Source organism: Pelodiscus sinensis, chromosome 1 (genome assembly GCF_049634645.1).
Source record: "Pelodiscus sinensis isolate JC-2024 chromosome 1, ASM4963464v1, whole genome shotgun sequence".
NCBI lineage: Eukaryota > Metazoa > Chordata > Testudines > Trionychidae > Pelodiscus > Pelodiscus sinensis.
In genome coordinates this window covers 179,943,030-180,015,118 of record NC_134711.1, presented here as the reverse complement: position 1 = coordinate 180,015,118, position 72,089 = coordinate 179,943,030, and the positions used below count along the sequence as shown (strand labels likewise).

The window sequence follows — 72,089 nt, the reverse complement described above, 5'->3', positions numbered from 1 at the left end:
GATTCAAGTAATGTGAAATCATTTCCAAGAATGCATCACTGCATCTGCCAGTCTCGGTGCCCAACACAGCAATTTCATTCCCGTAAATATCTCTCTAAGGGTCTGGACCTTGCAGAAATGACATCACTGAAAATGGTGCCATGGTTAAATTATACACAGGCACATCGATACCTCAGTGTTCAGGGGCAGACATTGATTCCCAAACAGATCAATCTCTTTTCTTCCTACAGCTGTCGATTTAGAGACACACTTTTAAATGGGCCTTTGAAGAACACCTAGCTGAATTGCAAACTCTTGTTCTTTCATGGAGAGAATCTACTAAGCTGCATGTGCAGAAAAAATAGTCATTTCATCTGCAAACCCGTATTTGTGGCTACCTGCACAAGTGCCCATTTCCTCAGGCATATCTTCATTTTTGTGTGTCAGTGTGGTCAGGTGTGTATATAAACAGGGGGATCCCCGACTTTTTCAGACATATTTCTGGGTTCTCGGGGAAGTGTGGGTCTCCTGGTCTTGAATATTCCATGATTGTCCATTGTGGAGTCACTCATTATGGATAAAACTGTGGCTTTAAGCCACCAACTGTGCTGTGTGAGAAGTAAGGAGAAGCAGGAACTCCTGAAGGAATTCTTGCTGAATCTAAGGACTTTAAGGAGCATGTCAAGGGGATATCAGTTCTACTAACCATTGAAAGTGTGGCATGTGTGGTTAATTTGTACTAACAAACACAGAAGCATGATCCTGGTCCCAGCAGTGGCTAATGCTGATGCTAGCCTGGAGCAGCCTTTCTGCTATGGGAGAGCAAGGGATGGAATTTTGGCTTGTGCTTTCACTAGAGTGACTTGGTAGCAAGAAGTTTCCCCCCTCTATCAACATGAGCACCTGATCAGGGTCAGCCAACATCTGGCCCTAAGTCTTGAAAACAGTTTCATTTTTGTTTTTTTAAGTTTACATCCATGCATTCTCAAACAATTAGGGATGAATAATGAAGCATAAGGCTGACATAAGATCCCTGTAGAAAAACAGTTTGTTGAGCTGCCATGTTATACTTGATGCAGTGCAGATGACAATAGATCTGGGATTCGCAATGATTATTTCTTCCAGGAAAAATAACAATTTTTTCACTGTGAGCTGTCTTAGCAATAAAATACAGCACAATATATGAACAGGGTTACTAGTCATATTACAGTAAACAATTCCATTACTTAATAGTAACACTGGAACAGACCCGCTGACAGGAGAGAGAGCAAAGGGGGCAATTGCCTGGGCAATTTAACAGAGCCCTAGGGCTGCAGCCACTGCTGTGGTACCTCTGTCTGCTCTGGGAAAAGCTGCTCTTGATTCAAAGATGCCTTTGATATGCCCCAGTGCAGGTTCCAAGGCAAGGGTACTGAGACATGGGATGTGCATGGGGCATATCAAAAGTATCTTTGAATCAAGAAACACTGCTATGACTTTCCCCAGAGCAGGCCGGTTGTTTTGGGGAAGGGAGGCAAGGCTTGATGGGACTGCCCAGGCATTTATTCACAACGGTGGGGGACCGGGATAGCCAGCCCAAGATTGGGCTGGCCTAGGACTCCTCTTTTTGGGGGGCAGGCACTTGAGGCTTCTCCGGACAGCAGGGGAATGACTTGTAGTTCCAGCCGAGGAAGGGGGACAAGGTACCCATTGATTTCTGCCCTGGGGCCCAGATGTGCTGTCAGTGAGCCTGCACTGGAATGGTATTGCAAAGCAAAAATATCATGGATGCACATTGCACACTGCATGTCGATAGCCATTACTATTACAAGATGCATAAACATTCTGGGAACTGCTGAATATTTTGACAGGTCTAGACTAACCCTTCGCAAGAAACAAAATGTTTATTCACTGACTGTAACCAACAGCTCTCCACTGAATCAGGCATTGAAGCAGATTCTTCAGAGCTGAAAGTGAGAAGCTGCTTGCAAATGGCAGAGCCATACATAGGGTTACAACAAGTGGGGAAACCATGCTACCTCAGAGGTGGACAAGGGCCCCAATACAACAGAAACTTGGACCATGACGCTCTCCTTCCATTCCATATGTATGACTGACTGTGGCACAGTCACTTATGGCTCCTTCCTTTTTGGATCTTGGAGGAGAGAGGGAAATAGAGAAGATCACCAGCATGTGCCCTCTGTCTCCGGGGCCCTGTTCTTCAGGGGAACAGATACCAAAACATTGCAACAAGCTATTTAGTAGAGAATGCTGTTAAAAAGGGTCTCTGACATGAAGGTGATTAGAGACATATGAAAAATTAGATGATAAGGATGCATCTATACAGCTCCCTTAGCTCGAAATAAGCTATGCAATTCAAGCTACACAAATTGTGTAGCTTATTTCGATGCTATTTTGAAATAGTTTATTTCATAATTTGGCACTGTCTACACAGTGCCAAATTTCGAAATAACTCAATATTCCAAAATTCCCCTTAACCCTCATGGAACAAGGGTTACTGGGATGTCAGAATAAGCTGCTCGTTACTTTGAAATCTATTTCAAATTAACGGGCTGCTTCAATAGAGGTGGAATAGCTATTTCAGGATATGTCCGGTATCCCAAAATCACTCCTCAGTGTAGACAGACTCTGGGTGACAGGCAACTGCACTGCAAAAATATAAATTCATAGTAGTGCTCTGATTGTGGTAGACTGTGACCCGGAAAGCATAACTGAAATTGTTTGAGTCTGTAAAATTAATAATAAAATAAAACCTTAAAATCAGAAACAAAAATATTTCAGTGTTTTCAAAATTCACAGCTAGGAAGAAGTTTTGCTTTTAAAAACAATTTGTTTTTGTTTAAGCATAGCAGTCAGTCTGTGGATGTCTTTAAGAAAGGGAATCCAAAGCTTTAAAAACCTTTTAAGTTTTTAATCAAAGTTAAAAACAACTGATTGTCTCTTTCTCCAGACCAAGCTCAAGTATCTATAATAAATAAGTAAGACTAAGTTAACCTGAGTGGTTCTTGCCCTGTCTCCTTCCTTAATATTGAACTGATTTCCTATTCCAGATTAAGCTCTTTACAGATTGAGCACTCTAAATAACAAACCGGGGTAGCTTAAACAACAAGAAGTCCTGTGGCACCTTATAGACTAACAGATTTATTGGAGCATAAGCTTTCGTGGGCAAAGACCCACTTCGTCAGATGTATGTAGTGGAAATTCCAGAGGCAGGTATAAATATACAGGCTTAAGAAAAGAGTTCCAATCAAGAGTATGATTAGAGATAACAAGGTCATTTCAGTCAGGGAGGATGAGGCCCACTTCTAGCAGCTGATGTGGAGATGTGAATACCAAGAGAGGAGAAACTGCTTTTGTAGTTGGATAGCCTTTCACAGTCTTTGTTTAATCCTAAACTGATAGTATCAAATTTGCAGATGAATTGTAGCCCTGCAGTTTCTCTTTGAAGTCTGTTTTTAAAATTTGTTTGTTGCGGGATGGCTACTTTTAAATTTGCTACTGCGTGTCCAGGGAGATTGAAGAGTTCTCCTACAAGTTTTGTGTATTGCCATTCCTGATATCTGATTTGTGTCCGTTTTACGTAGGGATTGCCCAGTTTAGCTAATGTATATGGCAGAGGGGCATTGCTGGCACATGATTGCATATATTACATTGGTAGATGTGCAGGTGAAAGAGCCCATAATGGTGTGGCTAGGTCCTGTGATGGTGCCACTGGTGTAGATTTGCGGGCAGAGTTGGCACTGAGGTTTGTTGCAGGAATTGGTTCCTGAGTTAGAGTTACTGTGGTACGGTGTATAGTTGCTGGTGAGAATTTGCTTCAGGTTGGCAGGTTGTCTGTGGGCAAGGACTGACCTGCCTCCCAAGGTCTGTGAGAATGGGGGATCATTGTCCAGGATGGGTTGTAGATCACTGATGATGCATTGGAGAGGTTTTAGCTGGGGACTGTAGGAGATGGCCGGTGGTGTTCTGTTATTTTCTCTGTTGGGCCTGTTTTGTAGGAGAAGGCTTCTGGGTATATATATGTCTCTGTTGAACTGTTTCTTCACTTCCTCAGGTGCGTATTGTAGTTTTAAGAATGCTTGGTGTAGATCTTATAGGTGTTTGTCTCTGTCTGAAGGGCTAGAGCAAATGCGGTTGTACATTTTTTCAGTAACTTGGACATCTGGCCGTGTCACATCCTGTGTGAATCAAACACCTTCCGGGTCACACAATTACCAAAGGTCCCATCTCAACCCTCTGCTAGTGTCCCTCAATCTGTTCCCTCTGTCTGTTCCCCACTCTGATCAAGAGTGGTACTTCCAAGGTACCTCCACAGCTTCCCCTCCTAGGGTATGTCTATACTAGCCCCCTAGTTCGAACTAGGGAGGCTAATGTAGGCATTGGAAATTGCAAATGAAGCCCGGGATTTAAATATCCCGGGCTTTATTTGCATTTTCCCATCCAGGAGCCATTTTTAAATCCCCTTAGTCCGAACTAACTGCCCGCGGCTACACGCGGCAGTTAAATGTTAATTTGAATTAAGTCCTTAGTTCAAATTAACTGTTACAACTCATTCCATGTAACAGTTAATTTGAACTAAGGACTTAGTTCAAATTAACGTTTAACTGCCGCATGTAGCCGCGGGCAGTTAGTTCGGACTAAGGGGATTTAAAAATGGCTCCCAGATGGGAAGACGCAAATAAAGCCCGAGATTTTTAAATCCCAGGCTTCATTTGCAACTTCCAATGCCTACATTAGCCTCCCTAGTTCGAACTAGGGGGCTAGTATAGACATACCCCTAAAGACAGCTTCCTCACCCTTAGCTCAGGGCTTTATCTCAGCTTCAACATAGTCAACAATAGCTGTCTACATGGAGCTCTCCATGGTGCTGCCACTCCCTCAGCCAGCCAGTCACCCAGTCTTCACTCCTTGAGATCTCCAGTGGCACTGACTTCTGTTTGTTCTTTCAGATCCTTTTATAGGGCCTCCTGGTTTCTGATTAGCTGCTTCTTCTGCAGTCACTCCAGCCTCCTTGAAGGACTTCCTTATTGTCCTTTTCTGGCCCAGGGTGTAACAGGACCACAGGCCAACCGGGGGCTTCCGGACCTGGTTAAGTCCATAATACCGCACTAAAACACATTTGTGATCAGATATGCTTCTCTGAGTTTTAGAGCCACTCTGTCAAAACCTGTTTTTTCTGGGAAGAGACAATATAGCGGTAGGTGGATTTTTCCAAGCTGTAAAAAACTCACTGTCCAGATGTTATCTTTTTTAACCAGACCTCTTTCTTTTTTTTAAGTCAATTTTGGTTTCTGTTTTAATCATAGTTTTCCCTAATGTTCACTGATAATCTATGGTCCTTGTGGCAAACAATTAAAGCTTTTAGTTTGCTCAGAGTACAGAAAAATGAGAAAAATCAGATTAACTATAAATTTTCATTCTTTAATGCCTGTTACTGTGACAATGAGTTGTAGCTTATAACGTGATTTTGTTGTGTTTTGTTTTGCCACCAATTGTTCAAATAAATCAAAGAACAAATTTAGTAGAAATATGATAATGCTCACTTTTTAATGGACAATAGCCCTGAACTGGAACAATTCTTTTGTTAAAAAGAATGCAGCACATTTTTGTTTTTTCAATTTGTCAGCCAACAAGACCGGTTAAATGTAATTTTGTTACCTGACAGTTTTAGAGCATCTATCAAAGATATTGCAGTTAAGACAGAATGAATTGCACATGCAGACATTAAATGAGGGAATGAATCTTGCTCTTTTAAGTCTGATGAGTGCTTTCAATGAAATTGTCTGAGTCAAATGGGATTGTGGTGAATGTGAGACATTGAATACTTGACCACCAGGCACTTCTGAGAAATTGGAAGGGGGAAGAACTTTCTGCTTCAAAACTGAGAGTGAAAATGTGCCAATCTAAACCATACCACAGTCTATTACATCAGAATATTTCCTCTAATATTAAGATTGTTTTTTTTTCTTTTTTAAATGTTATCACATCATACCTAGTTTCAATATCCTGAGGGGCAATTCTCCAGCTAGAGTACATTTCCACACGTCTGTGCAAGTCAGTATATCTGTAACAATTTACACTAGTTGAGCATCTATCCTCAAGTTGTTAAGTCACCATTGTTTAAGGATGATAACTACCTCACAGCTCCATGACATAGTGCCTTTGAATATTCAGCCTAGAATTGCCTTGGCTTTTAGCTCTCCTGTTATTTTGCAGACTCATGACTAATTTGCTTTCTATCATCAAAAGGAATTTCCAGGTTTCTCCCTCTTATACAGTTGTGTGTATTTTGGGTTATACTAATACACATTACTTTCTTCCCTTTAGCTAGAACAACATAGACTTTTATTGAATTATCATGGCTGCAGGACATGAGTTTTAGTTAAAGAAAAAAAGGATTCCCAAGCTCAAACACGTTTTGTGAACCCCAAAAAGATCCAAAGTTTCATAAAAATATCAAACTCTATGGGATTTGCCCCACCCTAGATTGTAAATCTTTTTGAGACCTTTATATTGCAAGGCAAATGACAAAGGCCAGATGCTCCTCTTCCCACGTAAAACCATGCTGGATAGGAGCACTAAGCCAAGTTATGCATCTCATATTGAGTTGGAACTTTGTCTCTAAGATTTTGTCTCCACTGGTGTCAGCCGACGGTCAGGGCAGTGTGTGTGTGTATGTTTCCGAGAAAAGGTTTAACGTCCGTGTCTTTACTGCTAGGACCGGGGTCCCGTCGCAGAGGGTGGCCAGCAGGCCAACAGACGCCCCGTTATATAGGAAGAGCTTATTACACCTTAGATTTTAGCTGCTAGAACACAGGGGTTCCTTCGCAGCGGGCAGCCTAGGGAAGGCTGAAAAGTACCCCAACGGATCTGTCACCTGGGAGTGACACAGATCCAAATGCCCAAGCTCTTCCTATGCCTGTCCTTTTATGACCGGCTGAAGTTCTTTTAAATTGTGCTTGGTTCTATTACAGCAACTGAAGGAGTCAGGTTAAAGCTTAAACAGTTACAGGTTTATTAAAGAAGCTTATAAATCATATGGTTACAATGGCTATTGCTCTATTTCTTAAATGCTAGCAAATATATATATATATATATATATATATATATATATATATATATATATATATATATATATCTTAAAAATGATTACAGGAAAAAGGTAAAGATAGAAAATAGAAATAATGGTACCAAGTGACAGCTTAATCTTTAAAGAGCTCTAACACTATGTATATATATACTTAAGCAAAGGACCACATCCAGGTACAATTTTTACCCCTTTCTGTGCCTCTCAACTCCAGAGTGTCAGGCCAGGGTCAGTCTCTCAATTCCTAGGAAAGACGAATACGAGGTGGGCGTCCCCTTGGAACCTCGGGAGATCAAACACCTAACCCGACCAGCAGATAGATGGTAGATTGACACTCAGAGAAAATGTGCTGCTGGACCCATCTTTATACCCCTGGGGGCCCGTATCCTCTTTCTTATCTAAGAGGCCAAATTCTACTGGTCCGTTTTGTGGCACCAGTTCTTACAAGCAAGTTTCAAGTTAATTTACACTTGCAAGAGAGATAACTAAATTGTGAGTACTAGACATTTTTTTTTACTGGGCGAGAGATTCCTCCCCCCGCGGACGGTTGTGTGTTCATATCAATATAGGTTAAGTCAAGGACACTCCTTGGCAGCCTCTTGGTCAGCAATTGGCATATCTCTGTAACAGCCATTCACGGTCACAGCAGCCTGGGCCTTCTGCTCTGTGTGCCCTGTATGCTCCAGGCAAGCAAATGTTACGGGGGGGGGGGGTTCATGTCTGGCTACAACTGGTAATTGAGTGACAAAGCTTTTGTCATTCACAGGTGTTAACCCATCTCCCATCCCTCCCAAAAATCAAAAGCTATGCCACAGAAAATATTAGTGAAAACAGTGTATTGTCTGTAAGAGCACTCTTCTGCCTGATAAAGTAATGCCATTCCTGGGGGTGGAAGCTTTTTGTTAGAACAAGTGCTGACAAATTGTTTATATTGCCTGAATTTTAGCAACATGGCTGTGTCGACACAGCTGTATCACTAAAAGTTGTATAGTGTAGACATACCCTGAGTAGAGAAGCTGGTAACAGAACAATGTGGCTGTGGGGTAGGATCAAACTTGTCCTTACAGAAGGTAATATTCTATGGGGATAATAGTTCTGTCTCAGGGATATGAGCACATCCACACTCTTTCCTCCAACTCCAAGTTTCAGCTCTCAGGCTTCATGTGCTGCCATTACCTAATCCCCCATCATCCACTCATGAATGTTTCCATGATATATAAAACCCAGAAAAGGCTGGAACTGTTGCTACCCTGAGAGGGGGGACAGGTGTTAGCAGAATGTTAGACACTATAATATAATAGTTAATAACAACGGGTATGTCTACACTACGCCGCTAGTTCGAACTAGCGGGGTAATGTAGGCATACCGCACTTGCAAATGAAGCCCGGGATTTGAATTTCCCGGGCTTCATTTGCATAAACTGGGCGCCACCATTTTTAAATCCCTGCTCGTTCGAACCCCGTGCCGCGCGGCTACACGCGGCATGAACTAGGTAGTTCGGACTAGGCTTCCTAGTCCGAACTACCGTTTCTCCTCGTGGAATGAGGAGTAACGGTACTTTGGACTAGGAAGCCTAGTCCGAACTACCTAGTTCATGCCGCGTGTAGCCGCGCGGCACGGGGTTCGAACGAGCAGGGATTTAAAAATGGTGGCGCCCAGTTTATGCAAATGAAGCCCGGGAAATTCAAATCCCGGGCTTCATTTGCAAGTGCGGTATGCCTACATTACCCTCCTAGTTCGAAGTAGGAGGGTAGTGTAGACATACCCAACTACATTTAATTGAAAGAGACACAGCTCTTGCTTCTTGAGACTTAAATAGGCCTCTGGGAACCCTCATTTCAGAAAAGTTAGTATCCTGTACTGCTCAGTGAGTTCTACTATTCCCAGTGGAAGAAATGGCTCCAATTAAACAATAGATTCCCTTCTAAACTAGGGAGAAAGGTGTCACTTGCTGAATTTCCAGCTCTGCCAAATTAAATTATTTGGCTATTAGCCAGGATGGGTAGGAGCGGTGACCCTAGCCTCTGTTAGTCAAACACTGGAAATTGATGACAGGAGAGAGATCACTTGATGATTCCCTGTTCTGTTCACTACTTTTGGGGCATCTAGCATTAGCCACTGTTGGAAGACAGGATACTGGGCTAGATGGGCCTTTGGTCTGACCCAGTAAGGCTGTTCTTACGTTCTTAAATTATGTGAAGGTATTTCATATATGAGGAAGTCAAGGCTACCAGGTTCATTTTTATTCCTGTTTTTGCAGACAGATCCACATATTTAAGTCATTAGCCAGAGCATGACTTGAAAGGCCCTAAGTGAACACTCATGTGACCAAGTTACACTAAGTTAAACTAGTCATACAAATTTCCCAATCAGTTAAAAATATCTCCCCACACCTTCAAAATAAGAGGCAGCTGCTAAAATTATGAAAACTGAGGATTTTTCAAACTAGAAGTAAGTACCTCTTCAATAAATAACATCCCTACATTGGGAAACATGTTTTCTCTACTTATAAATTAGTTCAGTTAAAAGTTGTAATAAATCTTGATCTATTTTTCATTTTACTTGCGTATCTTGAGTCATCAGTGAATCATCCTGGAAAGATGTAAGCATTTTATTTACTTTAGATGTGGGGAGTAGCTTGACTGTTATGAATGGAAAATCATGTGTAAACTAAGCATGTGGTAAGCGGAGCTGTGCAAATAACAGATTTTTCGATTCCCTTGCAATTCCAAAAAATCTAGGTGTGAGGATTTTTGGGTCAAATTAAGAATGAATTTTTTCAAAATTTTTAGGCAAATTAAAAAGTAAAAAATCCCACAGTTTGGGTCAGATGAAATGTTTATTTTGACATTATGACAAATGTTTCAATTTCAACTATTTTTACAAAGTTTTTGATCTCTCTAAATAAAACTGAAGGGAATTTTGAAATGAAAAGATGTCAAAATAAAGTATGACTTTTTTCAGAAGTTTTTTTTAGCTTTTTCTAAGTTAAACTATGTGATGAAACCAACTTGAATTCACAAAATGTTTTGGTACTGCTGAATATGCATTTTTCATTGAAAAATGGTTTATCCAAAAGATTTTGTTCAACTTTAGTCTTTGCAGTATCAGGGCCTGAATATTTAATGCTCAAATATGCTGTCAGATGAAATCCTGTTGTTAAATCATTCATATAAGTTAAAGTCCCTGCATATATAACAAAGCAGTTAAGAAGATGCTTAAATCCCATCGAAATTAACATGATTTAATCTGGCAAATTAACTCTGACAAATGAAGTATAAAAATGTAATTAGAAAGAATGAAGTATAAAAATATAATTAGGAAGACTAAAAAGAATTTGAAGAACAGCTAGCACAAAAAGTACACAAAAAGTAATAGCAAATATTTGTAAGTACACCAGGAGAAGGAAGCATGCTAAACAACTTGTGGAGCCATTGGACAATCAAAATACTAAAGGTGCACTCAAGGAAGATAAGATAAATTAATTCTTTGCCTCTGTCTTCATGGCTGAGGATGTGAGGGAGATTCCCAAGACCTGAGACTATTTTAGACAAATATGAGGAACTGTCCCAGATTGTGGTATTGTTAGAGGAGGTTTTGGAACAAATTCATAAATTAACTGAAATAATTCATCAGGATCAGATAGTATTCAACCAAGAGTCCTGAAGGAACTTAAATGTGAAACTGGAAATCTACCACCTGTAGTCTGTAACCCAGGGGTTGGCAAGATATGGCCCGAGGGCTAGATTCAGCTGACCAAACCTTTTGATCTGGCTCACTCCTACACCTGCAGATATCTGCTTCCTGTGGCTTTCTGTGGTGCAGGAAGTGAGGGAGAGGCTTTAGTGCTCTCCCTTTGCCCCCAGCAAAATCTCTCAACTCCTATTGGCTGGAAAGCAGCTAATGGGAGATGAGAAATTTTGCTGGAGGCAGGGGCAGTGCAGCACAATTTTTGAGCTCCCATTGGCTGGATTCCAGCCAATAGGAGCTGAGAGATTTTGCTGGGGGCAGGGGCAGTGTGGAAAGCCTCTCCCACCCTACCCTCTCCCCACAGTGCAGAGAGCCATATGCACAGCTAGCTTGGGTCTGTTGTGGGGGAAGTCTGCCTGAAAGCGCTGTTGACCAGGAGCTGCTTAGGTAATCACCTCCCAGCCAAAGCCTTCCTGTGGCATCCTACCCCCTCATATACCAACTCCCTCCTAGATGCTTCCTAAATCTTTCCCCAGGTCAGAATATTCTCCTGAACCCATACCTCCTTCTGAAGCTTGCACCCCAATCTACTGCCCCAGGTCACAGCCCAAACCCTCCGTAATTCTTCCCTCTTGCCCAAGGTCACAACTGCCCCCCTCCGATCCTGCACCTCCTCCTACACCCCATTCCCAGGCCAGAATCCTTTCCTGCATCCATACCCCCTACCAGACCCTGCACCCCAATCCTCTGCCCGAGGTCACAACCACCTTTTTCATCCAAACTCCCTCTTAGACCCCACATCCTCTCCTGCACCCCAGTCCCTATTCTGAGCTTCCTTCTGCACCCAAACTCCATCACAGACTTCACACCTCCTCCATAGAAAAGTGAGGCCCTTGACCACTTACCAAAATCTTGATTTGCCCCCCCCCTTTCAAAAATTATTGCCCATCACTGGGCTATGACCACTCAACTTTGTTTACTGATGAAATGCAGTTAAGAGGGGGACAGGTGTTCCCTTTAAAGAGCTACAAGAAAGGCAACAGGGAGAGGGTGGCTGCAAGAAGGGACAGTCTCCAGTAGTAGTCCCTGAAGGAGACTGATTTAGGCATGGCTGATAATTTCACCAGCTGGTGAGGATGATGGAAAGGCATACAGGATCTTGTGATTATATCTTTCTACATTTACAAAGCATTTCATGACAAACTTACCTATTGAAATCTCCTCTCACTTACTTCTAGTCCCTCACTCCATCCCTGAGTTCTTAGCTGTGGCTTTCAGTTTGTACATTTCTTCTTCAAATTCTCTCAAACTCTTCTGCTGCCTGAGTGTTTTCTGACCAGTTTGCTTCTCAGTTTAAGGATAGGATCTGCTTATCAAGCAACTAGATAAAGAAGGCCTACCAGATCAGCCAAGAATAATTTGGCAGGGCTCCATTGTGAGACTTGAAGCTTTATCTACCCATTTTTCAGAAGGGTACCAGCTGCTATGTGTATCAAGAGAGCAATATACAGAGTCGCAACTGAAAGTACATACCATATTTTGCATAGTACTTAATGTTGCATCATATCTCTTCTCAGGATCAACAGAACTCTAAAAATATGTTTGGGGCGGTACACTTCATCAGCAGTTACTTCAGCCAAGTGAATAAAATGGAGTGGAATGATAATTTATTAGAAGAGTAGTTAAAGCAGACAGATGCAAGTTATTAAAGACAACTTGTCACAAGCTTGAACTCTCCATGAGTATGCTACAAAGCAAAATAAAAGCCAAGAACATGATAAATTGACCTGCAAACACAAAAATCTTATCACCAGTACATTTTCCATTCTCTAGTTATATAGTATATATGTGTCTGAAAGCTTTTATACATTGCTCAACATCTAGAATGCTTCTGACTAAGACTATGTCTATATTTAGAGGGGGCTCTTATTTCTACCTCATGTGGACATATTTATTCTAGCTCAGATTGAATTCACAAGTTAAAAAACTATTAGTCGTGTATCTGGGGTTGTGTGGGTTCTGCAGCCCATGGAATGCCAGCTGCCCTGTATAAAACCTGTAGTACATCCTTGAGTCAGCTAGCCAGCATGGCCAGTCACCACTGCTCAGGTGTTCCCAATAATGCTACTATTTTTAGCTGGCTGGCTTGATGAGAGTTAATATAAGTATGTGCACTCAAGCTACAAATCATGTCCTCAGCTCCAAATGGAGAGATGTTGTCTAGAAGTCTTTACTGCAACTTTACTGTGTATCTAAATTGTGAACAAAAGGGAAAATGATAGAGAATGCGTGAATAACAAAGGGAAGCCAGACCGCAAGCATTCAAACCTCTTGGCTCCAAAAATCATGGGTGCTTAATAAATTATGAGATTTTGGGGGAAATCTTAATCACATCCTAATGTTATTGCACTTGGGGTTCATAAAACAGGTCACTGCCAATCTGAGCTGCATATGGCCATCAGTTATTACTCTGAGCATGATGGTAAGAAACGCATCATGAGAGCATTTCTAGCAGCTGAGAGAGAAAATGCTTGGTGCCATCTCACACCACTGATCCACCAGTGACCCATCTCCAGCCATTGCCATCCCAGATGATTCAGAAAAAGAATAAAATAAATGCTCCAATACACTAAGGGTATGTCTTCACTAGCTCTTTAATTCGAGCTAGGTAGGCAAATGAGGCTACCGGAGTTGCAAATGAAGCCTGAGATTTAAATATCCTGGGCTTTATTTGCATGTTTCCGTCCTGTCGCCATTTTGAAATTTCACTAGCCCGAACTCACTGTCGCACGGCTACATGAGGCAGTGAAACGGTAATTCGAACTAAGTCCTTAATTCGAATTAACTTACTCCTCATGGAATGAGGTTCCTTGTGGGGGCTCTGCTGTGGGGCAGTACCTGGAGGGAAGGGCGCTGTAGTCTAGGAGGAATGTGGGTCCTAATGGTGGTGGAGCCATTAACAGAAAACAGGTAACAGTAGGTAAGACACCAGCCGGAAGAGGGAGTGCTAGTGCTAGAACTGATTCCCAGAATGACCAGCAGGAAATGTAGCAGTGTTGAGTTGCATTGTATTATATCATTACAGTGTTTATGCTCATCCTTAACCTTCCTAATTTAACAAATTTCTCATGTAAAATGCTTTACTGATGTCCAAAAACATCACATCTACTGCACTTCCCTTATCTAAAAAAGCTATTCTCTTAAAGAAGGAAATCAGGTTAGTCTGACATGATCTGCTTTTGGTAAACTCATGTTTCATTGCATCCCCTTTGCACCATGTATGTCTGTGAATTTAAGTATTCACAATTTGTTTCCAAACCTAGTATATCACTGAAGTCAGACTAACAGATCTATAAGTTCCTAGATCCCTTTTTTCCCTTTCTTAAATACAGATATATTAGCTATTCTCCAGTTGCAAGAGAATAGTTCCAAATAAATAAATATGCTTGCTATTAGGCTAGCAATCTCACATGCTGGTCTCTTCAGTATTCTCAGATAGACATTATCTGGTCCCACTGATTTGAGCACATGAAGCTCTTTAAATTTATACCCCAGCTCAGATGTGGTTGTTTCCATTTTTAAACACTCATTTTTAGAAGTTGTTCTGGTCTTTATTATAATCCTTACAGAAAGCTTAGACAATACATTCATTTATTTATTCAGACCAAGATTATCTTTAGTCTATTTCCCATCTGCGCTGTGAAGTGGCCCAACCTCCTTCTTCTTTATTTTCTTTTTATTTATATAATCAAAAACTTCTTATTTATTTTAATTTCTGTGGCAAGAGATAATTCAGCTTGACTCTTTATCAGTCCATACTTTTTTCCTACATAGGTAAGGGGAAGTAGCGGCCTAGGGAGTGCTGCAGCACCTCAAGTTTTGCACCCAGCTTCCCCACACCCAGGGACTGGCCCAATTGCTGACCAGCTGCCAGCTCTACCAGCCCCGGGTCTCAACCTCCAGGGTCCCTTTGCCCACCATGCCCCTCGGTCTGCAGCCTGGCATCCCCAGAGTCCACTGCCACTGGGGATTTCACTGCCCGCTCAGGACTCCATAGCTGCCTTCAGCAGTGGCTAGGCTGCCAATTTGTGACAATTAGTGTCCAGTCCATCCAATCTGGGATAGTTGGCAACCCTTAGTATGAAACAATTATAGGGTGGTGAGTAGCATAAACAGATGTGTTTAGAAGGACACAGCTAAGCACCCTCATGCTAAATATAGTTCTAGCACCAATGTACTCCTACATTGTCTAACCGCCACAATATAGCTTTCTTTTTCTGACCTGTCCACTTTTCCCATTCCCTGTAGGCTCTCAGCTTACTCCTAATGACTGTTTTGGGTTGGCTATTAATCCAGATGCGTCTGGAGCAGGGGTGGGCAAATTCCAGCCTGCGGGCTGGATCTGGTCTCCAGGGTTAGTCCCTGATGGTCCCCCACCTCCATGTTTACCTGCGCCTCTGCAGATATCAAAGGATGACAAGTCTTGTTGGCTGCAAATCTCCATTCATGGCCAATGCAAGTGGCAGTAAGTGGCATCTCGGTCTGCAACGCTTCCTGCCACTTGCATTGGCCACGAATGGCAATTTGTAGCCAATCAGAACTGTGCTCCCTCTGATACATGTAGAGACAGGGAATTCATGCTCACACTCCCTTCCCCATCATTTTTGGGGAAACAAAGGGGTCATGGCCAATCTCTGATTCCAGGTGGCAGTGGGTTTGGCCAATTGTGAATGGGAGAGTGCAGGAGTACAGTCCTAATGAAAAACAATCCATATCAACCATGTTGTAGATTTAGGGTAATTATCAAGATAATTTTTGGCTTTAATTCCTTTCATGTGTAAATAGCCTTTGTCTGTTTTAAAAGCAAAAACAAGAAAAGAGGACTAAAGTTTCAGTAACTCTTACAACTTCATTGAATACATTTTTTTATAATTATTCATAATCCCAATGTTATGTCTGAGACTGGCTGTTCTCAGTACTTTTAACAATTGAATCAAATAAACTTTCTTTGCCACATTAGCCATAAGATATATACAAGCTTCCTTTTTTTATCACATTTTATACTATAAGGATTTTGTGAAGAAGTGTAAATCTAGTGGAGACTCTGATGTGTCTACACTGCACGCCTTTTCCGGAAAAGGGATGCAGATTAGACACTTCAGAATTGCAAATCCGCGGGGGATTTAAATATCCCCCGCGGCATTTGCATTTTCATGGCTGCCGCTTTTTTCCGGCTTGGGGATAAGCTGGAGAAAAGCGCCAGTCTAGACGCGATTCTCCAGAAAATAAGCCCTTTTCCGGAGGATTTCTTATTCCTACTTTCAAGGATTTGCAATTCCAAAGTGTCTAATCTGCATCCCTTTTCCGGAAAAGGGGTGCAGTGTAGACACAGCCTCAGAGTCTCCACTAGAATTACACTTCTTCACAAAATCCTTATAGTATAAAATGTGATAGTATAAAACTTTCAAGTAGGAATAAGAAATCCTCCAGAAAAGGGCTTATTTTTTGGAGAATCGCGTCTAGACTGGCGCTTTTCTCCGGCTTATCCCCAAGCCGGAAAAAAGCGGCAGCCATGAAAATGCAAATGCCGCGGGGGATATTTAAATCCCCCACGGATTTGCAATTCCGACTCGTCTCATTAGCATCCCTTTTCCGAAAAGGGATGTCAATGTAGATGTAGCCAGATGGTATGTCTACGCTACAAAGTTTTGTCAGAAAAATGGCCATTTTTCCAACAAAACCTGAGTTACGTCCACACTACAATCATGTTCTTCTGAAAGTAAATCAAAAGAACAGAGGGTTTTTTCTGTCGTTGGTAATCCTCTTTCTACAAGGAAGAAGGCTTTTTCAGAAAGGGCTTTTTCAGAAAGAGCTCTTTCAGAAAAAGATGTGTGTGGACAGGGAAAAGAGAGTTCTTTTGAAAGAAGAGGAAAGAGGAAAAAGCACAGGTGGCCTGGTGGCCACTCCATCCATAGTAATCACAGCTTAAATGCGAGAGAGTGCCCATTCAGTGTGCACACCATCTTTTGAAAAAGCAAATCGCTTTTTCAATGCGCTTTTGCAGTGTGGACACTCTCTTTCAGAAGAAGTTTTTTCAGAAGATCTCTTCCAAAAAAAGCTTCTTCTGAAAGAAGCCTGCAGGCTAGACATAGCCTGACTGTGACAAAGTGGGCAGTTGCTCCAGGGCCCGGTGATTTAAAAGGGGCCAGAGCTCTGGGCCACAGCTGCTACAACCATGGCAGTAGCCAGAGCTCCGGGCACATGTGGTGTGGTCTGGGTAGTGTTAAGGACTGTCTGGGGGAGGCACAGTGTAGTCCGGGTGGTGTTGAGGGCTCCTTTCAGAGGGCCCAGGTCTTAATCCCCCCACATACATTGTCCTACAGCCCAATGAAGTCTGTCACCAGCCCTGTGCTGGGAACTCACAGAAATTAAGTTTGGGGCATACAAAGAGACAGAGCACAGACTTACACTTCACTCCAGAATAACAGCACCAAGGAAGTTTTGTAATAAAACAAGCATAAGTTCATTAACAAAGTTTAAGTGATTTCAAACAAGAGTAAGAGAAATAGGACAGTTACAAACAAGACCTCACTGTCCTTCGCTAAAGGATCCGCCACTCTCAAAATTTAAGAGCTCTCAGCTCTTTTGTCCTTCAAATAGCATATGCCAAAACGGCTTCCTGTTTTTCCTTATGTTTCCCAAATCCTGTCGTCTCTGTTTCAGGAACCACCAAAAGTTCCTGGTGCTGCAACTTCCGTGCACCTTAATGATCGTTATGTGGTCCTCTCCCCCAATTGCTTGTTTGATGGCTTTGTTAATCTTATCTGTAAATGCAATTAAACTATTTTTGGACCCGCCTACCTCAGTACACATTGGAGACACAGTGAAGCAGGCAATACAATGTTCCTTTGTCTAGGACAGGCGGGGTATATGCATTCCTGGCCAAATACATTGTAAGAACATATTTCCAGCACACAACTATAAATCTTTATATGCCACCTGTACATACCTCATGCAATGATATAAATGACCAGCATGTTCACAGTTTGCACAAACCTTACATGACACCTGTCATATATAGATTGTGACAACAGGAGCAATGAATGGGTCAGGCCTGATGTGAGTTACAGTATGGTGTGCCCTCTGCCAGCTGGCACTGAGGACTCCCAGGGTCACAATGTTGATATGTGTTAATTAGCATTAACCAGTGTCTATAACACAAACAAGGAGGGAAAGAAGGAAAATATCAGTTCAGTATTGCTGCCAGTTTTTAGTCAGTCTTGAAGAATGTGGTATTTCGTACAGCTGCAAAATGATGCAAGTTGTTACAAGTTGGAAACTCTTTGGGGGAAGTTGCAGCATTGTCAGATTTTATATATTAATTTATTATGGAGCTGCTTGGTTGAGACTTTATAGTGAAGGTTGTATTCTGAAACAGGCTTGAAATGAGGCATTAATTTATTTCTTATGTACACATGGGTGAAATTTTATCCAGGATTAGTTTTTATTCCCTTTGAAGTTTCTGTATGGTTTTTCTTTAGTTTCTGTACACATTTTTTAAATTGAAAGTGTTCGAATTTTGGCACTTACTGAAGCTGTGACAGTCTGTCTTTTTTATTCAACTCATATATTTGTAAAAAAATATTGTCTATCTACACAAATTGGTGGAGAGATTAATCTTGAATAGATCTAGGGCAAAAGGCAGTTGGAAAGGGGATTTAGTGTAATTTTAGCTGTTTATCATAACAAACTGTTCCTGTGCAATGGATACAGCGTGATGGATACAGCGTGCCGCTACACCTTTCTTTGATATTATATTCTACAACATGAAAGGTTGCTGACTACGGCAAAGGTTTTATCTGTCAGAGAAGTGCAGTTGTATATGCCAACTCTGCATTAGTCCTTTACCAAGTACCCACCTTTCTACACACCAAATTGTTATCCCAAAAAAATCCACATCTAATACCATCAGGAAAGAGAAGTGTGGTAAAGGCATAAATACCTCACCTAAAGTTTCCTCCTACAGAATTAAGGTTGTAGTGCACTGTGTATGAATCAGGAATAGGAAAAGGGAAGGAAAAAAGATAGGAAAAAATATTGTCAATTAAAGTGTCCATGCTAAATGAGGCTAATAGAGTGAGCTGTAAGTACCCGGTGCTTAGCTTGTATGTCACTATGGTGTGGAATGTAGCAGCCCATCCAGGTCAGGTCTTTGTTCAAACAGTCAGTTAGCCTCATTTAGCATGGACGCTCTAATTGACAATATTGTTTTCCTATTTTTCCTTCTTTTTCCTGCCCCCACGCTCATCCCCTCTCTTTCTCTGCTATTTATTTGTACTCTAGACCCCTTCTTCCATTCATCTGGGTTATGCCCAGGAAAGCTCATGAAACCATCTATATTTTTTGTTAGTCTCTAAGGTGCTACAGAACTATTTGTTGTTTTTAATGTTTTTTTTTTTCTTTTTAAGTTAGTGTAACATTACACTACATTTCCCTATAATGGTTCACTACCAGACTTCTGATTGTCATTCAGAAGTCTGATTCCCTCATTCTCTACTATAGGCTAGGCTCCCTGATTGGACAGCATCTTCCATAATAAAATTCAATTCTTAGGTGCAAATGGTATGGTGCGTAATGGGTGTCACATAGTTGCATGTGCATCATAGAAGCTATAGTTCAGCTAGGGAACATGGCCCATTGAAGACAATGGATGTGTTAAGCTTCTGAACTACAATTCTCATAATTCAGTGGACCACTATATGGAAAAAATGTTTAACTCTGAACTGAGTGCAAACAGATCAGTTAAAAAAACTGACATTTTTATTACTCACTGTCTCAACATTTTTCTTTGGTTTTCTTATAGAACCAACAAAGTTAGGAAATATTTTGATTGTGTAGAAACTGCATTTTTATCAGAAAATTATTCTGATTGACAATTTTCAACCAGTCTACCTAGGTGCTATATAAATAGAGGAAGATACAGTCCAACAGTATCTATGAAACACCGGGTTAAATTTGGGGACATTTTTCTTATTCGGATCTCTTAAACCTACATTTTCGAAGATCAAAATCATTTTTGCACATGCAAAATTGAACTGGTGCTGTGCCTGAACCTTGCTGTGCAAACATTTGCCCAGAACTTTGCATGCACATTAAATGTGCTAAGACATGTACATGGATTTGTATTGGAATTTTCATCCACACAACTTAATAAGGCAACATGGGAGCTAAGTATGCAAATTTTAACATGTTGTACATCCACAATTCACCTTGCACACACAGACATTAGAACTTTTACAGCTGTGCCCATAAAGAGTGGGTGAGGGCTTTATGATGTTTTATTTCACTAGCATGAACTTTTCAAGAGGTAAACAGCAAGGTGCTTGTGCAAATTTGCATCTCTACTCCAAAGAAGCTATTGTGTGCAGTGTCTTGTAGAATTAGAAGTTTGTAGTAAAATATTTTAGCTAATCTCATACCATTTTTACAAAATGAAATCAGTAACTTCATAGATCTACAGGAATTTTTCATGGAGCCAAAGCTGGCTCTATGCCTCCAAATTAGTAACCCACAGAATTCTAATTCTTTCCTGAAGCCAACATCAGAAAGTTATCATGTTGAAATTAGATTTTTAGTATATATAGACTGTTTTCCACTTGCTGAAATCTGTTGTTGTTTCAAATTTCTTTGATTTTCTGTTACAGGTATGCATTTTGGAAGCAAACATCATTTTACTGTAATAACTGATGAGCAACCCCCAGTATTAATTAGCTGATATATTTTTTTCTGTCTTCATCCTGTGACAGGATTGGAGAGATGGGATTATAATCAGTGGAGTTTCTATTCAATGTGCTCTAACAGTGATCTAGTCTACTGGAGTACCAATAATATTATCTGTACAAAATCTGACTGTGTCTTAACACCATTGAGGCAGATACTGGAAATAGCTCATTGGTCAACACAATATTTCTAGTGAAGCAGTGATAACTGGAGGTCAACCCACAACATTCTTGGATGTAGAGGATACCAGTGAAGCCTCAGAAGTTTCAATATCACAATATTTTTTACACACACAAGAACACAAACAAGCATCTTGATTGAGGGCAGAGGCAAATCACAACAGATTATTAAATTATCAGTGGTACAGAGCCAAGGTTAGAAAAACAAATATTGTTGGTTGAAAAAGAAGGTTTTAAACTTCTCAAAGATTTGTAGTCATATTTTCCTGTAAAAGGAAAATCAGTGACACTTGGCTAGCTGCTGAAATTCAGTTTCTTAGTATCTAATCACTGGTGCAGCATTATATTCCTTCGTAAAGTGACCAATACATGCATTTTCCCCCGAATCTTACATTTGTCTAAATGCTTTTGTGCAAATATTTTGCTTTTCTTTTTAATGCAATAGTAGGCCATATAAAATCTCACTGTAAAATGATACAATAGAGCCCTGCTAATTTACACTTGGGCAAAGGGCGCACTTGCGTATCTCCGATTAAAATAGGGTTTCCTTTTGTCAGTGATGAAATGCGGGAATATGCAACTGTGCCACGGATGGACTCAATGAAGAAAAGCTTGAATAGATCAGTGATAGGTAGGCAGTGACATCCATATTGCTTCCTGCTGCCATTCACAAGTGTACGCTTATGAGGGGAACATATGGTGCAGTTGACTTTTTTTTCATTTCAAGCACAACTATATGGGTGATGGCAAACTCTCCTGGGGCAGTGGAGGGCTGCATCATATGACCATATGATCTATTTAGCTGACTTCCATTCTTTGTCTTGTTCTCATATTAACTGTAATTTTAAACTAGAGCTCTGGCATTATGGGCTCCTGCTTCTTAATCCTCCCAGGTGCTTCCTACATCTTACCCAGGCAGACATACTATCCTAGTAGAGCTCTGCTGCTGTCATGAAACTACTAGTGGCTTCAATAGTTTAGGGAAAAATCTTGATGAATGCTATCTCTGTCCTTCTTCCTCTATCTGCTATTGCTACTGACATGCTGAAGAGAGGATTGATCACACTCCTAGGGAATTGACCTCTTCCACTTTCTTGCTGAGGGCCATAGGCCATTCTCTCATCCATTTGTCCTTCTCCTGAAGATTAGTGACAGCCAAACTGGAGGACTAGTCGATTTCCTTTAATCAAATGAGAGGCACTTGCCCTTTTCACTAGCATTTCATGGGTGGTCTTTCTCACCAAAGACATTCTGGCGATGAAAGGAAAGGAGCAGAGAGGCAAGTGCAGCCTTTTTAAAAGGATCTTCATGCTGCTAACTGTTGGAGTGATGATCTGGTCCTCCCTGAAGCTTTTGGGTTGGTCCTGAAAAAAAGAGTCTGGAGCTGTTAGGTTATTCCTTTGTCTGGAGAGAAACAAGTGAATGATTGTTAGCCTAGTTCAATTACAAGTAATTAAATTCCCAGGCACAGATCTTTGTGGCAAAAACATCATCAGAGCTCAAAAAAAGTAACTCGTCATTCAATATGCCCCTAACTACACCTTGGTTTGACCACATTAAAGCATCCAATGATAAATAGCTTCTTTCACATACTGTTTCATCCAATACATTGGCCCCTAAACTACTATGTCGGTCTTTCTTAACTGTTTCCCTCCACATACAAGTTCCTGTCGCATTAAACTGTTAGTAAGCCATCACTCTGTAGATGTGGCCTGAAACCTACCAGAAGCCAGCTCAACATTGAAGTTGAAGTATCTGACTACACAGTCCTCCATATCCACACTCACTTTTTATATACAGAAAATGAATCTGTGACAGTAGAGTGGGCAAAGGCTAGTATGGCACCATTGTGATAAACCAACAATACATCTCTATTGCAAGATTAGTTTCAGCTATTCAAACAAACCTTATGATAATGGTTTTTATAAAATATGATGAGCGGAACTGGAGAAATAGGATGAGATATCAGAAGGAACCTAATTTTCTGTCACAACAGGTTCCCAGGAAAGCAAGAAGCTGATTATTGACAAATCCTAGAGCCTAAGCATGTAACACCAGGCCTTCACCATATTTACTAAAGACTTATTTTCTACTGTTCTGCCTTCTTGCTGCATCACATATTGCCAATGAAGCAACAGGATGAAACTCCAGAAGCTTTTGACTCCTGCTCTTCCCATTTTGTTTAGTTTATTTCTAATGGAACAATTATATAATCATTGTTTTTCATTGTTTTCCAGTTAGACATCTCTGTTGGTAGGCTACGTCTACACTGGCATGATTTTTCGAAAATGCTTTTAACGGAAAAGTTTTCCGTTAAAAGCATTTTCGGAAAAGCATGTCTAAATTGGCAGGATGCTTTTCCGCAAAAGCACTTTTTGCGGAAAAGCATCCATGGCCAATCTAGATGCGGTTTTCCGCAAAAAAGCCCCAATTGCCATTTTCGCCATCGGGGCTTTTTTGCGGAAAACAGTACTGTGCTGTTTACACTGGCCCTTTTGCGCAAATGATTTGTGCAAGAGGGCTTTTGCCCGAACGGGAGCAGCACAGTATTTCCACAAGAACACTGACGATCTTACATGAGATCGTCAGTGTTCTTGCAGAAATTCAAACGGCCAGTGTAGACAGCTGGCAAGTCTAGACACAGCCGTAATGTCTATTTGATACTCTTATTTTTCACCTGAGTTACTTTAGTGCCTTTACTGGCAAACTAGTAGTTTTTTAAAAGGCTCAAAATAGCTCTTGAAATGAATCCAGCTAAGAAGCATGAAAAGATGGGGATAATAATTTTCAAATAAACCCCAAGAGGTTCATATATGTACCTGAAAGACTAAATAAATACAGTACTGCCAACAAAACATGATAAGAGTTAAAGACCCATGGAGAAAGCCATTTCACAGCCAGAAAGTCTGTATTGGGATGATGAAAATTAAATCAACTTTTTATCTGGAGAAGAAATGTTTACTTCTATTTACGTGCTACTGTGCTATGCCTTTGTCTGTACTATTTCACTCTCACCAGCTTCTCTCACATCTCTGCTTTTTTGGTATGATTTTTGTGTGTAAATGTGATGTATGTGCAAGAAGCTTCAGGTGCTCAATTGTTAAATTTAGATGTAGAGTTTAGGTAAAACTTCAACTTTTATCTCATAAATATTTCCGAAAGTTTGTTGTTTGTTTGTTTATTTGTCCTGAAAGAGCTCTGAAATGGTAAGAGCTAGAAACACCAAATGTTGCACAGATACTACTGATTTCCTAACTTCAATAACTGGATTGGTAAGATCTCAAAATTGGTTTCCCCAGAGCCCCAACTGGGCCCCAAGAGCTTCAATTGGGCCACTAATTCACTATTAGTATCTCCGAAATGGTAAGAGCTAGAAACTCAAAATTTTGCACAGATACTACTGATTTCCTAACTTGAATAACTGGATTGGTTATATCTCAATATCAGTTCCCCCAGTTCCCCCAGAACCCCAATTTGACCCACTGATAATTCCGAAAGATGTCCGAAACGGTAAGAGCTAGAAACACCAAATTTGGCACGGATACTACTGATTTCCTAACTTCAATAATTGGATTGGTTAGATCACAAATTTGGTTCCCCTGGTTCCCCCAGAGTCCCAATTGGGCCCACTGATAAGTTCACTTTTAGTAGAGCCTGATCATAGAGACACAGCATTTTCCACAGATGACTATAACAGAGTTTAAAGAGAAGCTAGATAATTTCATGGAGGTTAGGTCCATAAAAGGCTATTAGCCAGGGGATAGAAATGGTGTCCCTGGCCTCTGTTTGTCAGAGGCTGGAGAAGGATGGCAGGAGACAAATTGCTTGATCATTGTTTTCGGTCCACCCTCTCTGGGGCACCTGGTGCTGGCCACTGTCGGCAGACAGGCTACTGGGCTAGATGGACCTTTGGTCTGACCCTGTACGGCCATTCTTATGTACTTATATACTCCTGATTTCCTAACTTAAATAACTGGATTGGTTATATCTCGAAATTGGTTTCCCCAGAACCCCAATTGGGCCCACTGATAATTAGCTTTTAGTGGCGCCTGATCATAGGCATTTGCTGGACTCTTCTGTTAAGTGCGTCACATAAACTGCAACAACGAGATCCTAGAGGATAAAGCATATGGGCACCTGCAGCACCATCAAGGGAAAGCCCATGAGAGAGAGGCTGAAAAGGGGCAGAGAATCAGGAACCTCCCCTATACTAGAGCACCAGCAGGTCTCCAGGACAGACCCAAAAGTGGGTGATGCTGGCTGGGGTCTAGCCTTGCTAATTGTGGCTGGGAGAAGCCTCCAGCTATCACAGCCTCTCAACATCTTCACGCAGCCGGGCTCCAACTGAACCCCTTCTGGAAATTAAAGTTACTTCCCTCCCCCCACATCCAAACAAGCCATCCCACCACTTGCCCTCCTTTGGGCTTCATGTGTTCTCCTGGCAGGGCTGTGTGCGTTATCAGCAAGTACCACAGGCATTATTCACTTTGCAGGATTCAGCTCACAATGCAAAGAGGAGGTGGGTAGGAGGACAAGGTTTTGAGCACCGTGCAGCCTGAGGAGGACTCGGTACACTCAGAACAGCCTATTCTCATTAGAACAGGTACGTTCAGGTGCTGCATGTTCTGATCATCTAGGGTGTGTCTAGACTACATGCCTCCGTCGACGGAGGCATGTAGATTAGCCAGATCAGCAGAGGGAAATGAAGCCGCGATTAAAATAATTGCGGCTTCATTTAAATTTAAATGGCTGCCCCGCTCTGCCGATCAGCTGTTTGTCGGCAGATCGGGGCAGTCTGGACGCGACGCGCCGACAAAGAAGCCTTTCTTGATCGGCACAGGTATGCCTCGTGAAACCAGGTTTACCTGTGCCGATCAAGAAAGGCTTCTTTGTCGGCGCGTCGCGTCCAGACTGCCCCGATCTGCCGACAAACAGCTGATCGGCAGAGCGGGGCAGCCATTTAAATTTAACTGAAGCCGCGATTATTTTAATCGCGGCTTCATTTCCCTCGGCCGATCTGGCTAATCTACATGCCTCCGTCGACGGAGGCATGTAGTCTAGACGTACCCCTAGATATCACTCATTGCACCTGGTCTGAAGGTTTTTTGCTTTGTCTGATCAATGCAACCGATCCAGCTGCCGCTAAGAAGTCCATTCAGGTTGTCCCATGGAGTGTGCACTGCAAGAACTCGGGGAGTTGCTACTTGGGGAGCAGCGATTTCCTGCTGCTGCAGAGCCCAGGAGACATCCCCTCCATATCTCAGGGCTTCTGGCAAGGAGGCTGCAGTCATTGGTTTGCATAGAGTCTTTAAGGGAAGATGGGCCTTCCTGATTTGTGGGGATTGAGAAAAGAGACCCTATGGGATTTGTCGTTTTGTAAGGACATCGCTAGCTATGTTAATTTCTTCAAGCAATATATCAGAGAAAAGTATTACCAATAAAATATGGAAATTTCTATGTTAATGTCATTGACGTAGTTCATTCATCTCACCTTTTACAATATTTTCCCCGAGCAATGCCAGGTATTTCTGCTAATTTTTAATATAACAAAACAAATGTATGTTGCAAATAGGATATAGGAATGCAATCAGTGTCTTTGAAATAGGAACTGAATTTCTAAGAAAGGTTCACAGACTGTTATGCTTGAAATATTTGGTTTGATTTTTTAAAGTTGGAAGAAGCATTGCTATAAAGATGCAGCTTTTATATGAGGTTCTCTAAATACTGTTGAAACATTAATAATGCTAGCTTTTAAATGGTACTTTTCATCCATAAGCCTCAGTGCTTTACAAGTATCACTTCCAGGTGAAGAAAATGGATTCAATAATCCTTCCAGCACCATGAGATGAGTAAATGTTTTTGTTCCCATTTTCAAGATGAGAAGACTGAGGCACAGAGCGACTAATTTATTTTTTTAAAATGATTTCAGAAGTCAGTCGCAGAAACCAAATATAAACTGGAATTTTTGTCTCTCAACAAACATTAGATATTCTCCGTTTCAATGGTGAAATAAAATATGAGCTAAAATAGTAAAGGTGATATATAGATTACAGTCACAGTAATAACAGATGTTGAGCAGTGTTTAAGTTCTCTTTTTAAATAATGTCGTCTGTATACTCTCTAAAGAAGGATTTAATTTGTTTCACTGTGTTATCAGACAACTAAGCCGCCATCCAAATAGACAGATCTTGAATTAATGAAAACATGTCTTTATACATTTCTGTGATTATAGGAAGCAGACAGCTTTAATTTCCAAGTACTGTGGTTTCACCTCCATACCTCTCCACTTTGTAGTCTGATTTCTTATCTGCTTTCAGATTGTTAGGCTCTACATCTACAGTTTTAATGATCTGAAGGGGGAGTGAGTCTACATCAAAAAAATATATATTGACAACCATGTCACTTCAAACCACAGTCATCGCTGGCACAAACTGGAGCCCTTTCAGCTGTCAAACCAAAAACATCATTGGAAAATGAATTGCCCTCTGAACCATCTAGGTGGTGCCTTAAAAATAAGATTAATTCACACAGATGGTGATGTGTGTGTGGCTCCTGTGCCTTTTCACAAGTACTAACTCACTTCCACTAAAGATAACTACAGCCTGCTTGGAGACTGAGACTCTTCCAAGCCAAGGACATGATGTATCAGTGGAAATGGACATTATAGGGGTTCCCTCTCCAAAGGCACATTTTACGATGTTACATCTAGACAGGATATTCATATAGATTCTAGACAGGATATTCATTATGGTGTGTCTAGACTACATGGCTCTGTTGACAGAGCCATGTAAAGTAGTTTACTCGATATAGTCAATGAAGCAGGGATTTAAATAATCCCCACTTCATTAAAATAAAAATGGCCGCCGCGCTGTGCCGACAATCAGCTGATCCAGCACAGCGCAGCAGTCTAGGTGTGGCGCAGTCGACAAGGGAAGCCTTTGTTAACTGCTCCGGTATGCCTCTTGAATGCCCTCCGGTATGCCCTCCCCCTCTCCCAACCTACCCCTCCCCTTCTCAGGACACCTCCCTCCCCCACATCAGTGCAGGGGTGGACAAGGAGCAGCCTCCAAATGCCACTCCATCCCCACTCCCTCTTGCCCTTGCGTGGCAGTCCCCCTTTCTCAACCCCTCCCCCACTCAGCAGGGCCTGTCCCCCGAAAGTGACTTACCTCCACCAAGACAGCCCCGACGGTAGATCTCCCCATGCCAAACTGGTGTCCCACGAAGTAGTAGCTGTTGGGGGTGGCCAGTTTCCAAAGGGCAATTGCGACCTGCTTCTACAGGGAGATGGCGGGCCACAGGTGGGTGTCCTGGTGTTCCAGAGCAGGGGCGAGCCAGGCACACAGCTCCAGGAATGTGGCCTTCCACATCCGGAAGTTGCAGAGCCACTGGTCGTCGTCCCAGAGCTGCATGACGAGCTGGTCCCACCAGTGCAAACTCATCTCATGCCTCCAAATCTGCCTGTCCCCAAAAAAGTTTTGGGGTAAGGGCAGAGCTCCTGAATTCTGGAGGAGGGTCTCCTCGGTGCGGTCCGGGTCCACATGGGGCAGGAAATTCATGACAGAGTCATGCAGATGCAGCAGAAGCTGCAGTATGGCAGAGTGGGGCCATCACCTGCCCAGGGGCAGTTCAGGCTCCATGGCCAAATAAAAGGTGAAAAGCAGAAAAAAACCTGAAAATCAGTGAAAATCAGAAAAAAACAAACAGAAAATAAACTGCTGTGGTGTCCGAGGAAGCAGGGCAACCAGACCAAGCACTGCAGCAGCTTTGCTTTCCTTCTAGGAGGTAGGCAAGCCAGAAGCAAGAGCAAAGCAATGGCTGTCCAGGGGATCCCTTTAAGCACACGTCTCTGCAAAGGGCAGGCAGCAGCACCTGGAAATAAAGGCTGCCCCCATGCTCTGCCAGAAGCACTTCCGGGTGCCTTCTTTTTTTGAGAGAGTGTCCGGCAGTCTGGATGCTCTTTTTCGAAAAAGCAGATTGATTTTTCGATCTGCATAATGTAATCTAGACACTCTTTTTGACAGAGGCTTTGGCAACAGATACTGTCGCCAAAGCCTCTGTCGAAAAAGGTATGCAGTCCAGACGTAGCCTTTGTGTGGAGGTGAGACTCTGTGCAGTCACTGATCCCCTGGTCCAATGCCTACAATCCACCATTTGAAGGGCTAGAAGAAGGATGCACACTCTCAACCAACCCTTTCCTCCGTTCTGCAGAACCACAGTAGAGTCACTGTTTTCAGGACTCTGTGTGCCCAAATTAAGGTTTTCCTCTTCAGGTTTATTGTGAGTTGCCTTATGTGCCTAGGCAAGTATAGGTGGAGGAAAAATGCCCCACTGAAAGGTGTGGAAATTGTTAGATGCCCTCTACTGAAAGATCTACTGTACAATCTACTCACCTGAACAGTCTAGCCTGGGAGAGTAGCAGGTGGCTGTGGGGGAGCAGCTGCTATGAGGCTACCATTCCTATACTTTCTCCCATCCACCCCCACCTCCCTCCAACCCTCAGAACAAGGGGGACGGAGGGATAGGATTTGACTGAGTAACAGCTAGTTAACTGGCATGCTTCTCGGGCAGCACATGCTATATTGCCCCTTCCTCAGGGCTCATGGTAACTCAACAATCTAGCCTATAATAGAATTCTCACACTCCACACTTGTAGGACAGATTTGTACAGTGACTCTCCTTAAGCCTGGGAATAATTTTGTTAAACAAAACATTAGATTTGGGGTCTGTTTAATTACAGGGGGTATACAATTCAGCCCACCCACCTCACAAATTATATAAACTTTCTCCTTGATGTATGTGTTATTGGAAGTCAAAGGCTGAAAAACAAATGACAAAAAAAATCAAAATAGCCTCTCTTCTAAGATCAACAATTTAAGCAATAAATCACTGTAATCAATGTTGACTATCCTAATGAAAAAAATCTTTTAATTCCAGTAGTCTGGATAAAAAGAGTAATAATGTTGTTAGAGAAACCCATGAAATACCAAACATGTGAGTATAAAATGGTGACCTTCCAAAGTGTATGTATAATTATAGGGATCATATATGGATTTCTCCAAGCCATGTTCCTGATCCTGCAAATGTGGTCAACATTCTTTATATACTGGAAAGTCCAATTATCTTCCCATATTTATTATAAAATATCTTGTGACTCCATTAATTTAGTTATCTTTAAAACTAGGTCATATGTTCTGATGGGGAAAGGACAGTTCTGTTACAAACACTAATAAATTCCACAACATTGATGACAGGGGGATATAATTTTGTATTTAACAACTAGCTGATTTACCCTGCATTGCTCGGATGTGTAGTGGCACGCCCAGACCCCATGAATTTGGGGAGGGGGATGAGGAGGGAGAAGGAATTCCCAGGTAAAGTGATGCGAAGAGGGGGGAGGAGGAATCAGGAAACTCCACTGTACTGGTGAAGTTACAGTGGAGAGGGGAAGTTGGCATCTCTAGACCCCATGAGGAGCTGTGCAGTGGAGGGAGGGAATCCCTTGGCCCCAAGAGGACTGGCATGGGGCGGGGGGGGGGGGGGGAGGAGGGCAAAGACTGGCCCTGTGAGGAGCCTCCCAGGCGCAGGGTGGGGGAAGGGCACCTGTAGGCCCCGTGAGGAGCCATGGCATAGGGGAGGGAATCGCCAGGTGCCAGGTGAAATTGTTTCAGGAAGGGAATCTTCAGCCCCATGAGGAGGCATGGGGGTGGAGGAGTCAAGTGGCGGCGGGGGGGGGGGGGGTAATCTGTCCCAGAATCCCCAGGTCCTGTAGCTATGGGAGTGATCCTTGATCATAGAAGGTGGCCTGGCCAGCAACAGGTAGAGTCCTGTCTTCAGCCCATCAGTCTCATGCTGGTGTGGCCATCCCCAGTATTCAATCTGCAGTATTTTGTCTCCGCTCGCTGACCCTAGTGGTGAGTGTGAGGATTGTTTTCCTCCTCTCTCTGCCTTTCCCTTTTCACGTTGTTGAAAACAGCCCCACTCCCACCACTTCCCATGTCCCTGGCACAACCAAATCCTGACCTTGCTGTAAGTTAGGGTAAGAGGAAGCTGCCTATCAAATTTGGTGGCCTTAGCTCTTTCCTTTTAGGAACAGTTCTTGCACAGACCGACAGACTGTTCATTTCTAAAATATATAGATGTCATGTAATAGGCGCAAACAAACTTGCTTCTTTGATGCTGGACTTTATTTTATGAATCTTTCTTCACAAATTTAAATAAACAACTTCTCCAAAGAGGTTTCTTCTATCATTGGGATCTCAGAGCTTTATCATGGAAGCTTGTAATTTGCCCTTTAAGAATTTTCCCAAAACAGCATTTTACTACTGTTGCCAGTGAACACAGCTTTGGATCCTAAATGAGCAAAGCATTTATTCATATGCTAAAAATTAAGCAAGTGAGTAATCTATTAACTTTAATAGGATTGCTACTGTTCTTAAGTACTTTGAGGATAGAAAGATAGAATTACATTTACTAGGCTGAATGAATGTTTACAAACTTGGCCTTGCTGGAAATGGTGAGACCTGAAACCCCACTGCTTTGGGGTTTGTACCCATGCAAAGTGTGAGCAAAAAAAAGGTCTCATTTCTGATTAGGTACTTTTTTGCAGCCACTTTTCTTAGGCGTCTATGACTGCAGGAAGAGGAAAGCAGTGGAGGGATAATTAAACCTGAGTTCTTTTTTTGCCACGTGCAATCCAATATTGCAAAAACTGATTTCTGCAGCAAAATATACTTGAGCAAAGTATTCTTTTTTCACAAAAGATTTGTGGTAAAATCAAATACTTCTGGTTTTCAGCAAACCCACAACAATAGAAGGCCCAGTATGGAGCCCACTGAAATACATGAAAAAACTTTCATTGACTTCAGTGGCACAGGATTTAGTTCTGGATTGTTTTGTTTTGTTTTTTGTTTTCCTTATAACTATCTATTTTGTCAATAATGACAGTTCATAAATTGTACAGTTCATAAATTCACCATGAATCAATTTCCTTCCTTCAACCTTTTAATTTCCTAAGAATGTCAACATTTCTTTCAAAAGAGCTCTTTTTCTCCAACAAAATCTGTTAGGATTAAGCTTTCATAAATGTTTTGATTGCAGTCCCTACAAATGTAACTGATGTAACAACACAATAGTCTGCACGTGGGGTCCCAAACTAGGCAAAAGTCTTCAGCCAGACTGCTTCTAAACAAGGAAGTTTAAGATCCATAAAACTTTTCACCATGTTAGGTTCCTTTTGAGCCAAGATTCCTCTTTTAAACATATGGAAGTTTATATTTCCAGTCCATATTAGGAGGCTTCTGTTGTTTCTTCCGCTGAACCCACACATTCCAGCACTTCTGTTTTTAGAACTGAAGCCTGACTTTACAGATTCAAATAATATGTTGCCTTCTCACCTACAGAAGAATATTGGCTGCATTTAAAGTGCTCGGCTGTGATATTATCTTATTTCAGGCAAATTACTATGACATGCTGTGTTCTAATAGCGTTTGTTAATTTTTTGTCATGTTCTGTATTGGTGCATATTTTGTAATATGTTCACAATGGCACATGAAGTTATAATAGACCTTAAGAATGTTCTTTCTGTTTATTTTCCTCTCATCTGTTAACTCTTCCATAACAGTTGATTGAAGCAATCATAGAGCAGCTAGAATTTATATAACATGTAATTACCAATTATTTTGATTTTAAAATTTCATAACTCATTATTTCCTTATTTTAGAAGTTTCTGTATTTCTGTTGAATGGAATAGATTTATGAGACGTGATAACAGAAGCATGATGGTGCTTGCCAATCTTTTTCCAAAGAAAGTATGTTGTGAATTAACATTTTTTTTAAAAAAAACCAACCTTCTATTCCTGACAGAATTGTAAATTATATAGCTGTAGTAGCTGACTATTATTTACCTAACTTTAAGCAAACTCAAAGGCAGGAAATCATTATTTTTTCCCTTACACATTTTTTCTTTGGTTTATTATATTTAACCAGTTAGAAAAAGTTATCAGTTTTGGTCCTGTGCACCAGTGTGAAAATAGGCCAGTACTTTTGCCTTTCTGCATCACTATAATCTGCTACAGCATTGAAAACATCTTCCTAATGTGTCGTCCCTTTTTTTTTACATATATTTAGACTTAAACTAAAAATACCATTGTCTAAAATTTTCTCAACAAACCTAGGCCCTAATCCTGCAAAGACCTACACGTGTGCTTAACTTTAAGCATACTAGCATTCCCACTGATCTCAATAGGAGTGTCATAAAATGTAAATTTAAGTATGTGCAGAAATCTTTTTATAAGACAGCATAGAGATCATTCAGGCCCCAGTCCTGCAGGCTTTTCTGAACATGCTTAACTTTACATGGATTTTCAAGATTAGTATATTGGTGAAGTACATGATGTGTTTTATTTAGTTTATTTGGTAACGAAGTCATGAAATTACTGCATGTAAATAAGAAAGTCAGACAGAACATAAAAAAGAATAATTGTTTTTTTGATTACAGGTGGGCTTGTACTAAATCATCTGATGTAAGTATATAATACATATATACATATAATAAAAGCATAAAAGCCTCTTTCCTAGACAGCTTTGTCTTACAAAATGACTTTTTAATCACAACTATAAGTGTTTTTATTGGTGGAATCCGTCAACAAGCCTATTGGGGAATCTAGTTTCCTCATCCCCTTCCAGACAACTCACATTTCCCAGAATAAAGAACATATCTTGTAATTTTAAGAATAATTTTTCATTCACATGAAAAGGACATTTTTCTTTTGTGTCTGTTCCACAAAATGGCAGCAAAGCCAATTGTCAACAACCAGAGAAAACAAAGTGAATTACTCATCATCATGTTGGAATGCAGAATTTATCACATTATACATATTGTGTTTATTATTTTTATTCTTTAATCAGTCAGGATGAAATAACAATGTAACCTCTGAAAATGTAGAATGTATGTGTGTAGGCACACATACATGTAGTAATCAAACAAAGACAACTGGTACTCAAAACTCCGGTTATCTGAAGAAGTGGGCTGTGCTCATGAAAACTCATGATACCAGCTACATGTTTTGTTTGTCTATAAAGTGCTACCAGGCCATTTTTTTCAGGTAAATCCTGTGCAAACTAATTTGACTACCCCTTGAAGCTTCTGGTACCTTTTTGTCAGTCAATATGTAGTTTGGTTTGCTCCATAAAATTGGCCCTTTAAAACTTTTTTTTTTTTTGCACAGAAAAATCCTTAAATACCCAAATGTCTATACAGAATATTTCATAAGTATGTTTCTTTTACTCAATATACTCCATGTCTCATGGTGAGTTCTGAATTTTTCAGCATTATCTTAGGTCATACCAAAACTAAGGGTACGTCTAGACTACCGCGTTTTGTTGACGGAAGTTTTGTCGACAGATACTGTCGACAAAACTTCCGTCGACAATTTGCATCCAGACACATGGAGTTCTGTCGACAAAGCAAGCCGCTTTGTCGACAGAACTCCGTAGTCTGGACGCAGTGTTACAGGCAATAACACCTTCTGTCGACAGAGTTCTGTCGACAGAAAGTGTTATGCCTCGTAAAATGAGGTTTACCAGCGTCGACAAAACCGCGGAGTTCTGTCGACGTTATGTCGACAGAACTCCGCGGTAGTGTAGACGCTGGTATTGTTTTGTCGACAAAAGTCCACTTTTGTCGACAAAACTAGGTAGTCTAGACACACCCTAAGTCTGCTGGCCAGATACATGAAAATAAGAGTAGAAACAAACACAGGCTCATACACATGTGAGTTTTCAGTTCCCCAGAAGTGACCTATCTCTGTGACCCAGTCCAGACAGTTACTGTACACAGCATCTATTGCAAATCTTTCCATCCAGTAAATGCTATTAAGTAGAGACAAACAAAATATTTTCATCATTGTTTATTCAATGAAAAATGGCTTTTCTCCATTTTTTCCCTTCCTCTGAAGGAAATAAAGTAGGAGATGGGAGGGGGAAAGAAATGAGGGGCAAAACATAAAGCCCAATTTTTTTGATAAATATTCCTAGCAGAAATGTTGACACAACCTAACCATCTTCTTTTTTTTCTTTCTAATATTTCACAGAAACACTTATCTTTCAAGCCCCACTACTAACCTAGCTAGTTAAAATTTCTACATGCCACAAATATAGCATCTCACCAGTCCATCTCATTCTGAAGGTGCTAGATATATTCTCTACTAGGCACTCTGAGAAGTAGTGGTACTTAACTGTAGTAGAAAATGTGGAAATGGTTTCTAGGCTCATGATAATAAAAGCATGAGTAAGCACAGATAGATTTGCATCTGAGAAGAAAGGTTGTAACTTCAGGCCCAGATGCATTCTAGAGCTTCATTCTCAATATATTTACCCCTGTGAGCTGCAACCAATCCTACCTCTGTAGCCCTGAGGATGTCACATGGGCCATAACTCTGCCAATTGGGCCACAAGCCACATGAGGGCTGCAGGCTGGGAAAAGTTGAGGTCTACTAAACCATCTCAGAAGACAGAATATCATCTGCAGTGTTCCCATGCTACGTCTGTAGCCTAGCAGGAGAGAGCAGCTTTGTCTGGCCTTACTTTTCAAAGAATACATTTCTAAGGTTTGCTGGACTAATAAATGGAGAGAAACCCATAGCTGTCCATTACTTGGGGAATTCAAGGGGCTAAAACTCTTGATACCATAGCAGGTTATAGAGTTCAACAGGAGTAAAGAATTCTGGGAACTGAACATAGGCAAGAAACTTATATTGGCAGTTTCTAACTCGCTGAATGAGAGGCATGTATTTATTTTTGTTTAACTATTTCTATCTTTACTCTTTATATTTCGCATTGCTTTACATCTATGACTTTTTTGTTTAATAAACTTGTTTTACTATAAACAAAATCAAATAAGTGTTTGTCAAACCCCCGTTAAATTAGTAAGTTGCTGTGATTGTCTCCTTAAAGGAGGAATAAACTTGATATCTTCAGTTAGTGTTCCTGGAGAGGGCTGGCCACTGCAGAAGGACATCTCTGTTTCCTACAAAAAATGGTTTAAACTGGCAAAGTCCTGAAGAGCTTGTTTGGCAGCATGGCTACCAACAGAACTGCCGGTGGCTCACACTGGATGGCGCTCAAGGGCTGGCTGGGGCAGGCTAGACCCAGCTCTTCCCCTTCTGCCTAAGGCCTTGTCCTTCTGAAGGCCTCCCTCCACCTTGCCCAGAGAAATCTGTAGGCAGCCATGTTTTGCAAGGCAGAAAGAATGGTATGTCAGGGAGTTGTCACAGCTTAGCACTTGCAGAGGCTGAAAGGGTAACATGGTATCTTGCAAGGCTTTGGGGGTCCCAGAAGTTTCATCCAGAGTATGGAAAACATCTGTGTACAGACCATTTGAACCAAAGCATTTGCATTCCCAGAATAAGGGATTCATCAGCACACAGGCTCAGAAGGGGAATGAACAAAAAATTCCAAACTTCAGAAAATGAAACGTCCCTGCCGTAACCACTGAAGAAAATAAACGAGGGGGAATACCTGTGCATACACAAGCAGAAAATTCTAACTACTTTATTCAAATAGATGATATGCTTTAAATAGATATACTAAAAAGCAAGAAGCATAGAACATTTGTGTACACACACACATAAACACACAAATTAGAAAAGAATGCCTGCTTCATGGCTTCTTGCAGAACTTTCTGTCAATCTGACCCCCCTCTGAGCAATAAAACAAGCATTGTTAACAGTTTGTTACTGTTCTGGGTATATATTCCAACATTTACTATTTGTTGTATTTTTCATTACGTATTATATTTATACAGTGATAGTCGATGTAAATGGTGAACATATATATTTTATACCCTAACTGTATATTAGAGAAAATGGGTAAGGTGATATTTTTATTGGGCCAACTTCTGTTGAAGAAAGGGTCAAGCTTTTGAGCTACACGGAGCTCTTCTTCAGATATGAGTTACTGTTACTCCTCTTGAACCCAGCAAATTAAAGTTTTGCTCATGCTAAACTGCAGGTCAGCTTCCTGAGATACCAGTCTCTCTCTGCGCTAGTCAGCTTGCATATTCTTCAGGACTCTGCTAGTCCAAACCTTGACTCGCAGATGACAATTCAGTGAGCCCAAATTCCCAAGTTCCTCTGAGACACGTCTCTGCCATGTCTCTAGTCCCTCTCACTGTGACAATTACAGAAATGACCATTTGCCACCTCTAAAGTAGGGGTGGGCAATAATTTTTGGTGCGGGGGGCACTCCAAGATTTTGGAAAGTAGTCAAGGACTGCACTTTATGTGGAGGAGGTGTGGGGTCTACGATGGAGGTTGGGTGCAGAAGGGCACATGGGGTAAGGGACTAGGGTGCAGGAGATGGTGTGAGGTCTGAGAGGGAGTTTAGGTGCAGGGGGTTGTGACCTGGAGCAGGGGATTGGGTGCAGGTTCTGGGAGAGAGTATGGGTGCCAGATTCTGGCCTGGAGGAGTGGTGTATGAGGGGGGTCAGGGTCTGGGAGGGAGTTGTGACTTGGGACAGAGAGGTACAGAAGGTTTGGATAATGACTTGAGGAGGGAGTTGGTGTACAAGAGGGGCAGAGGTGCTAGAGGCAGGCTTTGTCTGGGAGGCGCTTACTTTTGCATCTCCCAGTCAGCAGCCCTGCAGCTCCCAAAGGCAGGTTTGGCTCCCTGCCTGCTACAGATCCAGACAGCTGAAAATGCAGGCTGCTCCCTCCATGTGGCTCTCACTTCCAGGAGGGGGAATAGGCTTAAACTGCCCCTGTCCCCAGGCCAGTCTCTCTGCTGGTAGTTTCCAATGAATAGGAGCTGAGAGCTTGGCTGGGATCAGTTCCTATTGGTCAATTTTTTTTACACAGTAGGAGCTGAGGATTGGACTGCAGACAGAGAGATCAACATGAAGCCTTCCTGTCCCTCCAGAGCAGAGAACCACATAGCTGCGTGCCTGAAGCTCCTAGCAAAGTGGTCCATGGGGGGGATCCAATTACTTGTCAGGTCGTATCCGACTTGTGAGACGTATCTTGCCCACCCTGGATCTAAAGAGATGACATATGCAAACCTTTTGGCTTAGCTGACAAGCTTTACTTTAATACCCCTCGCTGAGATGGGTTTATAATAAAACAAAAATAAATGTATTAACAAAGAATAGAGATTTAAAGAATATTAAGCAAGACTAGAAAAAGACAGGTATGATTGCAAACAAAAGAAAACATGCTATCAAGTGATTAAATTAAAGTCCCAATTATGTTGCTTCTGTCCTTGATGGGAGCTGAGGTGTCTGAGCTAATTCCTTATGTAACTGTAACTCTGCATCTCAATGTTCAATTCCATGATGGATCATAAAAACAATACAAGTCATCAAGACTGAGGCTATATCTACACAGCAGGCTTCTTGCACAAGAAACTTTGCAGAAGAGCTCTTCCACAAAAGCTTCTTGCACAAGAGTGCGTCCACACTACAAAAGTGCATCACAAAAGCAATGCGCTTTTGCACAAGTGATCATCCAGACTGCATGGACACTCTCAAAAGAAAACTTTGATTGCTATTCACAGAATAGCCACCAGAGCACCTGTGCTTTTTGCCATTGGCTCTTTGGCGCAACTCCCTCCCTCCCTCTCCCTCCTCCCCTCCCCCCATTGCCCATCCACACATGCCTTTTTCTACAAGGACTCTTAAGCAAAAAGGAGTTATTCCTCATAGAAAGAATACACTGCAAAAAAACCTCTCTTCTTTTGATTTACTGTAAATTTACTTGTGCAAAAACGTGCTTGAGGTGTGGACACTCTGTGTAGACACTCTGAGGTTATTACTCCTTATGTTAGTTGTTATATTCTTTAGGAATATTTCAAATATGTCTTCTTTCCATGGAATATCAATTTCATATTTCACTTCCCACTTGTCCAACTTTTGCATGAGTATAATTTATGTACCTTTGGGTATGTCTACACTAGAAAGTTAGTTCGAACTAACGGACGTTAGTTCGAACTAACTTTCCTATGCGCTACACTAGCGCTCCGTTAGTTCGAACTTAATTCGAACTAACGGAGCGCTTAGTTCGAACTAGGTAAACCTCATTTTACGAGGACTAACGCCTAGTTCGAACTAGCTAGTTCGAACTAAGGGCTGTGTAGCCCTTTAGTTCGAACTAGTGGGAGGCTAAGGCTTCCCAGGTTTCCCTGGTGGCCACTCTGGCCAACACCAGGGAAACTCTATTGCCCCCCTCCCGGCCCCGGAGCCCTTAAAGGGCCACGGGCTGGCTACTCACTTTGTGCCAGTTGCAAGGCTGCCAGCACCCGTGCCTGCACAGCCTGCACCTGCCACAGGATGAGCCAGCCATCCGAGGGCTCCCAGCCCTCCACTGCTCCCCACGACCAGCCTGGCGGCTCCCGGGAGCCTGCCCGGGGGCGCAAAAGGCGGGCGCCCGCCTGGTCAAGTGCGGAGATCGTGGACCTCATCGAGGTTTGGGGGGAAGCCTCAAATGTCCACGATCTCCGCACTAGCCACCGGAACGCGGCCGTCTATGGACGCATGGCTGCCAGCCTGGCCGCCAGGGGCCACCAGCGCAGCCGGGAGCAGGTGCGCTGCAAGATTAAAGACTTGCGGCAGTCCTACTCCCGGGCCTGCCTGCCAGGGGCTGACCCGGAGGCCTGCCCCCACTTCCATGCCCTGGACCGCATCCTGGGGCCTCATGCCGTCCCTGCCCCCCGGGACGTGATTGACCCCGGGGCAGAGGGACCGCTCCTGGACACCGAGGAGGAGGAAGAGGGCTCTGAGAGCCAGGAGCCTGCCGCCAGCCTTCCCAGGACCCGGGACCCCCGAGGCACCCCACAGAGCCGCTCGCCTGCATCATCAGAGGCCGGGGAGGCGTCCACCTGTGAGTACCCTCGTGTTCCCCTTATGTGTACGGGGGGCTGGGGCGAGAGGGAGCCCCGGGACCGTGCGCCTGGGCCTTGCCCACTACGGAGCAGCAGCTGGGGATCCTGCAGGGGCCCTGGCCTTGCAGAGGGGAGCTGGGTTTCACACACCTGGGCCCCTGGGGTAATTGACCGCTGGTCTTCTTGCACCACAGCTGCAGCACCGGGGACTGCAGGGCGCACCACACCGCCTGCAGCAGCCGCCCGCGCCCGGGCAAGCAGGACAGCCAGGAACCAGGAGGACTACCAGAGGCGGCATCTCCGGTTCCTGGACCGACAGCTCCGTCTCCAGGACCACTGGGTCCAGGAGGACCTCAGGCTGCGCCAGAGGAGTCTGGAGGCCCTGGAGGAGCAGGGCCGTGCCCTGCGAGGCCACCTCCAGAGCCTGCTAGACCGCTTTCCATTTCCTCCTCCCCCTGCTCCCCCTCTTGCTCCCCCTCTTGCTCCCCCTGCTCCCCCTCTTGCTCCCCCTTTTGCTCCCCCTGCTCCCCCTGCTCCTCCTGCTCCTCCTGCTTCCGCTCCTGCTTCCGCTCCTGCTTCCTCCACACCCCCTGTCCTCTCTGCCCCCCCCTCCACAACCATTCCCCACCGACGCCCCCGGACCCGCAGTGTGGCGAGACGGGAGAGGCACCCAGACTCCCACCCCTGAGCTTTCCTTTCCCTTCCTCCCTTCCCTCCCCTCCCCTTCCAGCTCCCTCGTCCCAGGTTTCCCCCTCCCTTCTCCCACCTTCATTCCTCCCTCCCCCACCCCAGTTCTGTGAAATAAACAGACGTTTTTGTTGGAAAAACAGGTGTCTTTATTTGACAGTAGGTAGGGAGGGGAAAGGGGAAGGGGGGGGTAGGGTGGAAGAAGGCCCCGGTGGGGCATGCAGGGAGAGGTCAGTCCTCCTCCTCCTCCACCTGGAAGCTCTCCCGCAGGGCTTCCCGGATCCGGATGGCCCCCCGCTGGGCTTCCCGGACGGCGGCGGTGCGGGGCTGACCGTAGTGTCCAGCCATGCGGTCAGCCTCAGCCATCCAGGCTGGCAAGAAAGCCTCCCCCTTCCGCTCACACAAATTGTGGAGCACACAACATGCCGCCACCACGGGAGGGATGTTGTGCTCAGCCAGGTCCAGACGGGTGAGGAGGCATCGAAAGCGGGCTTTCAGTCGCCCGAAGGCCCCCTCCACCACGATGCGGGCCCTGCTCAGCCTGTTATTGAAGGCCTGGCGGGAGGGATTGAGGTGTCCCGTGTAGGGCTTCATGAGCCAGGGCTGCAGTGGGTAGGCGGCATCCCCCACCAGGCAGACGGGCATGTCCACGTCCCCGACCCTGATGTGGCGGTCGGGGAAGAAGGTCCCGTCCTGCAGCCGCTGGCACACGGAGGAGTTCCGGTACACCCGGGCGTCGTGTGCTTTGCCGGACCAGCCCACATTTATGTCCGTCAACTGTCCCCGGTGGTCACACACGGCCTGCAGGATGACGGAGAAGTACCCCTTGCGGTTCACGTACCGGGACGCCTGGTGTTCCGGGGCACGGATGGGGATGTGCGTCCCGTCGATGGCCCCCCCGCAGTTGGGGAAGCCGAGGGCGCCGAATCCCCGGATGACGGCATCCGGGTTGGCGAGGCGGACCACCCTGCGGAGCAGCACCCGGTTGATGGCCTTGACCACCTGCGGAGAGAGACACAGCAAAGCGTCAATCAGTGGGGCGCCCGGGTGGCTGGGAGCGTGCGTGCCCTGGCAGTGCCCCGCGCCCCACTCCCGGAAGCAACCCCCCTGGCGGCGTGTAGTACGGCCGGGAGAGACCGACCCCTCCGGTGCGGGGCGCCTTCGCCTCCTCCCGCCCCCCCCTTTGTCCCTGGGGCGGCCCATCCCCTCCTCGCAGCCCCCCTCCCCCCCGGCTCGGTGGCCGACGAGCGCCGTACCTGCATGAGCACTGCTCCGACAGTGGATCTCCCCACGCCGAACTGGTTCCCGACGGATCGGTAGCTGTCCGGCGTGGAGAGCTTCCAGAGGGCGATGGCCACCCGCTTCTGGAGGGGGATGGCGGGCCTCATGCGAGTGTCCCTTCTTTGCAGGGCAGGGGCGAGCCACTCGCAGAGCTCCAGGAAGGTGTCCCTCCTCATCCTAAAGTTCTGGGTCCACTGTCGGTCGTCCCAGCGCTCCAGGACGATGCGGTCCCACCAGTCGCTGCTGGTGTCCAGACGCCAGATGCGGCGGGGCACGCCGGTGCCGGGGCGCCGCCGCGGCTCCTCCACGGCCCCCAGGGCGGCCAGGCGGAGAGGCAGGGGGCTGACGTTCCCCAGGTGGTGCCAGGCAGCCTCGAGCCATTGCTGGCAGGCTTGCAGCAGCAAGTCCAGAACGTGCACCAGAAGGTGCAGGGCGAGCCGTGGCTCCATGTTGCCACCTGCGGCGGCCCCCCCCGAAGGGAAGCACCGACACAGACGGGCACAGAGACCGACGCTTTGCTGTCCCTCGGCGAGGTTGGCAAGCAAGCAGGAAAAGCTGAGAACCGGCTGTCCAGGGGGGGTCCCTTTAAGCACGAGCCTCAGATAGCCTCAGACAGCAGCCACACAAAGCAACTGCTGACCTGATGCCCTGCCAGAACCGGTTTCAGCTGCCCTTAAATGCCCCCCTGCGTCCAATCAGTGTGGACGCGCTAGTTCGAACTAGCAAAACGCTAGTTCGAACTAGTTTTTAGTTCTAGATGCGCTAGTTCGAACTAGCTTAGTTCGAATTAACTAATTCGAACTAAGTTAGTTCGAACTAGCGCTGTAGTGTAGACGTACCCTTTCAGACTACTTTATGTAGTGAAGAGATTTAACTTTTCCACAAGATCTCATAAAACTAGGTGGTGCCATGTTGTGCTTTTGAGTATTTCCTAAGAGCAAGCTGATTCCATGGGTACTATAGTCTAATAAGACAGAAGCTGGTTAAATCAAATTATAGGGCAGTGAAGGATAAGGATGTAGAGTAGTCGAGTCAACCACTTGCATTCTTCCCCCCCCCCCCCCCCCCCCCCGCTCCTTCTATATCAGAGGAAGCAACTGTGGGGGGAAGCATATTAAAAGCTGATTCAACCCAGCACTCTCTCCGCAGTGTGGAGGGGAGGGGAAGTAGAGGCGCAGCAGGGAACATGGTGCGAGTAGGGACTCTGAGGGCATGTCTACACCAGGAAATTATTTTGAAATAACTCCCAAAATAACTATTTCAAAGTAAGCTTTTTCCCCAAAGAAAGCAGGAATTATTATTTTGCAATGACCAGCCCCTTATTTTGAAATAATGGGCTTGGTAGTGTGGAAACTCTGCTTGTTATTTCAAAATAAGGGGAGTTATTTCAAAATAACTCCCTATTGTAGATCAGAGCTGAGTGACTCAGCCATGTCTGGGTTGTGCAGGTCATTCCAAACAAGTGTCCATAAATCTTTATGCCACAGAATTCACAATTATTTTAGAAACATTTGTTTAAACAAACATTATTGGCACAAGATTTTATTCTGTACTATAAACCCAGGTGTCACTATGCAAGACTCAATGAGAAAACTCCTAGTAATTCATTTCACAAATCTTTAAAAATTCTATAGTAATTCCATAACTATGTTACAAATGTATAGCATGATTTCTTGGCATCTCCCTGGACTACAAAGGAATGCTATCTTATCCTTCTAAAAAGGTGAGCATCTGCCATTCCCAAGAGTATAAAGCAGAAGTGGTCAAAATAAACATTTCCATCCCATAGGGAATTTCAGTATTTCAATATTTTCTTTTTACCATGAGTCAGGACCAGTAAATAAAATGCCAAATTATCTTGCAGATCAGAAAATTCCAGAACATTTGGATATGGAAATGTTGAAATATTTCCCTTCAGCTCAGTTCAACATTAATCTATGTCCTATTGAGCTGCTGTTGTGTTTCTAGGGAATTGTTATTTGTATAACTCATGGCCCTATTCCCCTCAGTATTCTGAGCTCTTCAGGCATACTATGTATTTCATGCTGCACATGGGCATATGATTTTTATGATAATGGCAGTTCAACCAGAGAAGAGGCCATGGTGCATAATGTCCGAGGTAGTCCAGACAGGAAGCATGCCCTATAGGGAAGAATGGAGGCATGAGATGCCTGGGCTATAACAACCAGTGCTCACAATAGCAGCTCCAATGAACACAGATTAATGTTGAAGCCTTCCAAAAATCAAATATTTAAATTCCATTTGGCAAGCTGAAATATTTTAGCTTGGATCAATCTAATCTATAGCTAAACATTTTTGTTTTGATCTTCCCAATGGTAAGTTGAAAAAATCAGCAAGATTGAAAAGTTTTATTCTAAGGAAATAATCTTAAATCACGTCTAATACAAAGTTCATATTTCTAGTTCTGAACATTTAGCAAAATATCAGAATTTAAAGTGTCATTGATTTAGGACTGAATGTCATCCAGTCTTGAGCCCAGTTTAACCCTGGTAGGAAAATTCCACTTTTTCTTTCCAAGTAGAGGGATAGTAAACATTTCTTTGGCATGGTCTTTTCTTTAATTTTGGGTATTTAAAGCCACTTTAGACACTTGGAAAAATAGAAATAGTCCCAGAAAAGATGGATTACTTGGTATGACACAAATGAGATGGTCAAAATAGCATTTGCATTAGTGGATGCTGTGATGTTGTAGACATGTTGGTCCCTGGATATGAGAGATACAAGTGGGGTGAGGTAATGTTTACTATTGGATCAGCTTGGGTTGGTGTCAGAGAAAAGCTTTCAAGTTAGTCAGAGCTCTTCCTTGGGTGTGGAAAAGGTCATTAAAATGTCACATCTAAATGCAAAGTGGAACAGATTGTTACGAAACAGCAGTTAACACATATTGCAAGAGACTATTCCAGGTGAAGTGGGCAAGTAACACTTCTGCAGTCCTAGGGTAGAGGAGAGTTAGGGCTTGTTTTCATGTATAGCCACACAAAGGCTATGTCTATACTACAGCCTTATTCCGCAAAAGCTTATAAAAATGAAGCACGGAGTAGCATATCGCCGTGTTGCATTTGCATACTTAATTAGCAGCCATTTTTGCGCAAGAGGCTTTTGCACAAAAAGGAGCTGTGTAGACAGCTCCTTTTTGCGCAAAAACCCCTCTTGAGCAAGAGCCGTTCTTCCTGAAAGAAACCTTCCCTGGTATGGCAAATACCCTCATTCAGGACTAGTCAGGTCTCAAGCGTTCTGGATCAGCGAGGTCCAACCGGTAGCTAAGATTGTCTAATTTTCTAATGTATACCAACCAGTACTTAGTTGGTTGTGGACTATTGTAATGAGACATAAAAACAGTGTATCTGAGTCCATGATTTTGGGAGCTTCGGAGACATGATTTTAAGCTCCTAGGCTTGTCTTTTGAAAATGGTGTGCGGGTTTCCTTGGAGGACAAGTACTGAGAGGTCAGATACAGAGTGATCATGATCATGTAAAAATATTTGCCCCTGGGTAAGACGGCATTTCCACCTTTTATCATTTTTCTGTGTGAATGCATTCAAGGTCCACCCACACAATTGTGGTTGGGGCCTATGCTGCATTGGATGCGGTACATCACATGAAATGTGTGTTGTGTGGGGTGTTGATTATCATAGCAGTGGAGATATGCCTGCAGGTTTTGTATTGTCATAGCAGGGTCAGGTTCTGTTTGGAGCTACTTCAAAGTAGGAATAAGATCCTCCGGAAAAGGGCGCTTTTTCCGGAGGATTGGGGCCAGTGTAGACGCTCTTTTCCGGCTTTTCTAAAAGCCGGAAAAAAGCGGCGGACATTTTTATTTAAATGCCGCGGGGGATATTTAAATCCCCCGCGGATTTCCCTATTACGATCTCTGAAATTAACATGCCCCTTCCGGAAAAGGGGCCAGTGTAGACATAGCCGGTGTGTCTTGTTTGTATGAGGAGCTTGGCTAGGTCAGAAGGTTATTTGGAGACCATAAGAGGAGGTCTGAGAAAGATTTCTTTCAGGATGCAGTCCCCATCAAGTGTGGTTATAATTGTTTGATGATACCCCACCTAGGTTCCTGTGGGAGGGGAGGGTTCATCACAACTAGAGGGTTGCAGTCAGTGGGTTATTTTCCCCTCTGTTGAAGAAGGTTCTCTCGGGGAATTAGGATGGCCCATTCTATGATACAATCTATTTTTCTGGTGAAATAATCAAAGGAAATCTGCACAACACATTCAAAAACAAGCCTAGGAGCTTAAATTCATAATTCTGCTAGACACCAGAAATAAGGGAATCAATAGAGACAATGGTTTTAAGTCTCATCACAGCAATCTGTAATCCATTAAGGCCTGGTCTACACTGACTTAAGTCAGTTTAACTACTGATGAGCTCACAAGCTTATTCCTTTCATCAACAGACGTTCATCCAGTAAAAGACATTACCTCACCCCCCTTCTCTCTCTCTCTGAACTAGGGATGTTGTAATTGAATAGTTGCGTAACCACATGAAATCTTAGCAGTTACATGACTATTCGATAGTCCCTCTGGGGTGGGGCCAGTGGTCTCCAGCCCCACCCCCGGAGAGCCCCTGCTACTCCATGTTGCTGCCTTTGTATCAGTTCCTGTCCGCGGGGATCCGAGCTGCTGCTGCAGACCAGCCTCTGTCCGTGAGCTGCTCCTGTGGTCAAGCTTCTGTCCACTAGGTATGTAAACGAGTAGTTGACTAACCAATAATCAATTATCAGTTAATCTAGTCAATTACTTATATACTCATATCCCCCCCCACCGCTGCCTCTGTATCAGAGGCAGTGGGAGCGGGAGAGGCAGGAACCAGTGCTGCCTGCCCCCCCAGCTCTTAGTGCATTTAAACTGCAGAGCCACAGAAGAGGTAAGTCCCAGACCCAGTGCAAGCCAGGTCTGAGCTGGACTGCCTGCCCAGATGAAGCACCCGCTGTGCACCGCCAGCCCAGGCTGCCACGGACAGGGGCTCTTCGAGGCAGCAGCTGCTGTTCGCGGGCAGGGAGGGGATAGCATATTGGTTAATCATTTACTCAACTACTACTATGTGTTAACATCCCTACTCTGAGCCTTTGCATTCTTCTCAGAAAACTGGTTTATTTGCATTACTCATGGGGTACGTCTAGACTACATGGCTCCGTCAACGGAGCCATGTAGATTTGTTTGTTCAGCAAAGGCAAATGAAGCCGCGATTTAAATGATCGCAGCTTCATTTACATTTACATGGCTTCCGCGCTGAGCCGACAAACAGCTGATCAGCTGTTTGTCGGCTCGCGCGCTAGTCTGGACGTTCCCCCTGTCGATATCAAAGCCCTTTGTCGGCAGCCCCGGTAAACCTCATTCTATGAGAAATAACGGGGCTGCCGACAAAGGGCTTTGATGTCGGCAGGGGAACGTCCAGACTAGCGCACGAGTCGACAAACAGCTGATCAGTTGTTTGTCAGCTCAGCGCGGCAGCCATGTAAATGTAAATGAAGCCGCGATCATTTAAATCGTGGCTTCATTTGCCTTTGCCTATGTGTCCAATCTACATGCCTCTGCCAACAGAGGCATGTAGTCTAGACACAGCCATGTAGTACAAAGGAGCTGAATGCTAGCTGAAACTGGTTAGCTGAGAAATTCTTCTCCAGAGGGAGCTCTCAGATAGCTCCTGTTACATAGCCTAGCATATGTGGCTGAGATGAGGTAGCAAAATGGCAAATTTCTTCCCTGCCCTGTAAATTCTGTGTATGGCCCCTCAGGTATCATAAGCAACTGTCATAAATTACATTTTGCCCGCAAAAGCTTAGGATACTATATATATTTTTGTTAGCCTCTAAGGGGTCACAGGACTGCTCGTTGTCATAAATTAGGAATCTGCAACTTACCTTAGATCCAGGATGAGAGAAGATGTAACGTGAGAATTGGAAAGCTGTAGCATACTCCCTCTTCCTACCCACCATTGCATGTTGAATGGCTCTCGGTACAGGAGGGAATCCAGCCCAAAATTCACAGTCTAAGTAGTTGCTTCTGCCAAATAAAGTTTTGAGCTCTGAATATTCTATTCTATTGGCAGACTGGTGCTGGAATGGCAGTAAAACATTTATAGAGTTAGAGAGCCTGAATCTCTTTCACTCGTACCTCTGTACTTTATATCAAATGTAACTCTATTGAAATCAGGGGAATTATACCAGGATAGGCCAGGTGTAAGGATAATCAGGCTCTTGAAGCCCAAGTATGGTTTGGCTAACAGGAGGCTATGCTATAGAGCTACAGTTTCCACATCTGATTTTTTTTCTCTGATTATAATTTAGCTTATTCATTTTCCTTGACTTTGTTGTAAGTGGCATTTTTTTATTTACTGTAGGTTTGGTTTTTACCTCATGCTTGCTGACATTTAAAATGAAAAGATATAATTGTTCTTCAACTACTGTAATTTCTGCTCTTGTTTGAAAACAAATGTGGCCTTAATTCGAGTGATAATTTCTGCTCTCAGTGTGGTTTGGCACTAAGGTGACATGGACCCAGATACAAATTCATATACATACGCATGCTCAACAGGGAACCTGCGGTTCTGTCCTGGGGAAGAGGAGAGGAACTTTTTCTATAAGTAAGTATAGTGTTTGTATTGTGGTTTTCCAATCAAAACGAAGTGACAGTTTTCTGACTCTGGCCATGATTTGGAGATTGTTTGGAAGGTGTGGTCACTGTAAGAAACATCTGAAAACTATGCCGCATATAATGCCAAAAGGTAAAGAAGGCCAAAGGAGAAGAGCAGCAGCAGGCACAGAAAGGAGACAAGTGAAGAGGCCCGCCCATACACAGTCATTCCACACTGACTTGACATGTTATTGTATCACTCTCTGATGTCATCTGTTCCTTCCTCCAGATTGCATTAACTCTCTCTTTCTCTCTCTTGAACACGGGTACTATAGCAATTACTAATTAATTGTTCCATTGTTCCACTTTTATTGCCACTGCCCTTTAATTGCTCTGATCATCCATCTTTATTGCCAATTAACTATCCTCCTTTTGCTCATTTTCCTTTTCTTGAACTGCTCTCCTCCTCCATCCATGCCCCTTATTCTGTTCCTCTTCTTCACTCCACCCTCTTGTGTCTCCGTGGGAAAAGGGCCTCCGCACGCTGATCTGGCCCGCCAAGTGGGTGGATGTAACCAGTGGAGGCCCTGCTGCTCCCCTGCCCCCAGGCCAATTAGAAGCACCAGGCACTCCTAGTAGGGTGAGAGGAGGCTTCACATACTCTCCCGCCCCCAAGCTTTGATTGGCCTGAGGGTGGGGAAGCGTGAGAAGTCTCCTCCCACACCAGGGGCATGGGCACCTAGGGAGAATCTGGGGGGGGGAGGGCAAAGGCACTCTCCCACCCCCAGACCAATGATAGTCTGGGGGTGGGGGAACCCAGAAGTATCCTGGCCCTGCCCCTTCTGCTTGGGCCCTGCCCTTTCCAGTGCAGCCCAGGGCCACTTCAAAAATTTCTGAAATGGCCTCTGGCAAAAAATTATTTCCCACCGCTGCTCTTGTTCCTCCACATTCACACCGCTATGTTCAGAGCTCTGCCAAAATATTCATGCCTGGTAACATAAATAAAGCTCAAGTAAGGTCAGAGAACAGGTAGCTAAGAGCCTGTTTATATTGCCAAGCAATTTGGACTAAGGTGTTGTGGATAACAGTGTGCACCAATGAGTGATGCTGTGATGCCCTCCCTCCTAAGTTCACCTGCTGTCCACATCCACTTTGTCTGAACTGCAGGGCAGTGTAGACATACCCTAGGCTTAACAGACTGGGGGTATGTCTACACTACCACCCTAGTTCGAACTAGGGTGGTTAATGTAGGCAACCAGAGTTGCAAATGAAGCCTGGGATTTGAATTTCCCGGGCTTCATTTGCATATAGCCGGGTGCCGCCATTTTTAAATGTCCGCTAGTGCGGACTCCGTGCCGCGTGTAGCCGCGTGAAACGAGGAGTAACGGTAATTCGGAATAGGAAGTCTAGTCTAGTCCATGCCGCGTGTAGTGTAGACATACCCTGGTAGTTTTCCCCTGAAATGCCTTATGCTGTTAATATGTATTGAACCTGCTGGGAAAGGGAAGGGTTGGATGGAGTCCGCTGACACACTGGCTGGTGGCTCTCCCCCACACTGATTATAATGGGCATGGGAGTGTTTTAGAGAGAGGGGGCCTAGAATGTGAGCTGAGTAGTTCAGAGGGAAGAATCTTAAGAGCAGCCAGAAGGCTTGATCTGAACTTTGTCAGATAATTGTTAATTTTTTGTTAAATAAGCCAGTACTCAATATAGGGCAAACTTTTGACTGCACACAGTGTGTGGGTTTATTGTGGCCAGGTACTTACCCAATCTGCACTAAAACAAAGTGAGTCACTGAAGTGCCCACTTTTGTTAGTATGGTCCTGTTAAATAAATATAAAAGGGTGCAAAAGATGTTTGAGGTATCTGTTCATTCACTGAAGACACTTCTCCCCACCATTCAGATCTCCTGTGGTATTTATGTAGGAATGGGCTGCTATTTACAGGTGGATACGGAAGCCCTCTGCCTTGAAAGTGTCAAAGCAGGGCATTTACTAGGCTGCTGCAGCATCTCAAGTGGCTAAAAAGTCCAATTCTCAAGTGACAAGTCCTTGCCACAAATAACACAGGACTGAGGTACAGGGCCAAAAGATAATGCCAGGACAGTATTAGCTTTCTCACATGCTTCAGTGTCAGGAACTTTGGCTTCCCACCTGATATTTAAAACATGAAAAACACTGTGAGCATGGAAAGAGTTGAGCCTTTTCATGCCTCCCATTGATGCTCTAGCTCTTGCCACCCTACAGTAGAAAGCTCAGAACACAAGTCTGATAGGCCCATATCTTTGTGTTCATTGTCAGTTTCCTGTTATCCCACTTCCTTTAGGTACATAGTAGCATTCCAATAACACTCCTAGCCATTGTGTACATTAAAGGACTTGTCTTTCTGACTTAGCCTCTCCCAGTATGCCTGTCAGTGTCTCATTCTTACATTGAAATATATTATCATCTTTGTATTAACAAATTTGTTTGTAAATTCTCAAGATATCCATTCCATATTGAGAGAGTAAGTGCTGTCATTCGGGAGAAGATATCCACTGTATATTTCATTCATAATAAAGGAGATGAATCACTGCATTAAGTGTAAAAATCATCTCAACCATGCAATGGAGCATAAGGTTATGCTTCTAAAACATATATAAGCATATTGTACTTTGGGCCATAGAATTCATAGTGCTGAACTTTGAGCTCTTGGTTTCATGAGCCAGTGTAGACCACATGTAGCTAAATGCTCGGCAATCCAAGATAACTTCTTTCTAAATAAAGCCATCACTATCAATTATTATAGCCCAGGACTCTCTAAGTGCATGAACCTACTCCTGTTAGCCTCATTCTTCCATGCCTCCATTAGTGAAAGCTGGATCTGGGCTTCATGTTATTAATTTGTCTAATCACAAACATCTCCACAAATAGTGCTAAATTAATCATGTAACTTAAAATCCATTTCATGACTGGTCTCTCACTAATTCCATTCTTGTGTTATGTGTCTCTTGATGATATTACCAGCTTTTGTTTTACACTGTCTAGCCGTTAATGAAACAAAAAACAGGACTGTGTAGCACTTTAAAGACTAACAAGATGGTTTAATAGGTGATGAGCTTTCGAGGGCCAGACCCACTTCCTCAGATCAAATAGTGGAAGAAAATTGTCACAACCATATATGGTTGGATGGATTCCGCTGACAATTTGGTTGTGACAATTTTCTTCCACCATTTGATCTGAGGAAGTGGGTCTGGCCCACGAAAGCTCATCACCTATTAAACCATCTTGTTAGTCTTTAAAGTACTACATGGTCCTGTTTTTTGTTTCAGCTGCACCAGACTAACACGGCTACATTTCTAGCTGTTAATGTGATTTTAAATTGCTCCAATGTGATGGAAAGGTGCAAAATTACTTATTCTCATATCACTGGGTTTTCCCAGGGGTATGAGTTCTACAAACACAATGTACTTTACTGGTATTAAAAGTTAGATAAGACAATATAGGCTTCATTAATATGATACTTTTAGAAACTTTCCTTCTCATTAGTAAATTAAATATTAAATTCTGCAGGTTTGACAACACAATCTGACTTTGTTAACAACTTTTACATCACATTAGAAACGCCTCAGCCGGACTCCCTGCAGGCTCTCCTTTCAGTCATTATTCAGCCTGTGTCTCTTCAATCTTCAGTAAGCTGCTGGAACATCACTATCCTGCTCTGAAAAGTCACTAATAGACCTTTCATATTCCCATGCTGGTAACATTAATGGAATACAGTTTGTGCTCTGGACATTACTACTGATAGATGCTGAGCCAAAGCCAAGATTTTCATTTTGGAAATGGAAAAGCATTATGGGAGTGTACATTTCTGATTCATTAACGTAATGTTATACCTCATTTAAAAGAAAAGCCCAGCAACTTCCTGGATTCTCCATCTAAAAAATGAAGTCTGAGATGACAGTAGCTACGTTCCTTGTTCTTCCGCTCAGAACATATCAGCTGATCAGAAATTGAACATAAAATCTCAGGTTTTATGGACTTTGACTGAATAGCTGATGGCTAAAAGTGTTTACTTTGATATGCTTCCATACTCAAATACATAATGCAAATCCACATTCTGATACAAAACATGATATGCTGTCCATCCTTAAAGGCTTGTGGATTGCTTTACATTAATAAATAACATTCCTTCTTTGGACTAGGTTGTGACATTGCAATCTGTCTTGTGTAAGGCATGTGGCTGTGTCATCCCATGACAAGACCCGAGAGGGCATTGCAAGCCTCAAAGGAAAAGTAATTTCTCGTTGTTCCAGCAGTGAAATAACTTGCTGGCCACCATGTGAGAGGGGAAAAGTCAAGTCTTCAGCCCCATGTGCCAATTCGTTTGCATATTCCGTTGCAGCTGGAACCTTCTGTCTTTCATGGATAGATCAAGAATTTAAAAATTGCTAACTCTTATTAGAAACCAATACATTTTTCAAAGTCACGCATGAAATTCATTTAATCTTTTAAGTTTCAGCTGATCTCTTTGTACTTTCCTATTTAGGCTCATTCTTTCTCTTTATTTCTTTAAAGTAAAGCAATATTCTATTGAACTACAAAGTTTTGAGTGTCTTTTTTGCGTAGGGTACAACTTCAGATATGAAAATTTCAGCATTATTTAAATACAGCATATTCAGACTGCAATGAAAGAGAAATGTGCTGAAGCTGAATTCTTCTAGTTGTGTGCTCATACTGTTTACTGCCACATCTGTACATGTACAATTGCCCAATCATTACACTCCTTTGGCTCAGTGGTTTTCAATCAGGGCAGGGGTCCATGTACCCTTGGGAGCACACAGAGGTCTTCCAGGGGTTCCATCAAGTCATCTAGATATTTACCTAGTTGCATAACAGCCAGCATAAAAAGCACAAGCAAAGTCAGTATGAACTAAAATGTCATACAGTGACTTGTTTATAATGCTCTATATACTATGCACCGAAATGTGCATACCATATTTATATTCCTATTGATTTATTTTTTATAAATACATGGTAAAATGAGAAAGTTAGCAATTTTTCAGTAATAGTGGGCTGTAACCCTTTGGTATTTTTATGTCTGATTTTGTAAGCAAGTCGTTTTTAAGTGAGGTGAAAGTTGGGGTATAGAAGACAAATCAGCCTCCTAAAAGGGGTAGTAGAATAGTCTGGGAAGGCTGAGAGCCCTGGCTCCAAGTCACTGGAAGAGCATGCACACTCGAGCATCTGGCATCACAGGCAGATGCTTCATGTTTTGAGGCTCTTGCTTTGGTCATAGGCACTGGGGTCAATGATGTAGCATCACTTGATTAGCACATTTCTAGACAGTCCAATTCCAGTGTGGACTCAATTAAGACAGTCCTGTACGGTCCAGGCATGGCCTACCCTGATAGGTACTCAGCCAATGGTGTTATGTAGAAGATTTCTTAGATCTGTACATTGCATTGTGAGCTTAACTCTACACGCAAAATTGAATTTGAATTGAAACTCATGTATAGTTTCTGCATTCTATGCCTTCTGTTGGGAGAAAAAAAAATATCATCTTTACCAGTGCAGCATTCAATCTGGCAAGGTGGGATAAGCCTTTTGAGCAGCAAAGAGCAGTGAAGCTTTCAGCAGCAGGCATTGTATACTGCCAATTTTACATTAACAATAGGCTCCAGAAATCCTATATGCTGTTTACTTCCTCTCCCCAATCTGCAAATTCTTGAGCTAGAAAGATATTATCACAAGTTTCAGAGCTAATATCTTCAGAGGAAGGGAAACTATGTGTTTTTGCCTGAAATTTTTTTTCAGTAACAGTTATAACAAAATGATATATGTTTTCAAGCAGTAAATACTGAGGGTTTTTAAAAATCCCTTTTGAAAAAGTTACATTGTACTGCAATGAAATAACAATTTTCACAAAATTCAAGAGCAGTACCCAAAGAAACCTGCCTGCCAGACTTCTTATTGTTCCCCTTTGATGCAGTCCCTTTCCTATCACATTCTATTGCATCTGAAAAACCAACAGAGAACCTCAGTCAGAGCCATGGAGCGAGTAAAGAAGCCTTTCCCAAGAGAAAGAAACACACTCCAAAGTTCACCTGGCTCAGCATATTAAAGCATAGCTTGCTACAGGGCAGATGAATATGGCATAAATGCACATAGACAGAGGTGGCCAATATTTTCAAAAGTGTCTAGTGACTTGCGTGCCTCAGATTTTCTAACAACTTAGAGGGACTTGAAGCTTTCATTGACTTAAAAGACAGATTTTCAAAGTTAATATTGCCTAAAAATGCAAGTAAGCCCCTAGTGGAAATTTCAAAAGTCTCTAAGTATTTTGGGTGCCCAACTTCCACTAGACACCAATCTGTGTCGTTAAGTGCCTAAACACCTTAGGAAATATGGATGTAAGCCCTTTCTTAGAACTACTGCATTCAGGGAACATAATGTAAAGAAGCAAAAACAGGGAATGGTACTAGAAACACGGAATACTCCCAGAAATCATGTAAAACAATGGTTTTCAACCTGTGATCTGGGTACCCCTGTGGGTCTGCAAACTGTGGGTATGTCTACACTGAATGCTTATTTCGAAATAAGATATTCTGGAATATTTATTCCAAAATAGCTTATATCAAAATAGCAAGCACATCTACACTGCAGGGAAGCCTCAAAATTAGTCGGAGACAGATTTCCCTAATGTGGATCGGCTACCTTGATTTAGAGCCCCAGAAGGTATTGGGGAGTAATCACTTTGAATAGCCCTGGAGAGGAGCTATTTCGAAATAGCAGCAGAGGAGCATCCACACTACTGCTATCCCGAAATAGCTATTTCAGAATATTTCTCATGGAATGAGGCTTAGAGAAGTCAGAATAAGCCATCCATTATTTTGAAATTATTTTGAAATAATGGAATTGCTTTGTAGATACTTGCATAGTTATTTTGAAATAACCTCAGATATTTTGAAATAACTGTGTTGTGTAAATGTATCCTATGTCTAACATTTCCAAAGAGGTCTGTACCTGTTCAAATAATTTTAGTTGAAAAACAGTTGAAAACCACCATTTTAAGTGCAGAAGAAATCTAAGAAAAGACAATAATTCCATACTGGAAACCGTGAAAATGTAATTTTTCCTAATCAGTGGACAAAATTTAAATCACAGAGGAAAACTCCTTTTCAAGGATGCCCTGAAATCTAATTATGAAGAAGAAAAATGTTCTTATTTACTACTATAGAGTGAGAAGAAATGTAGAGATATTTATAATATCCTATTAGAGGTTACACCTGAAGATGAAGAAAATTGATGAGGTCTCTGAAAGCTAACCCAGCAGTTGTGCAATCAATATTTTATAGCCAAATATAAGGTCCACATACGCCCTAGAAAGCACTGTGTTTTTTTCTAGATAAAGATTGTGTTTACAAGACTAGATAAAGTAACTCAGGACAGGATGGTATTTGGCACAATTCGCTGAAAGTCCATGAAAGGCTTATAAACCAATTTGCTGAGCTTAATTAGTCTTTTATAGCTCAAGGTAAACATAAGGCTAAACAAGGTAGCTATTCCAGACATAACATAGGAACACAAAGTCTTAAGTCTTTTCCTGGAAGGAAAGATGTAATGTGAAAAATTATAACATTCAGTGACAGTATGGCAATGTCAAAGGCAAACTTTGATTTTTCTCTGAGTTTTATTTAGGTCAAATATACAGCAGGGACACTTCCATAAATTTCTCATTATGTGCTTACACAATTTCAGTTCCACCAGTAATAACAACACTGGGAGCCCTAGTGCATATAGATCACCATGTGTGCCTTGTGTTTCAAACATATAGGATGAAATCCTGTCCCAGTGAAGTAAATGGGACTTTTGCTATTCACTTAATAGGATCAGCATTTAAGCCCATATTTTCCAATCCTGTTCAGAACTGATGCAATGTTGAAAATGTCTACAGTAGCTAGTGACCTGATATATTTGGGCATCCAGTATTGCTAATGTTACTGGGTCCATACTGGCTTTACCCATCTTTTTTTTTTTTTTTTTAAATGTCCCTATTATAGATAGTGTTTTGACTGAGTATTTCTTAGGTATTGAACTACTGATAGGATATAGCCATGACAGCAAACAAAAATGTTGCATGGAGTCAAAATATTGCAATAATGTTCCAGATGTTAAAGTATACTGAACCAGTATTGCTTGTGAGTTCTGAAAGGGAGCTGCATTTGTGTTTAAAGATGAAGGATTAAATTATGCTCAGCAGACTAAACCATTGCCTCTGACATTGTATACTTACCTAATTACTATTTTATCTTTCAGAAGTTACCCTTTGGTTTGTAAATATTGTGATCGCTATGGCCAAGTATTTCAAATGAAGTTAGCATAATTTGACAGGTCAATGTAGACTTGGGTCATATCGATAAGAATTGAGGGTTGTTTAGTCTCAATGACAGTACTATATTAGACTTAATTCCTTGAAGAAAAGCTACAAGTCTCTTTAAGTGCCTATCAGCTTCAGATTGTTAGCCTGATGCCAACTGGACATATCACATCATGATGCTTATGTCCTTGGGTTTAAACATCAAAGCAGAAAGAAGGAAAATGGATATGACTAGGTTTGTGCTGTATCAGTGAAGATAAAGCTCAGAGTGAAGCTTAACATACTAAAACAATCAAGGCTGAGCCAAATGGGACCTTGGAACTTAAACTGTTGCTATTCTGTGGGTTCTCTAACCTAAAAAATGACAAAATCATGGGAGCATCTCTTGAAAACAATATTGTCAACTTTGTGTGACTATCATTGTCAAGACAAACAGGCTTTGAAAATTACAATCAGTATCTCAGATTACCTGGAATTTCATTGCTGGCTCCCCTTTCAAATAGCTGTTGGTTGTGCTATTGCCTATGTGTTCACCGGAAGAACTGAAAATGAAAATAATGCGTCCAGGAATGTTATTGTTGGCAGAGGTGCCACCTCTATTAATGATACCTCAAGGATCAATACAAGAGCATTGAAGTTTGGTAGATTGGGACATGTGCAAGTGGCCAGTGGGCAATTTCATTCTGTTTCCTCTCTATTTTAGTCATAATATTTGGATAAATATTCACTTCTGTAAGTAATGGATTAGATGCAATGGGCTAGTAAGATATAATGGGAGTTGCAGATCTTATCCCCAGCAGATGCTGCTGGAAATTCACTCTGGGATGTTACTTTGCTGATAGATTACTTTAACATTCACAAGAGTTATGCTGACATAACTTTGTGCATCAGATTGGAAATTCACCCCTCAGAGCCAAACCTAAGCCAGCAAAGGCCAGGAAACACAGATTTGTGGTTGTAGTTCTGCTCACCCCTTTCTAAAAACATTTCCTCACAGGGGTGAGATAAGATCATGATGTCAGCCTGTACGGATACATGTATATGTGATCTAAATCTTATTAAAGGCTAAAGAAAAGCTAGATCAAGCCCTATTTTTTTCCTATATAATGTATTTCTATAGCATTAAATCACTTTAGCATAGTGTTATTTTGCTTCAATGTAGCTTTTATATAGTTATTTACAAAATGTCTGCTTCTGATCAGGAGCAACAAGACTGTGCTAAAAATCTCAAATTATTAATAGGAGAAATGTACTGTACATCTGGGATATCTTATCTTGTAAATGAAAGAGCCAAAGCAATTTTAAAGTGATTTTGAAACATTCATTATTTATTGATATAAAAATATGTTTAGTGTATATCATTTTTTCTCTCACACATGCGCTCTTAATCACACTGTTTTCTCATGCATGTCCCCTCCCCCTTTCCAGATGCCCTGGTTCTGGCTGAAGACCATATGACTCTTTGAGGGTATGTCTACACTACCCCGCTAGTTCGAACTAGCGGTAATGTAGACATACCTCATGGAATGAGGAGTAACGGTAGTTCGAACTAGGAAGCCTAGTTCGAACTACCTAGTTCGTGCCGCGCGTAGCCGCGCGGCACAGGGTTCGAACGAGCGGGGATTTAAAAAGGCGGAGCCCCGCTTATGCAAATGAAGCCCGGGAAATTCAAATCCCGGGCTTCATTTGCAAGTGCGGTATGCCTACATTACCCTCCTAGTTCGAACTAGGAGGGTAGTATAGACATACCCTCAGTGGCTTCTGGATCAGACAAAGGCCAGAGAATTTATAGGCCAGTCCCTCTACAAAAGGACTGAAGGAAGGCATTATCTAATCAATCCTAGTTCAACTGGGAGCAGAATTTGGATTCCCTCTATGTCAAAGAACAGCCGTTAAATCACTTCCCCAAGTTTATTGATTCCGTCTATATAAAGAATCTGCTCTGGGTGAGTTTTATGTTTGTTTCAGTTCAGCTAGAATTCCTATTGCAGATAGCCTAGGTTTTCTACAGGATGAGTAATCTTGGAAGGAAGGGTCAATAAACATCAACTTCAACATATAGTCACAGACAACAATTTCCATTAATAATAATCAAAATTTACAGTAAGCAAAATAAGAAAAAAGCTCTTGAGAACTTATTAGAATTTGAATTAAGAATATTTATTGTGTGTATTTTGGCATGTGATATTGATAATTTGTGTTTTAACAGTTATAGAGCTTTACTATTTTCAATATCAATGTCTACTATCATTAAATAATTGACTTAATACTGGCCATAATCTGACCCATCATTTCCTGCAACTTTGAAAATGTATATATATATATATATATAAATAGAAAAAAATGCTTTTACTCCCTAATTATATGCAACTGTGAACATTTAAATCAATAAATATGAAAAATTGATTAAAATAAACATTAATATTATTGGTTGAAAGGATGAAAAATAAAAATTTGATTCCATCAAGCCTAGATATGGGTTATGATATTACTTTCTATGTGATAGAACAAGAATTTCTTATTATTACTATTTGCAAGGGTCTCTCTGACCTGAAGAAAAGTGCAAGAGAGTCAACTTCTGGCCCACTGGTCTGGTTTCCCTTTATAAATGTGCTTTAGCCTTCCCTAGAGGTGAGGCATCCTATAGCAATACACATGTATCATGGCAGCTTGCCTATTTCTTACTGTCATCGTTTTATTATTTTATTCTTATTCATATAGAAAAGATTTAATGTCTATCTGTATCATCTTTTGGCAAACGATGTGGCAAATTTATTACCAAATGCTCACTTGAGTATTGGTTTGATAGGGTATATTATCTTGGTTGTCTCATTTTCAGAGAATCTCTCTTTTTGAGGCAATTACTGAAAACAAGAGGAAACAAACCATAAAGATTAAATAAATGAAAAACAGAGATAGATGGATTCAAAACAATCCATGGAGTATATAGGATTGTATTAAGCTGAAGTATTAAGATGAAAAAATATTTTTAAAAACCTAACCTTAAATGAAAGAAGGGGCAAACCAAAAGATGTTAATTGCACCAAAATTCATAATGTGAACATTTGATTAAGAATGTAGCTGGTCAGTGTGTCAATACATGTTTTCAATAGAAAATGGCTATATGACAAAATGAGAACTTTTGAAAACAATCTGTTTTCAGTGAAATTCTATTTTTGATACTCCACCCCAAATTAGGCAAAATTATTCATAGGGAAATTTTAATTTCCCAAATAGCTGAGATTAACAGTGAAAAATGATGTACAGGGAAAGCTCCATGAGGGATAGGTCCAGGTTGATGGTTATGTCTACCCAATTTTAAAATGATCTTTAACTTCAGGATCTTTGAATCCAGAAGCAATGATGGCTCTAAAGTTACAGCAGTGGCCCAAAATCATACTGTATTTTGCTATTCTGTCTGGGAAATAAGCTGTGTTTTTGTTTTTGTTTGATTCCCTTCTGGTACAAAGCTTACCATAATAAGTGTAGGAATAATACCCTTTAATGTGGGAGGTTTCCTTTGCCTCCCACCCCCAATCCAAGAAAGTATTACAAAATGAGTAAAGTCACCAATATTTCTCCATTAAATTCTCATTTTTGTCTCAGTCTTTAATTTTACAGTTACTCGCATATTGTCATGTTTGGCTCAGCTGCAGTGATTTCTGTAGTGGCTTCTGAGTGAGAGAATTAAGAAGTATTTGGAAACAAAATCTCATTCTCTGTCCATAGTAATTTCCTACAAAGCTCTTATTATTGTTGCAATAGGTTGTGCTATTGGCACCACCACAGAGAATCAGGAAACAGGATCAGACAACATAATCTGATTAGTACTCTGCCACACCAGTGATTGATTATAGTATTTCTTTTGACATGTAAGTATTCTTGGGGCTTACTACTGCTACAAAGGACAGACCATTATAAAAGACAGTGAATCAAATGTTTCTTTGTGAAAATGTAATCTGTAGTACATAAGAGATTCCTAACAAACAACATTCAAATTAATCTCTGGAATGTGATAAAACTGAAGCATTTAGGAGTGTCAAAAATGCCAGTAAATGATGGTGAGCATGAAAATTTTACATTTCACAGTGTCCTTAAAGCAGAGTTTGCTGTAATTTAATTCTGTGCAGAAATTGGCTCTCCTGTAAGTTTAGCTGCAAATTTGATTTAAAAAAAAATCAAATTTTCTTTTATGGAGCTTGTCAAAATTTCACATGAACAAAAAATGGCCTTTAAAAACTGAAGTTTTCATGAAAAAATATGGACAGCTTTGAAACTTTCCTTTTTTCATGACAGTTCCCTCATTTGTATTTATATCTTTTGACCAGATTTTTAATGAAATCACATGTCAAATAGTAAAATACTTAGATTTAAATTAGTTATCATTGCTAACATAAATTTAAAAAAATATTGACACATATTTCTTAGAAACTTTTGTAGAAATTAGTCTATTTCATATCCAGCAAAATGGAAACCCTTTTTTCAAATTTCCTGCAATTTTTTCAGTATTTTTGACCATTTCTAATTTTTTAACTATCTAAAAAACATTATGTGTGTTTATATCAACAGTATATGTAGCATCGAAGTATTATACAACTTCTCTGTTTCTTTTCTAAAAGGGCTTTGAACTCAATTTTTTGAATTATTGGTGAATGAATATTTAATTGGGTCAGAGTTAGAGTTATTTGATGAACTATAGATAATTTTATACTTTATAGGAATAGGGGTTTTTTATGTGGGTAAAGTAGGATGTATGATAGCCTTCCCTATATATTTTGATGGTTTTTAAATGCTTATATGTTGTAAATTATGTGACAGGTAGTACATTTTTCTGAGATTTTGTATATGAGGAAATTGACAAGAAGAGTTAGTGCAGAAAAAGCTAATCTTGAACAGCCTGTCAGTACTGTTCCAGAATAAAAGTGATTTTATTCCAAAATAAGTACTTTACTTCAGGTTTTATTCCATAATAAAGTGTATTTTTACACCAGATGATCCAGCTTTTTAGGGACAGTCCCAGTACTTGGGGCTTTTTCTTATAATAAGCAACCATTACACACACACACACAATCCTGAATTTTCATACTTGCTATCTAGTCACTCTATCTCTATTCCAAAATAGATCAGCCACATGGGGAGCTAATTGCTTTCAGCTTTTTCCCCATATAGATAAGTCCTTACTCTCCAATCTCATTTGATTTTTGAAGCAGCTTTTTGATGTTTTTTGATGAGGGAAACATACAGCTACTTCTCAGTTTCAGTAAAGAATCCAGCAGTTACTTGAGTTATACGTCATAAAAATGGGATTCTGTTTTATTCAGCAACCTTAATTTTAGAAAACAGGGCCAGATCCTCAATTTGTATAAATGTCATAAGTCAGCTGAAGTTAAAGGAGTGCTGACTTTTTATTCTAGTTGAGGGCTTGGGTTTGGAGGGTTTCTGTTTGTTTTTTCTTTTATTTTTCAGTTTTCCTTTTGTGTAACTGAAGGAACCATGTAATGAATAGGATATCACCTGGCTGTTGCAGAGGGGCTTAAGGGAAAAATGAGCTCCTTAAGCCCTGCCCCCAACCAAGCATTCATAATCTTTCTGAAAGTTTGTTTGTTTTTTTGTCCCGAAAGATCTCCGAAACGGTAAGAACTAGAAACACCACATTGTGCACAGCTACTATTGATTTCCTAACTTAAATAACTGGATTGGTTATATCTCGAAATCGGTTCCCCCGGTTTCCCCAGAGCCACAGTTGGGCCCACTGATAATTCCGAAATGGTAAGAGCTAGAAACACCAAATTTTGAACGGATAAGAACATAAGAATTGCCATACTGGGTCAGACCAAAGGTCCATCCTGCCTATTACCCTGTCTGCCAACAGTGTCCAATGCCAGGTGTCCCAGGGGGAGTGAATCGAACAGGTTATGATCAAGAAATCTCTCTCCTGCAATCCATCTCCACTCTCTGACAAACAGAGGCTAGGGTCACCATTCCTTACCCATACTGGGTTAATAGCCATTTATGGACTTAACCTACATGAATTTATCTACATCTCTTTTAAACCCTATTATAGTCCTAGCCTTCACAACCTCCTCAGGCAAGGAGTTCCACAGATTGACTATGCGCTGTGTGAAGAAGAACTTCCTTTTATTTGTTTTAAACCTGTTGCCCATTAGTTTCATTTGGTGACCCCTAGTTCTTATATCATGGGAACAAGTAAATAACTTTTCCTTATTCACCTTCTCCACACCACTCATGATTTTATAGACCTCTATCATATCCCCACTTAGACTCCTCTTTTCCAAGCTAAAAGGTCCCAGTCTCTTTAATCTCTCCTCATATGGGACCTGTTCCAAACCCCTAATCATTTTAGTTGCCCTTCTCTGAACCTTTTCTAATGCCAGTATATCTTTTTTGAGATGAGGAGACCACATCTGTACGCAGTATTCAAGATGTGGGCGTACCATGGATTTATATAAAGGCAATAAGATATTCTCCATCTTATTCTGTATCCTTTTTTTACCGATTCCTAACATCCTGTTTGCTTTTTTGACTGCTGCTGCACAGTGAGTGGACGTCTTCAGAGAAATATCCACGATGACTCCAAGATCTCTTTCCTGATTAGTTGTAGCTAAATTAGCCCCCATCATATTTTATGTCTAGTTGGGAATATTTTTTCCAATGTGCATGACTTTACATTTATCCACATTACATTTCATTTGCCATTTTTTCCCAGTCACTTAGTTTGGTGAGATCTTTTTGAAGTCCTTCACAGTCTGCTTTGGTCTTAACTACCTTGAGCAATTTAGTGTCATCTGCAAACTTTGCCACCTCACTGTTTACCCCTTTCTCCAGTTCATTTATGAATAAGTTGAATAGGATTGGTCCTAGAACTGACCCTTGAGGTACACCACTAGTTACCACTCTCCATTCTGAAAATTTACCATTTATTCCTACCCTTTGTTTCCTCTCTTTTAACCAGTCCGTGAAAGGATCTTCTCTCTTATCCCATGACAACTTAATTTATGTAAGAGCCTTTGGTGAGGGACCTTGTCAAAAGCTTTCTGGAAATATAAGTACACTCTATCTAGTGGAGCCCCCTTGTCCACATGTTTGTTGACCCCTTCAAAGAACTCTAATAGATTAGTAAGACATGATTTCCCTTTACAGAAACCATGTTGACTTTTGCCCAACAAATTATGTTCTTCTATGTGTCTGACAATTTTATTCTTTACTATTGTTTCAACTAATTTACCCGGTACTGATGTTAGACTTACCAGTCTGTAATTGCCGGGATCACCTCTAGAACCCTTTCTAAATATTGGCGTTACATTAGCTATCTTCCAGTCACTGGGTATAGAAGCTGATTTAAAGGAGAGGTTACAAACCATAGTTAATAGTTCCGCAATTTCACATTTGAGTTCTTTCAGAACTCTTGGGTGAGTGCCATCCAGTCCCAGTGACTTGTTACTGTTAAAGCAAAATGCAGGACTATGTAGCACTTTAAAGACTAACAAGATGGTTTATTAGATGATGAGCTTTTGTGGGCCAGACCCACTTCCTCAGATCAAATAGTGGAAGAAAATAGTCACAACCAGCTTTATTATAGAACAATTTTCCTATTCAATATTAACAGTGATTTTAAAATATAAACTATGATAGTTGAAAAAATGCTATAGCTTTCCCCAGGTAATGTAGTGTCTTAGTTTATCTTTACATAAATATGGCCAAACTGTAATAAGCACACTGGGCTGTAATCATATTTGAAAAGTGTTTTAGATGGGGTGGGAAAAAAACCTTGCAGTGGACCGTGTGTGTTTTATATTCTCTTTTCCGTATGTTAATTCTGCTCTATGACTTCAAGCAAAATAAGTCTAGTTCCAGTAGATCCAGACAGCATCAGACTTTCATATTGGGTCTGATTTTTTTTAAAAAAGCAGGGAAAATACACCCATTGTCCAAACCTCTACAGTAGAATGTGCACAAACCATTCACCACTCAGACTATATCTAGACTATGGAGTTTTTCCGGGATATGGAGGTATCCAGGGAACATGTCTGCTCTTCCAACATTTTTTGCGGAAGAGAAGACACTCTTTCAGAAGTCCTATCTTCCTCATGCCACGAGGAAGGAGGGCTCTTCCGAAAGAGGTTTTTTCTAAATTTGACTCAGTATAGACGGGCCAAATTTTGGAAAACTTCTTCTGACAAAGGTGCAATTTGCGTACCTTTTTCTGATAAAAAGCAGCAGAGTAGACATAGCCTCAAAGGTCTGATTTTGCTTCTATTGACATCAGAGGGAGCAGGAATGATGCCAAAAATTAAACTATGGCTTTTATGGTAGATGGTGATGATAATAGAATCATAGGACTGGAAGGGATCTCAAGAGACCATCCAGTCCAATCTCTTGCATTCATGATAGGAGTAAGTATTACCTAGTCCAGGGGTTCTCAAACTTAATTGCACCATAACCCCTCTCTGACAACAAAAATTACTACACAACCCCAGAAGGAGGAAACTGAAGCCTGAGCACACCCAAGCTCCAATGGGTAGGAAGGGAAGGCAAAACCTGAGCTCCACCACCCTGGGCAGGAGAAACAAAATAGATGCTCAAAGGCTTCAGACCCTGGCAGGGTACCTGTAACCTGAGTCCTGCCACTCCAGATTGAAGCCTTCAAGCATCAGCTTCATATCCAAGTAGTAGGGTTTGGGCTTCAGCCCTAGTCCCAGCTAGTTTTAAGCCAGTCCTGGTGACCCCAATAAAATTGGGTCGCATTCCACTTTGAGAACCATTGATCTAGACCATCCACAACAGGTGTTCGTCCAACCTGCTCTTAAAAAACTCCCATGATGGAGATTCTACAACCTCCCTAGGAAATTTATTCCAGTGGTTCACTACCCTGAAAGTAAGTTTTTCCTAATGTCCAACCTAAACTTCACATGCTGCAATTTAAGCTCATTTTTCCTTGTCCTAACCTCAGAGGATAAGGAGAACAATTTTTCTCTTCTCCTTGTAATAACCTTTTAGGTACTTGAAAGCTGTAAGTACCTATTAAACCATCTTGTTAGTCTTTAAAGTGCTACATAGTCCTGCATTTTACTTCAGCTACACCAGACTAATACAGCTACATTTCTATTCTTGTTACTGTTAAGTTTATCAATTAATTCCAAAACCTCCTCTAATGACATTTCAATCTGTGACAAGTCCTCAGATTTGTCACCTACAAAGGACGGGTCAGGTTTGGGAATCTCCCTAACATCCTCAGCCATGAAGACTGAAGCAAATAATTCATTTAGTTTCTCCGCAATGACTTTATGGTCTTTAAGTGCTCCTTTTGTATCTCGATCGTCCAGGATACTACTGATTTCCTAACTTCAATTACTGGATTGGTTATATCTCAAAATTGGTTCCCCCGGTTCCCCAGAGCCCCAGTTGGACCTACTGATAATTAGCTTTTAGTAGTGCCTGATCATAGAAACACAACATTTTCCACAAATACTTTTGAGTTCCTAACTTAAATCACTGGATTGGTTATATCTCAAAATCAGTTCCCCCAGATCCTCAATTGGGCCCACTAGAATCATAGAGCTGGAAGAGATCATAGGAAGTCATCAAGTCCAGCCCCCCGCCCAAGGCAGGACCAATCCCATCTAAATCAACCCAGCCAGGGCTCCATCAAGCCAAGACTTAAAAACCTCTAGGGATGGAGATTCCACCACCTCACTAGGTAACCCATTCCAGTGCTTCACAACCCTCCTAGTTAAATAGTATTTCCTAATATCCAACTTAGACCTCTCCCACTGTAACTTGAGACCATTGCTCCTTGTTCTGCCATCCATCACTACTGTGAACAGACTTTCTCCATCCTCTTTGGAACCTGCCTTCAGGAAGTTGAAGGCTGCCATCAAATCCCCCCTCACTCTTCTCTTCTACAGACTAAACAAACCCAAATCCCTCAGTCTCTCCTCATAGGTCATGTGCTCCAGCCCCCTAATCATTTTGGTCGCTTTCCACTGCAATGTATCCATATCCTTTCTATAGTGGAGGGCCCGGAACTGGACACAATACTCCAGGTGTGACCTCACCAGAGCCAAATAAAGAGGAATAATCACTTCTCTAGATTGGCTGGCAATGCTCCTCCTAATGCACCCTAATATGCCATTCGCCTTCTTGGCTACAAGAGCACACTGTTGACCCATATCCAGCTTCTCATCCACTGTAATCCTCAGGTCCTTTCCTGCAGAATTGCTACTTAGCCATTCAGTCCCCAGCCTGTAACAACGCTTGGGATTCTTCCGTCCCAAGTGTAGGACTCTGCACTTGTCCTTGTTGAACCTCATCAGATTTCTGATAATTAGCTTTTAGTGGCGCCTGATCATAGTTATTTGCTGGACTCTTCTATTAAGCGTGTCACATAAACTACAACTATGAGATCCTAGAGGATAAAGCATGTGGGCACCTGCAGCACTATAAGGGAAAGCCCATGGGGGAGAGGCTGCAGTGGGGCAGAGAATCAGCAACTTCCCCTATACTAGGGCACCAGCAGGTCTCCAGGACTGACCCAAAAGTGGGTGATGCAGGCTGGGGTCTATCCTTGCTAATTGTGGCTGGGAGAAGCCTCCAGCTATCACAGCCTCGCAACATCTTCACGCAGCCAGGCTCCAACTGAACCCCTTCTGGAAATTACAGTTACTTCCCTCCCCCCACACCCAAACAAGCCATCCCACCACTTGCCCTCCTTTGGGCTTCATGTGTTCTCCTGGCAGGGCTGTGTGCATTATCAGCAAGTGCCACAGGCATTATGCACTTTGCAGGATTCAGTTCACACTACAAAGAGGAGGTGGGTAGGAGGACAAGGTCTTGAGCACCATGAAGCCTGAGGAGAGCATGGTACACTCAGAACAGCCTATTCTCATTAGAACAGGTACGTTCAGGTGCTGCATGTTCTGATCATCTAGATATCACTCATTGCACCTGGTCTGAAGGTCTTTCGTTTTGTCTGATCAATGCAACTGGTCCAGCTGCCACTAAGAAGTCCATTCAGGTTGTCCCATGGAGCGTGCACTGCAGGCATTCGGGGAGTGGCTGCTTGGGGAGCAGTGATTTCCTGCTGCTGACGAGCCCAGGAGACATCCCCTCCATTTCTTAGGGCGTCTGGCAAGGAGGCTGCAGTCATTGGCTTGCATAGAGTCTTTAAGGGAAGATGGGCCTTCCTGATTTGTGGGGATTGAGAAAAGAGACCCTATGGGATTTGTCATTTTGTAAGCACATCACTAGCTATGTTAATTTCTTCAAGTAATATATATATTTCCAATAAAGTATGCTATGTTAATGTCATTGATGTAGTTCATTCATCACACCTTTTACTATATTTTCCCCGAGCGACGCTGAGTATTTTTGCTAGTAAGTGAATATAAAAACATTATTGGGTGTTCTTTCAGAAAGAATTGGGGGAGGTAAAGATATTAGATGAGGCCTGTACTCCAGGCTTTTCTTCTGGCCTGGTTCTCCTAACTATGTATCATATTCTAAAAATGTCTCTTCTTCATCATCTTCATGGTTTTTTCATCTTCTGCTTGACATTTGCTGAAGTTGTTGGTGTGGCTATTCATATGTTTCAGTTTAATTTAAGTAGTAGTTCTGCCCCAATTTGTCCATTCAATCCTACTCTTGGAAGTTCTCTGAAGCCCAAAGAGTTACATCCATATGAAATAAGTAAGATCTGAATCAGACCCTGAGATGGAGAAATCAATAGTGAATGGAGAAAATGCATGTTCCTTGTTGTCAATGTATGTTTGTGATTCAGAGAGAAGAGAGAGCATATACATGTCATTAATATTTATATAGACAAAAACAAGAATCCCAGCAACCATACGTGTACTCAGCTCTTGATAATTTACCCACTTCCACAAATCACGTCCTTAAACCAGCATGTGGCTTCCAAACAAACAAACAAAGTCTGGTAACAAACAGCCATTGAACCACATAGAAGAGCTGCACAAAAAGAGAAGAGCTATGTATGCTATGAAAAGTAATCAGAATGAGGACTCAGATGATTCTCTGTAGGATTTGGAGAGGCTATATTTAATTGATATACATTTGTACTTTAAAATGTTGAAGTATATAATGATTTTTTATATAAAATCCTAGGGGGAACATACTTATTGCTCTATTAGACAACAACTGTTTCTGTTCCTCGGTATGATTTTGCCTATTGCCTGTAGTGCTTACATAAATGGCGTTGGTGATCCAGGCGCCACAAGATGATGCTTATGGCTTCTAATGGCTGGATAAGCAAAGAGTTAGCCGGACATTTACTTTGACTCTGAGCACACCTGAGGAGTTCTCATGCTGCGGGACATCTCGGATATGCGTTGCTCTAGTGCAGTCAACGTGAGATCAATCAGGAGCCCACCCTGCGATTCATTGCAGGGCTGCAGGACGAGAAGCTGCCAGACTGAGGCAGCTTCTAAGGCCCAAAATAGAAGAATCTAGAAGGTTCAAAGTGATGAGCAGGTAAGAAACACTGAGATTACACTTAACTTTCTTTTTGGAGTCAGAGGATTGTTAATTGTTTTTATTTTGTTGTTGTACTAGGTGTATTTTGTCTGTTCTGCTGTCATATTTTGTTTCTATTACTCTGCATTGCTGTTCTTTATTTTCCCCACCATAAGCGGGATTAGAGGGATAAACAACAGTATGATATTTACATGCACAAAGTAAAATTGGTCAAGTATCAGGGTGAGCTCAGGAAGGACTTTCCACTCCTTACACAATGGAAAGTAACTTGACAAGGCTGCAGTACAGTGGGGTGGTGGGACCACTAGCGCATGGAAGTAATATTGAAGGTGGAGATTACTTTAGACTTGTTTAATATTATCATTCTTAATACCACTATCTGTTCTATAGTATTAAAAGTGCCTAAAACAAATTTGTATTACTGTCTGGCATTTTCTGGCAAGGTTGAAGTTTGAATTGTTCTGATTTACGAATGACACCAGTGGGACGCAGTAGCCTCAGATTCCAATATTTGACAAATACTGTGTGATCTGAAATATTTTTGATTGGTTGCATTGCATATGTGGCCCAAGTGGAAAACAGAAAAAGGTTGGAGAAGTTTTAGATTGTCAAAGAAAATCATTACTAGCTTTAATTTGTCAGTAGAAGGAATTTGAGTAAACAGAAACATAATAAAAGCAAGAATTGAAAAAGATGTAGTATGTTAAAAGCAAGCAGTATCAAATTTCAGCTATTATCTCTCAAGTATTTAGTAAATCAGAGATTGCAAAAAAACAACTAGAACCCATTTTAAGATCTCTGAAAAAATGGATTGCTTTTGAACTAAATGTACCCATGCAACTTTTGTAATCGGAAGAAGAGTGGCCAAATGTGATTTGTTTCACTAGAAAAAAACAGCAGAATTAATGGTTTACTCTTGGTTTGTGCATCCTCTATTTCTTTATTAATGGCTATTCTTCCTGCTTAATGGAGAGCTGTCAGGACACAGATGTCCCCTTCTTTTTGTTATTTTCCCCCACTTTGTTTTCAGTTAGCAGAACTCATTACTGGCAGAACTAGAACTGAAGAAGAAAAAAAAGCATACTGTTTCACTTAAAAGTCTGAGCTGGAGCCAGTTTAGGGACATGACTGCAGCACATTATACTGTGAACTCAGAGACCTCCATTTTGGAATGAATCAATCTGGATTCCTAGGAACATAACACAGAAAAAAATGAAGGGAGGGACTGATTGAATTGCTTCACTTTCAGCACCACTAACAACCAGTTTATGGGCAGCATTCCATCTATCTCTGGAGTCTATTCACCAGTGGTTTATCTGTTAGAGAAGATAAACCCAAAATAAGTGGAGATCATCAAAATAGACAAGTAAAGTAGGGGGATATGTAATGCAGAGATTCCTGGATGTAAAAGCATGGGGTTATTCAGGGGCATTCTTAGGAAAGATTTACAATCTCTGGTCCCCAGATCTTAATAGCGACCGTTGTTTGCTTTAATAAGTTTATAAATGTGATCCATCTATAACACTTGCTTACTCTCTGGTAACAAGGCATATAATCTGTGTAGTTAATGGATAAAGACTAAAAGCAAAGTGGTGGAGCAAATTAAAATCTAAAAGGATGACTTCAGACTTTGAATTTGTGACACAAACAATATAGCACAACTCTGCACCTTGGACTGTAATAAGTGATAACAGTATAAGCACTGGTAAATTGATACGATTACATCCACACTAGGGCTGTGTCCAGACTCAGGGTTTTTTTCGAAAAAAGTAGCCTTTTTTCGAAAAAACTTCACCTGCATCTAGACTGCAGCTGCGTTCTTTCGAAATTAAATCGAAAGAACGCGGCTTTTCTTTCGACAGCGGTAAACCTCATTTCACAAGGAAGAACGCCTTCTTTCGAAAGTGCTTCTTTCGAAAGAAGGCGTTCTTGAATGTAAATAGGGCTTCTTCAAAAGAGAGCATACAGACTCACTGGGTGCTTTCTTTCGAAAAAGCGGCTTGCTCTTTCAAAAGTTCCGCGTGTAGTCTAGACGCTCTCTGTCGAAAGAGGCTTGCAGTCTAGACATAGCCTAGGAATGCACTATGCCCATATAGGTAAAGTGGTAAATCTTTCTAGTTAAACAAGTCTTAAGAGATAGCCCTTACCCTAGAGAGTGTACAGTCTAATAGACATGACAGAAAACAGGTGGAAAAAAGAATTATTATCCTCATTTTACAGCTGGAGAACTGCATCCCAGTTAACTTTTGCCCTGATCTGGCAAACCTTTATGTACATCGGGCCTGGGCAAAATACAGCCCACAGGCCACATCTAGTCTGCCACATTACCGGATCCGGCCCGCGGAGGCAGTGGGGAGCCCCATGCAGGCTCCCCTCCTTGCCCTGCAGCCCCGCATGCCACTCAGAAACACGGTTGTGGGACACCTTCTCTTTGATTCCAGAGGGGAGAGGAAAAGATTCAGATGCTGCTCCCTCCCCCAGCACAATCCCATTGGCCGGTTTCTGAACAGACACTAGCCAATGGGAGCTGCCTATTTGAATAACAGGCAGCCACAAAGCACAACCCTCCTGCTCACTCACTCAAGCACATGGCTGAACAGGCAGAAACATTTTAAGCTCTGCAAGCCTTTAGTTTTCTGTAAGTCTCCTGGTGAGAACCTGCCTCTGGCACCTCATACCCTCCCTTCTCCAACTCTCTGCCCCACACTCCTGCCCCTCTACTCCACATGCACCCATACCCCCTCTGAGATCACAATTCCCTCCTAATCTAAGTCACATCCCAAAACTCTGCACCCCAGTTCCCTGCCCTAGGTCACAACTGCCTCCTTTACCCAACTCACTCCCAGACCCCATTCTCCCTCCTGCACCCCAATCCCTTACCCCAAGCTCCCTTCAGCACCCAGCCTCCATCCCAGACCCCACATCTCCACCATTAATAAAATGGAAGAGTGCATCCCTCTACCACTTTCCAAAATCTTGGGAGTGGCCCCCCCATCAAAAATTATTGCCTAGACCACATAGCTCCGTTGATAGAGCCATGTAGATGAGTTTACTAGACATAGGAAA

At 42.1% G+C, this 72,089-nt stretch overlaps 1 long non-coding RNA gene across 2 annotated transcripts; it reads left to right on the top strand.

Moving 5' to 3' along the window:
• Window positions 1-32,293: 32,293 nt before the first annotated feature.
• Window positions 32,294-52,729, top strand: LOC142820899 (uncharacterized). 2 transcript variants are annotated; one of them, XR_012897884.1, is made up of 4 exons: window positions 32,294-32,525; window positions 33,215-33,239; window positions 48,117-48,165; window positions 51,707-52,729. It is a non-coding gene; the product is annotated as an uncharacterized LOC142820899 (long non-coding RNA). The 2 variants fall into 2 exon arrangements; XR_012897885.1 differs by having other exon boundaries at window positions 48,052-48,165.
• The last annotated feature ends 19,360 nt before the right edge of the window (window positions 52,730-72,089 follow it).